The 60,948-nt window shown below is 34.1% G+C and overlaps 1 protein-coding gene across 1 annotated transcript; it reads left to right on the top strand.

The window, feature by feature from the left end:
• The first annotated feature begins 1,190 nt into the window (after nt 1-1,190).
• On the top strand, nt 1,191-34,999 carry LOC127721821 (hemicentin-1-like). Its single transcript, XM_052228627.1, has 20 exons — nt 1,191-1,604; nt 3,436-3,558; nt 4,162-4,323; nt 4,641-4,707; nt 6,601-6,683; nt 7,171-7,356; nt 10,718-10,936; nt 11,693-11,818; nt 12,748-12,912; nt 19,595-19,716; nt 19,973-20,132; nt 21,300-21,376; nt 22,300-22,453; nt 22,848-23,017; nt 26,615-26,726; nt 28,068-28,266; nt 28,830-28,899; nt 30,720-30,949; nt 31,459-31,594; nt 34,574-34,999. The coding sequence occupies exons 1-20, from the start codon at nt 1,403-1,405 to the stop codon at nt 34,631-34,633; spliced, it is 2,823 nt and encodes a 940-aa protein (XP_052084587.1). The 5' UTR covers nt 1,191-1,402; the 3' UTR covers nt 34,634-34,999.
• Nucleotides 35,000-60,948: the final 25,949 nt, after the last annotated feature.

Genomic DNA, 60,948 nt, shown 5'->3' with positions numbered 1-60,948 from the left:
CATTGTGTCAAGTGGCTGATATTTTACGACATCTATACGTAGAAAACCCGATAATCTGTTTATCTTTTTATTACTGATCTTTTTTTTCCCTTTCTTTAAACATTTTTATGCTTGACAAAAACAAGCTTGCTAACGTATACAAACAAATAATACGTGTGACTAATAAAAATGATTATGTTCTTATTCGTCTACTCAAACAAACATAAAATATTTATAAATAAAAACCAAACACTATTTGGGATATCAGCTCGCCTGGACAGTACAGTTAAGCAACTTTATTCATTTTATTTACAATGCACCAATGTTTGTCTGCACGTCCTTAGCCGCTGCTTCAACATAACATTAACCAATACGCAATCTACAAAAGAAATATATTTTGTTAACAATCTTTTCAAGCATGTATAATCTTAAAAACGTCCACTCCAACCATAAGTATGAATAAATCAATTTACAACATTGATAAAATATAAGTGGTGGGTGGGTGGGGTCAGAAATGACTAGACTGGACTGTCCAAAGGCAAGCGTCGAATGACACATAAATAAACATAGATTTACCGTTACAGTTCTTCCCGCTTATTTTGGCTCGTGAAATACTCAGTAATTCAGAGTAGACCTTATATCTAGTCATGTGACAAATATCAAAACAAATACACGTGTTCATTATAACATTTATAAATACATTAAACAACAACACAAATAAATTGATTTTAATACAATGATTTTAGCCGAGAAAATGTTTTTCGAGGTTTAAAGACCATTGATAATCTGTTTATTGCTATTCTGCCTATGACGTCGTTGATGTTTACATTGAAGGCTCGTTTATTATTATATTGAAATTAAAAAACTTGAGTTGATATCAAGCTATATCAAATTCTCACTCGTTATGGTATCTATAAATCTCGAGTAGCATGATATGACAAATTATCCCAAACAAAACAATCAAAGGAAAAATACACCAAATAGATACTCAATAAATACTCATATAAATCCATTGTGCTCGGTGAGCTTATCAATATCGGGTCTTGAAAAATTAAAAATATGAAAAAAGTTTAAATAAAACTGTAAAACAAAAGAAATTAAATGTTTGACATGATTTAGGAAAATGACTGAATAATCACATATTATATAAATATGTACTCTTAACCAGGATTTAACCACTTAGAGCAGAATGCATTATAAATTAACAATATATAAGGAAGTGATCTAAAATATGTCTTAAACCGATAAATGTATATAATGACTGGACCTTTGCCATAAACGGAAGTATGAATTTTGTTGACAGTTAGGATATTATTAGCTTTCATTAATTCGGTTGGAGTAATTGCATGCAAATACTTATGCGTATACATAATGTAGATAGCAATATTATGTGTGTATAAAGTCAAGAAGATTTCTACTTAAAATGAATTATGTTAGTATTATAATTATAACTGTTTCGATATGTATCGAACTAGCCGGCGGTTTCTTTGCAAGATCATCGCGAGATGGAAACTGGAAGACGAAAAGCCACTTAGATATAACAGCAACGGGAACAGTCAGAGCAATTAGCAAGTATATCAACGCCAATAAAGGAGTCGGATCTATAGAAGATTTCTTTAGTTATGGTAAGATAACATTGATTTCTTGACTTATAGTAACCTTATATGACAATCTAATGTTTAACTAGACGTTAAACTCTCAATACTCAATCAAATCAAAAGAAGTTTATATCAAAACACATGATAAATCATGGAATATTTGAAGATATCAATGATAGTAAAGAACAAATAATGACATTTCATTGTATCATAGATCAAATTTATTTGTTCAGTGTATGTTCACTGGTTTTAATATGTCTTTTGATTGAGTTAAGCCATTTCAATTGATATTTTATAGTGTGTCTTTTTATGTTGTGATGTTACACTATTGTTTCAGATAAGGGTGACGGTGTGGTACCATTACAACGTTTAAACCCGCTGCAATTGTTTGCACCTGTCCTAAGTCAGGAATCTGATGTTCATTAGTTGTCGTTTGTTGATGTGGTTCATAAGTGTTTCTCGTTTCTCGTTTTTATATAGATAAGACCGTTGGTTTTCTCGTTTGAATGGTTTTACCCTAGTAATGTTTTGGCCCTTAATAGCTTGCTGTTCGGTGTGAGTCAAGGCTCCGTGTTGAAGACCGTACTTTGACCTTTGATGGTTTACTTTAATAAATGTTTACTTGGATGGAGAGTTGTCTCATTGGCACTCATACCACATCTTCTTATATCTATTCATTGTTGATAAAACATCATCATATTCGAGGGTGTCGACGGGGAGTCCTTCATTTCTTAATTCATTATTTTTTAGCCCATTTACCTATATTCTTTATATTTTTGGTCCATTGTTCTCTATTCTTTATATTTTAGCCCCTCATTATTTTCTATTCTTTATATTTTAGCACCAATTATTTTCTACTCTTTATATTTTATCATCCAATTATTCTCTGTTTTTATTTTTTGCCCATTTTTCTATTCTGTAAGCCCCATCAAAAGAACCTTATTTGTGTTCATTAATGCACTGATGTAGCATTATCGACACCTATTAAAATACCACTCATAAGGAATTAAGGTATCAAATTTTGCTCCGTATTTTAAGACTCATTGTGACTTTGAAATGAAGTAATAAAAGGGATAATCCTTTGCTTTGGGTTTTGAAATATGATTGATTGATTGATTGTTGGTCGCTTAATTTCCAGTGGCAATTATTTCATGCATGTTCAAGTAGAGAACACATTTATAATAAATACAATGGGTAGGTTCTGTAATAGAGGCCGTCCGGGATAAAGGTCGGGGGATTGAAATATGAGTGCACAGATTTCGTGTCGAGCATAAATACAATATGTTCTTTCTTTTCTATTTTAATTGAAGAGAGAAAGTATTTTTAAGATATTACGATTAGCTTAATGTTGCATGCACCAAATTAAATATATTATGCTGAAATATTTTGACAACTGACCTGGGATGCATGTTTCACAGTCTTAAATCTTGAAACACCAGAACGGTTCTCTGATTTGTAAATATACTGATTGTGGTATATTCCCAAATCCCCGTTGTGACAGTTTTACTCAGCCTGGATTCGTATGGTGGGTATATTCATAGAGAAGACGCATACCCTTTCGACGAACCCGTTCACGATTCATTCATGCTATTCCGTCGGTTTTTTTTCTGTTGGTTTGAATGTTGTGTCTATATACCATGATGTCAAATCTAGATCGCACTGCATCTAGATCGCTCCGAGTCTAAAACATCTAAATGAATTAAACAAAGACTACTATAGATCGTGTTAACTTATGTTACTAAATTTTAAAATTACAAACAAAATATTTTTAAAATCTGTTTATTTTGCTATTATAACATATTGTATGTATCAACAATTCCAAAATCTTGCAAACAAAACCTAATACACTTATATTTAGATCCGAATGGCCAACAGAGAATGATGCAGAAAGTCCACGCCTTGAGAACGGCAGTTGCTGATACACAGAGGAACAAGAAGGATACAGCATATATTCACTGTCAAGCCGATCAAATTTTTCTCGGTAAATTATAAGTTAATATTGTTCTGTTAAATAACAAACAGTCCGCAGTTAGTCTCTCTGATAGTATGTGTCCTTTATTTTTCATAGTATTGGTATTGTACACCAATTAAAAGTCACACACCCTCACCAAGGGGATTTTCTTTGTAATTAAAAAGCAAAATACTATATCTTGAAAATATTAATAGAGCTGATTGTGTGTTAAATCATGTTAATTTAAATAATTTTTGAAAATCATTTACTCAAACCTGCAAAACATGAAAAGCCTCAAAGTTTTTGAATTCTTCAAATAGAAAGGAATATACACGCTATCTTCTGTTTTCTAATAGCACATACACCCAACAGACATTGTGAAAATTTTAGATATGTGACTAATAATTTAATACACCACAATATATATTTGTTTATAAGTTAACCATAACACATTAACCTTCAGTCTTACATTATACGACTTTAGAGTCGATAGGTTCACAAGTGCCTATACTTCCCCCAAAAATATAATTAAAAATAAATTAGCTAATATTTTTCACAATTCCTACATACTTGGTACTTATTTATCATGATAGTTGTTGTATGTCATTCACACACAATTTGTTTTGATTTCAGCGCATAACTTCGTGAAATCTTGTAAACAGAAATTGATTGCGCGAAAAGATGACCTTGACGAATTCATAATACATCTTGGTGAATGCCTCTATACAATACAGTCCTTCTATAGTAATACGAACTGGGTAGAAATGTATGGTGGGGTTGCGTATGAAGATTTTGGTAAATATGAGCAAAATAAGATGTTGGTAACAAGTCAATGAGGCAGAAATCCAGAAAAAAAAAACAACACTCGAGCATTTTTGGGTTCATGAACATTTAATGAAGAATTTGTAATTAATTTAATTTGACAGAATATGATAGAAACGAATCGAATCACAGAACTAACTTTAATTCATGATCATCATGATATTATAATTTTAAAACTAACTATAAAAGACCAGTGGTGGTTTCGGGGAAAAGGCCGAGGGGGTACAAATAATACCCCGAATTACAAGACAAATTATCCCAGCCACTTACAACATATTTTTTTATAATAGGGATAAATGATTTAATGGACGTAGCGGCCTTGGAAGAAGACACCTGTTTGGATAATGCGGATTACAAGTAATATGTATTTAACGTTTTATCAGAATTAAATATGTTATCGATTACCTTAAGAAATGAATTTCATTTAAATGAAATTTGAACACATCTATTTTATTCAACGACTTGTCTTTATAAGATCTTTTAAAAAATGATTTTGATACTGTTAGTGTTTTGAAGTTCGTACTTGTGTTACAAATATACAATACAAAAATCATTAGAAAATGTGTTATAGGTAAATTGACGAATGACGAAATTCATGATAGTATAAAATGAAAATGATATACTTCATTATTCAATTTTCAACTTGAATACTGAAATAAAAGCTATTTCGTTATTCATGATACATAAAAAAAGAACTTTTTCATTATTCATTATTGAATTCTTGAAAATAATGGACGTACTTCAACGGTTTCAAATAACACATATATTTACTCAATGCGAAAATTACTTTTTTTTTTTTAAATTTATGAATAAAATATTAATCTCCTATTTCGACAAATACTTTGAAATTAATTTAAAAAAAAGAAAGTAATTAAAAAATCTCAAATCAATGATAATAAGAAGTAAACGAAGAAAAATAAAATTGGTGGTTGTTAACCGTGTGGTTATGGACACTTCTAAAACATGTGTCTGACTGAGGTTAATTAAGCATTTGAACCGTTGAACTAACCGTTTATCCAATTTTGTGCTTGCATTGATCAAGAGCCTAAATTTAAGTGTTTTCTGTTTGTTTGTGTCGAGCATTTACATGTCTTAAAGGAGATTTTTAGTATATATAATCAAGACAGCAACCCAATAAATATGTATGGCAACGAGTACTTATTAAGGATCATGAATTAAATATATGCCTTCAACAACAAATCCGAAAAATCCCGCGACCCCACCCCCTCGAAAAACCACCAAAAAAAAATAATCAAAGGCTCACAAGAGCCTGTGTCGCTCACCTAGGTCTATTTGCATCTTCAATAAGGGACAAGCTCTACCATTGTGGACTAGAATAGAATGAAGGACAAAAATCTCTCTTTTGTTAATTTTGTATTGCTGACCATTTTTTTTCTGTTTCCAGTTTCTCTCTGTCTTCTTAAGTTTTTACCCAAAACACAAAACAGGTTAAAAATTAACATTTTATGGCAATCACTCCTATAAAGTGTCTATTAATAATTTCGGCAAAATATGACTTATTTGTAGATCTTGTATTGCTGATCATTTTTGCTTTTCAGAGTGTTTATCTATCTTTTATAATTTTCAACATAATAGACAAAACAAGAAATAATAATAAAATAACGAACATAGTTTTCAAGAAACATGAGCTAATTGGCAAAAGCGCGAAAATATCATTTAATAAAAAATACTCCAATCAGGCAAGTCTGAAGGCAGCAAATATGATCAGAATATTAAGATATATATATTGCGGCCCACTTTCATCAAAACTGTTAATCGACTTCTTCTAGGATTTATTGCTCTTAAATGACGAATTTTACCATTTTATTCTTTATCTTTTCCAATTATCTAATCGATGTTCTTTTTAAGTAATGTGTTGGTTTGCCGGCTATATTATCTGACACATTTTTAAAACTAGATACCCCAATGATGATTGTGGCCATGTTTGGATACATTTGACGTTGTAGTTTTAGAGGAGAAGGTTTTTGTAAAAGTTAACGGACGACGGACGCCAAGTCTTTAGAAAAGCTCACTTGGCACGTTGGTCCAGTTACTATGTTGGAAAGCCATATGCGTGACTATTTGGCTTTTGAAAAAGCTTTCGTCGACTATTACCCGATACCCTGAAAAACAGTCAGTGAGAGTTGCATAGATCGATATATAAAGTATATCCTATTTTTATCCTTTCCCTTTGAGAAACACTATATGTTCATTCCATATTTCTGCCTACCTTCATTCTTGCTGTTTTAGTTCTCAATGTAAGAACAACATCAAAGTAAACGGTAAACTGACCAGCGGATACCATCAAGGAAGAGGCAGCACCAAACCTGCAAGTAGGTAACCTTTTTGATAACTTTTTGAAAATTAAGAGACAATCACAAAACAACTTACGTCATTATATAACCTATTATTTGAGTTTTGGTGATAAAGTTTTAAATTTGTTATATACATAATAAGTGTTAATTAGGTGGATACTATGATGTTTGACAGGAACAGTATTGCAGTGCATATCTATTTTTATCCTACACTCTTCGAAGGCAAACATAACATCAGATATTTAAATAGATGAACCAAAAAGAAATTTTGAAGCGCCCGGTTGATTACAATAATACTTTAATAAACATATTATTCGAACATGCGTTTTTGTAGAATTCGACTAAAATTAGATAACATTTTCAAATATCAAAAAGTTTGACATTTCTAATTCATATACTAGTATATGCAATTTAGTTGCTTTAATCATAAAACTTGAACAAAAGACATTATCAACTAGTATGTGAACATAGTTTTAAAACTGATCATTTTTGTATTTCCTTTTAGAGGCAATTGGTTCATCAACTGGTAAATGTAGTCATGGAGGTCCTGACGATGACAGCAGAAAGCTTGTGGCCAGATGTGGCATCAATAAGGACTCCATTACTCCTGAATGGTCACCACATTCTCATTTACACAAACAGGCATATACGGCCGCTGTCCAGGCTACAGAGAACTTCCTTGTAGCTAATGGTCAGTAAAAAAGCCTGATTTGATTCACTTTTAAAATGGTATCATGCGATCAGTTTTACTTTACAAATTACTTCATAACAGTGTATACATATTCTCTTTTAAATTGTTTGTAAACTATTAAACTCATGGCACGGTTTGCCTTTTTATAACTTTTTTTATATAAATGAATCGAGATGTAAGGTATGCATAGTCAATCAGACAGCAGCACAAAAACAAATGTTGATGGTCAACACCACAGTACGGTCTTCGACAATAGTCAGGTGTCCATAAAATATGTTTTAATCTATTTTCTACTCCGAGTCTTTCTGTAGCCTTACAATGTTCTGATGTGCCTATTAATAGTAGAACACCCTGTTAAGGGTTGACTTGCGCTTTATCCTAAAGTTTATATCATGTACAAGAGGGGGGATGTATCAAAGGGATATATAAACTCATAAGTCGAAGACCAACTGATGTTGCTGAAATGTTGATACATAGAAATGGAAAGTTCACAATTGATGAGAAGCTAAACTCAACTCTTCTGTAAATTTCTGCTGTTAACCGACCCTCATCATCAATTTCTAGGTGAGTCAAGATAGTAAGGAGACTTAACTGTATCTGTGTTATCCTTTGTTTCATGTTCGGAGGGATAGATGCGTTTAGCATAGTAGTCCAACTTTGAATTGTTTAGTGAGAGGTCATCGTATATTTAGCGTACGTGAAAATAAAGGATAATGCTAGCTGCTTTTCGTTTTTCATAAGAAGCTCCTATATATATATATATATATATCTATTTATATACAACCAAGTCTAAATTGAAAACAACGTTGAAACCTATGATTGCGTTGGATAAAAACCGCAATTTTTATACGTGTGCATGCAAAACAAATTTCTAGGTAGAGTGGTCTAAATACAGCACAAACAACATTTTCCAAAAGACCAAAAAGTGAAAAAGTATATTTTAACAAAACGCATTTGACTAGCAGGTCGAACAACGGATGTTCTTAAACCCTGCTGACTGCCATGGCGATTGCCAAATAAACCGATCACCAGATGTAAAAATGGATCTTAATTTATAAATTAAATACAAATAGAAAACAATAAACTTGCGGAAAAGATGGTATACCGCAAACATGAGGTGCAAAAATTTGTACACCATATCCGGATTTCGACAATTAATGTCTCTTCAGTGATGTTAGGAATCGAAACGGTGTTTGGAAGGTCATATAATTTACCTCAATTTGGGATTGACTCTTGAATTTTGAAGAGTCATAATAGGATGAACGGATCATATAAGCCCGAAAGCAAATATAATACAAGCCCAAACGAAAAAATATAAACAAGTCTAAATTGAAAACAACGTTCAAACCTATGATTGCGTTGGATAAAAACCGCAATTTTTATACGTGTGCTTGTAAAACAAATTTCTTGGTAGAGTGGTCTAAATACAGCACAAACAACATTTTCCAAAAGACCAAAAAGTGAAAAAGTATATTTTAACAAAACGCATTTGACTAGCAGGTCGAACAATGAATGTTCTTAAACCCTGCTGACTGCCATGGCGATTGCCAAATAAACTGATCACCAGATGTAAAAATGGATCTTAATTTATAAATTAAATACAAATAGAAAACAATAAACTTGAAAAAAAGATGGTATACCGCAAACATGAGGTGCAAATATTTGTACACCATATCCGGATTTCGACAATTAATGTCTCTTCAGTGATGTTAGGAATCGAAACGGTATTTGGAAGGCCATATAATTTACCTCAATTTGGGATTGACTCTTGAATTTTGAAGAGTCAAAATATGATGAACGGAACATATAAGCCCGAAGGCAAATATGATACAAGCCCAAACGAATATATATATATATATATATGAAGTCTGCCTCGTATGATTAAAGGAACAGGTCGACAACAGGAGAATCACCGTTGGTACCAGTAAGTCCTTAAAGCGTAAAAAGTCAAAAAACAAAAGTACCGAACTCCAAGGAAAATTAAAACGGAAAATCCATAATCAAATGGCAAAATCAAATGTGTTATCAATCATCTTGACAATGTCAGTTTCAGAGAATTTGTTGTTTCAAGTAGAGTTTTTTGGTTTTATAAATTATGATTATTCCTCCCTTAAACAAGGTATATGTTTCTACGTTGACCATTCTTTTTTTATGAAACAAAGCTAGGCCGAATCTTTTAATATGTTCTAAAATTTTTAATGTGGAATACTTGTGTAAAGGGTAGAACAGTCAAATGTTTTTATACTATTAATAGATAACATATGCTTATATTGTATATGCTCTAACAGATCTTTGGACTATCCACATCTGATTCACACCGTCCCAAGACTAGATAGTCTAACATCACCCTGAAGCCCGGCTTTGATTGCTGATAAAATTGGTGTTAATAGATTGGTAAGAGATTGCATGCAGTAAGTAGCAGATCCAGCAATACAACATTGTTTGTAGGGACACTTGTAACTTTGGTATCCAATTCAGTACAAAAAGATCCAGTTTTTCATCCTTGTTTTAAATTCAAAAGGAACAAAGAACAGACCTATGATTATTCAAGATTTCCTGTTAAAAGTCGTGGGGATATATGTTGAATTTAAAGTAAATTTTTAATACCTAATTCCTTTATTAACCATGTTTTTGTAATGTGATTCACACAGAAAAATAGTTTTGTTTGCTTTATCTACGGGGACAATAGTAGGAAATATGTGTTGGTCTATGATATTCACAACTTTTGGAACACTTGGGTGGATTAGAGATTGGTGTTTCTTGTTTAGTGTTTTTGCACCCATTGAAAAATTCTTTAGATCTCATTTAATTCATATTCTTTCTTTGCGTAAACACAGAATAATTAAGCAGAATATTACCACTGTTTCGGTTCTAAATAACTTTGCATGGAAAGATGTAAATTGGAAATACAAATGTTGCAGTAAATTATAATGCTGTCGATATGTAGATAAATGTATTACATTTTGTTTGGTTTCCTTGCTATATTTATACTAATAATCAAATTGATAAAGACAGGCTGTGATAGAAAAAAAAAGTAAAGGTGAGGGTTTAATGGATTTGTTCTGCAAAAGATATTGTCGCAGTCTTTAAAATATAAGCCTTCGTCCATATCGTTTGCGTTCTACTTTTGTTATCGAATATTTTTTTAATACCACTGCTCGTGGTTCAGCATAGCTAGGAATAACAAATATCCGATAAAAAGTCTTATATTATGAGACTAGGCAATGCTCCAGTCTACCTTTCGTCGATTGTTACTTACTTCTATAGAACTTTCCAATGAAAGAAGAGGTTCCGACTATGGGTTCTTCATAGATTTGCTAGTGAAAAATTATGTCAAATATGCTATTTATGTTTTATCAAGGAACTGGAGTGCTATACATTATTGGGCCAGAATTATTTGAAGATGTATTTCATGTTAAAAGACGGAGGAATATGACTCTAGCAATAGCAATAGACTATACGGCATCTATGACAGACGACATTGCCGCTGTGAAAACAAAGGTGATAGAACTGTTAACAGACACCGTCGGATCTGCCAATGAACCTGCTGATTATGTTCTGTCTTTGTTTCATGATCCAGGTAGGCATTTTATGTATATTTCTTTTTCCTTTTACTGTTTTAGATTGTGCTATCTGAAATAGACCAAATGACCAAATTTAGCTGCAGTTAGCCTCTGAGATCTAGTATTATGTAGATTGTTAGCCTTTTTATCTAGGCCATTACTATTAGAGTCAACAGAAAAAAATATACTATTCACAATAGTAATTGAAAGGAAAGGTTTACAAATCTTGAATTTATGGACTTACTGTCTGTTCTTATCAGTTACAATTTCCCGTTGATAAATTTAAATTTGATTAAGAAACTAAGGTTCCAGCTACCTCATTGCAAAGTTGACCATAGGTGAATTTGACTATTCTCAAATGGCTTTTAACGTTTCGTCGTATTTATACATCATCCATGGGCTTCAAATATATAGTGTGAGCGTTCCTGATATAGTTAAATCAAGGCTCACGGAATTTATACTGTTCTTTTTTAATTTAGCATTCAGGAATTAACATATTTAGTCTTTTATTTAATGTTTTGTCCTTATTGTAGTCCAATTAAGTCTGACGTCCGGTGTGGCTTTTAAATTTGTTTCCGGACACCTTCCTTCGTCAATAGGGCAGCATCAAAGCAAAATAGCTGCCAGGACGTCATTATTATTTGGATTATCCAAATAGACATCTAATCATCTACTGAATCGGATACGATTTAACTTTTTATAAATATCCTTCATCCTATCCCTGCCAATATCTTCTGGGTGTCACTTTATAATATCGAATCTTCCTTTTTCAGAAACATTGAATTCGGCCGATACGTATATTGATGGATATGCAATGATTAACAAAGTTCAAACACTCAAAACAGTTCGCAGTAATGACAGAGACTGTCCTGAATACGCAGGATCAGGGACTTTAGCAGGTACAATAGGGACGTCACATAAAAAACTACTGTTAAAACGATATCAGATAAATTTACAGTAGAAAACATTTTTTTTTATTTACATTTTAGACGGACGAATATAGTGGTGATTGCTTCAAACATGAAAACAAACATGTCCAATGACAAGACGAATGCAATGCTAACATATCTTAATTTGGAGGCAAAATGAACGCGTTATTTATAATCTCTTTAAATTCAATTCACAACTCCCCTAAAATAGGGAAAATTTGGAGATTCAAATGATTGTTGACGACAGCATGTTTCTTCGCATTTTTTAAAATTTTTGTTTAGCTTTCCCGTCGGTACATATACCCGTATAATTTTTATTTCAGACAGATTTGTGAAAATTTAAACAATCCAAATAGAAATCAAAAGCTTAAATAGTATGCAACCTATGTTCTCTGGCAGGACTAGAGTACAACAGTACCTAATCCAGAAGTTTTCATCGTATTGTCTGAAATTGACATGGTATACCTTATAATGTTTTGGAAAATTTTGGTCAATTGGGATTCATTGTCTCTTTTAACAGAATTTTCAAATTCACATCGATTTTAATTATCCCCCTGTACAGAACCCCTTCACCTTTAAAAGTAGAATACGATTTTCTATTTCAGTTCTGTTCATATTTGATATGTTCTGCTAGACCAATATTTGGTTAGATTTATTAAGCTCGTCATCGGTTGTTAATAAAATACAATATTATTTGTCCAGTAATGCACTCTGTTTACTTTCTTCTACAATAAATGCACATTATCGACGGTTTGAGTAAAGGTTGTATCTCAAGACGATAAATTCATTTTGAAAATGTTATCCTGAATAGTTATTGGGTTATTCTAAATTTGTAACATCTGTATTCAACATTCTTATATCATATGTGTGAGAATAACGGTATTTTACCTTTTGCCTAGCAATAGAACTGATGAGAGATAACTCGCCTCTGTATGTATTTACTGATGCAGACGCAAAAGATGCTAATCGCCTTCAAGAAGTTTGTAATGCAGCCAAAGCAAAGAATATACCAGTCTCGTCATTACTAACTAATCAATGTTCTCGAAGAAAACGATCATCGTTAGGTTGGTATATTCAAGTTACAAATAAAACTGGGCAAAGGGTAATCGCTTCATTCCATTCGTCTAAAACTTTGAAGGTAGTTATTAATGTCATGCGCATCTCAGACGTTTTAACTAAAATTATTTAAACAATGCAGAGTTGTTGCAAATAGGATTAAAATGTGGAATCATATTTCTGACAGATTTAATTTATTTATTTTCATGCTATGGACAACTTTCGAGTTCGTTGCATTTCCGTCAAAAACTCTGGTTTTAGTGACTATTATTCGTGCGTTTAGGGGCATCGTCACTTCCTCCCTATGTTGAGCGAGTGGTTGAAAAAATATGATGCTATATTGCACGAATTATTCGGCAAATTAAGTTCTTATAATTGATAATCAACACGGCTGTCATTAGGGAATATGATTAAGAACCTACGGAACAAACATTTTTTCTAGTTTATCCTGCATAATGACAATTACGAAGACGCTTGATGAACTTTAATAGTGCAGGGATACAGGCGATCCCCTTTATCTGGTAAATGACGTCAAAAAGTCGCACATAATTGATGAAATTTTCTGGTGAAGGATATAACTCGAAAGTGGTCTATTCTTATGTGGAATTAATTAGGTTTTGTAACTGAATGCTGTAGGAGGTACTGCGTTTGTGTTATCGGTAATGTCATTGAGTTTCTTTCAAATTATTTAAGTTTGCATTTAGAGCCTAAATATACACATTATAGCTATATAAAGAAACCTTTCTAAACGAGAGATAAACGCATCATATCATACAAATCTTACCATAATATAGGGTTATTGCATGAATTTGGGTGAAAATTGTCCCGATTCAGGAAAAACACCATTCATCGATCTCAAATCCTTGGCAAATATGACAATTAGAAAATCAGTCAATGATTACGTTACGTTATATGTAGATAACATTATGTTGCTTTACAATAATCGGTTATATCGGACTTCATTGTTGAAAAAATAAACCCATTTCTTAGTCCGAGAACTTTTTCTAAACTACCATGGGAAATCATATTTATGCGTTTAAATTGGTTGCACCTGACAATTGACGAAAATTAAACACTAGAGACAAATCCTTCTATTCAGATCTACCAATAATATCTTCATTAAATTTTATTTCCACTTTTTTCTTGGACAAAGCTTTAAAATGAGCCAAAACATGGGATCACCGACCTCGATATCGATTTGAAACGCCATCTTTTTCGAAGAATTTGGAAATCGGGGATTGTAGTTGTTTGCCAGGTAAAATTTTATAAAAAGTCCGAATCACTTGAAAATTGCATCTTTTGTTAAATTTATTGTTTGCAGAAACTATATTATTGATATTTTGATTTAAGAACAAAAGATAGCGATAAGTTTCTTTAACACTTTTCACGCCTTTTTTATGGTGAAATGTCGATGTTAAATTCAGTAATTTAAAAAAAATTGGCCAATGTTTTTTCTATAACAAGTATGCACACGCTGAAATGTCTCGCCTGCTTTACTGACTATTGATTTTATGCTGATAGTCGTAAATATAAAGTTTTACTACAAGTATCACATCAATTTAACATGATCAAAGAAAATAAGGCCAAGGTCGGATAAACCATGCCAGAAATGTACACCTTAAAATCATTCCATATACCAAATATAATTGACCTATTGCTTATAGTATACAAGAAACAGACCAAACCATGAAAACTTTATATTGAGCAAAGAACCATGAACATAAGGTCAAGGTCAGATGAACCCTGCCAGACAGACATGTACACCTTACAATCATTCTATGCTTTAAATATAGTTGACCTATTGCGCATAGTATCTAAGAAACAAACTTAATTAGGAAAACTTCACATTTAGCAATGAACCATGAAAATGAGGTCAAAGGCAGATGAACCCGGCCAGACAGATATGTACACCTCACAATCATAACATGCTTTAAATATAGTTGACCTATTGCATATAGTATCTACGAAACAAACTTAACCATGAAAACTTAACATTGACCAATGAACCATGGAAATGAGGTCAAGGTCAGATGATAGCTGCCAGACAGACATATACACCTTACAATCATTCCATACATCACATACAGTTGACCTATTGCTCATACTTTAAGAAAAACAAAGCAAAACACAAAAACTTAGCATTGAGCAATGGACCGTAAAAATGAGGTCAAGGCCAAATAAAACCCGCAAGACTGACAAGTACATCGTAAAATATTTTCATACATCAATTATAGTTGACCTTTTGTATACAGTATTAGAAAAACAGACCAAAACACAAAAACTTAACTTTAACCAATGAACCATAAAAATGAGGTCAAGGTCAGATGACACCTGGGTTAGGGACTTATACCATGCACGTTATTTGATTTTTCGTTGTTATTGTTTGTTTTTTTTATTTACAATAAACAAATATTAATATACACACGGCAGTTAGTTTTGATCACAGACATGTTTACAATAAAGCAATATATGCGGCGAACTAATACCTCCATGAGTGTTGTTTTGCTAATTATTTTTTTGTGCTTCGTGCCGATCTTAAGAGTCATCCTTTTCAACTGATTTTTCTAGTTTGATCTTTTGATGTGCTTTTACATCACTTTTCAAGTGAATGGGGAGAGTTGAGCGCTTGCAATCATGTCTAACCATTTGTCATATTTTGTTTTCATTCTTTTATTTTTCTCGTTTGACTCAATTGTTTTTACATTTTGTCATGCCGAGTCTTAAATTATAGCTTACTATACGGTATGGGTTTTGCTCATTGTTGAATGTCGTGCGGTGACCTAAAATTATAACACTTTCAGTAAAATATCCTAATAAATCACCGTAGTAATATGTATTTAGTCTACATTCACTACGGAGGTACTAAACTTGTATATGTCAAATTTGAAGTTCAAAGCTACTTAAGTTAAAAGTATGATACTTACATAGTTTGGAAGTAAAAAAAGATCCGTACTATATCATCAAGGTACATTTTAAGTACTGTAAATGACCAGGTTTACTGCTACAACTCGGTTGCATTTACCCCACAACTGTCAAAACCACAAGGAGGCGATACAAAATAGATTGAAGTAAAGGAAGTCGTACAACACATACCGGGTTTGTGGTAACATGGTGCAACAAGACGGGTGCCACATGTGGAGCAGGATCTGCTTACCCTTCCGGAGCACCTGAGATCTCCCCAGTTTTTGTGGGGTTCGTGTTGCTTAGTCTTTAGTTTTCTATGTTGTGTTTTGTGTAGTGTTGTTTGTCTGTTGTTCTTTTGTTTTGTTTTTTTTAGCCATGGCGTTGTCAGTTTATTTTCTACTTATGAGTTTGAATGTTCCTTTGGTATCTTTCGCCTCTCTTATACAACACAGAGAACTAAATAAATAAGAATCTATTATAACAACAAGAAAGAACATAGAAAATATACCCACGCTCAGGAGTCATCTTTTCTGTTAAAAATCGGTCTTCATCGAGAAAAAAAGTAAACTAATTAGTAATTCTAACTGAACAAAAGGCTGCCTTTCTGACAGAAACAGACACAATTTAAAAGATAATGTTTATCTTTTTTATTAAATAAGGTAATCCGAAATCTTTGTAGCTACTCCTCTTCAATCAGTAACGCGAGGTTTTCCGTTTGTATTCTTCTCAGCCAGCACTAGTCTAAGATTATCTATATAGCAAAAGTTAAAGAGGCACATCAGTTCATTGGTTTTCTCGCTTGAATTGTTTTACAGTCTGTCATGTTGGTGCCTTTTATAGCTCACTATATGTTCAGGTTTTGTTTATTGTTGATGACAAAAAGTGACCTATCGTAAGTTACTTTTGTGTTATTTGGTCTCTGGAGGATAGTTTTCTCATTGGCAATCTACCGTTTCTTCTTATTTTTATATACCTTTCATAATAAAAAGGTTGAAAGAAAATGACCACAAAACAACAAATTTAAGCATTTCCGCTGACCTTTTTTTCGGTTTAAAATGAGCTTAGAGCTATAGCCAGTAAAAAGTGTTTTGTTCTTATCACTTGTAACCCTGTAAAAAGTTTTTGAAAACTAGATCCGCAAATGATAAATAACGAAGTAAGATTTAGTTACTTTGAAAAAGAAGCATTCGTCTCCTCTTCTTATGATCTGTCAAGGGACTCCTCGGTAACTTTTTTAATCGATGTTGAAACTTCTTTTTCACGTTTCGCCAATGATGATACACTGATTCCAGGGATATTTAAATCTGCTAAAAATCTGTTTGGTTTGTGTTCTCCCAAACCGGTGACGTACATCTCTGTAAAAAGAACAAGAGTACGCACGCTGGAATGTCTCGCCTACTGTTTATTAAGTTTTAAAGATAAAGGTTTTACTACAAGTATCACATACATTTAACATTTTTAAAGATCAATGACAATGAAGTCAAGGTCAGATAAATCCTGTCAGACAGACATGTACACCTTACAATTATTTCGTACATCAAATATAGTTGACCTACTACTTATAGTACTTGAAAAACAGACCAAAACACAAAAACTTAACATTGACCATTGAACCATAAAAATGAGGTCAAGGTCAGATGAAACCTGCCAGACTGACATGTACCCCTATCAATCATTTCATACACCAAATATAGTTGACACTTTGCTTATATTTTCTAAGAAACAAAGTTCAGCATTAAAATATAACATTGACCAATGAGCCATGTAAAAGGGGTAAAGGTCATATGATACCTGGCGGACAGACATAAATACCTTATAAATATTCCATACACCAAATATAGTTGACCTATTGCTTAAAGTTGAAAAAAAATAGACCAAAACACCAAATTTTAACACTGAGCAATGAACCTTGAAAATCAGGTCAAGGTCAGATAAAACCTGCGAGACAGACATGTACACCCTAAAATATGTCCATACACCAAATATAGTTCACCTATTGCATATAGTATAAGAAAAAAGGACCAAAACTAAAAAAACTTAACTTTGACCACTGAACCATAAAAATGAGATCAAGGTCAGATGAAACCTGCCAGACTGACATGTACCCCTATCAATCATTCCATACACCAAATATCGTAGACCTACTGCTTATAGTATTTGAGAAACGGACATAATAATCTCGTAACTTTAACCTTGATCACTGATCCATGAAATGAGGTCGTGGTCAGGCGAACCCTGTCTGACGGACATGAAAACGTTGCAAAGAATCCATATACTAAATATAGTCATCCTAATACTAATAAGTGAGAAATTCACATGACAAAAAAAAAACAATTTCAAGCAGTCACTTAACCACAAAAATGAGGTCAAGGACAATGGACATATGACAGACGGAAACTTCGTAACATAAGGTATCCAGGCTTCTACCTTCTGAAATATAAAGCTTTATACAAATAGTTTACATCGCCGCCGCCGCCAGATAATAATCCCTGTCTCGCATACTGCGATCTTCGTCGCAAGCGAGACAAAAATGGTTGGTTCAATGTTTTCATCAATAGAACAATCATATATATACTTGCATGCAGTACACGGTTGTTGAATAACAACATAATGTTTTATAGTTAAGGACCAATTTTCATAACTTAACTTAAGTGTTCCGTAGTGTTCCAATTCTTTGGATTATCTGTCTCTTATTTTTGACAGAACTTTTTTTCAATAAAACATGATTTTCCCACACCTAGTAGAAAAAAAAATACCCTCTAACTTCTATTTTTGAAGAATTTTTGATGAAAATGTGCCGTTCGGTCCAAATAAATTGTATGAAGCTTGATGAAGTTTTTCAAGATTGAAAAACTTCATCAAGCTTCATACAATTTACAAAAACCCATCTTAGATGCTTTTAAAAATATTTGCGCATATATAAACAAACAAGAATATGTCCATAGTACACGGATTATCTTTTCTATGTTCAGTGGACAGTCAATTGGGGTCAAAACTCTAATTTGGCATTAAAATTAGAAAGATCATATCATAGGTAACATGTGTACTAAGTTTCAAGTTGATTGGACTTCACATTCATCAAAAACTACCTTGACCAAAACTTTAACCAAAAACTTTAACCTGAAGCAGGACAGACGGACGGACGGACGAACGAACGGACGAACGGAGGCACATACCGAAAAACATAATGCCTCTAGGTGGGGCATGAAAAACGCGGCGTATTCAATTCAATGAAGCTTGAAAGATCGAGGAGGTCCCTCTACATGGGATTTTCGTCGATTTTGAATAGCAGAGTAATCTTTTCAGACCTACATAAATATCAAACTTGAAATGTTTCCAGAAAATTTTTTGAAAAATTGCGTATCTAATACCAGTTTACGGGTAATCTAAATTTTATTGACAAACAAATACCAGGAAGGTCTCGTGGTCATTTAAGCGGTATTGGTATCTTTTGCAGTATATTTCTGATATCAAAATGGCAATTTGCGCCATTCGTTCACATTGACAAAAAGTTCTAATAAATTCCTTTTGATTGTATATCTTTATCGAAAGATCCGGACGGTCTAGCATTTTCGTCAATTTTCAATTATGATATTAAAGTGACACTTTTAGCCATCCGTGTATTTCGAAGATGAAATGTACTAGGAAATCTTTTTATATACTAGAATCTGTGTTTATACCTAGTCTAGATACAGCGGTATACGGTAGTCTTGAATGTCAAGTTAATAGAAAAACTTGTGTATACTGTTTGATTTAATGTTTGATGAATTTATTCTGATATTTTAGGTCGGGATGAAAGATCTGCATCGTCATTGTCATTTTACCAACAAATAGCAAACGCAACAGGTGGAACTGTCTATGAAACAGACAAAGAAAACATTGGCAATGTCCTGGACACTGTAATAGGGGTAAAACCTAATTCTGTTTAGTTATTTCTAACAAAACCAGGTCTTACACTATAAATTTAGTATTAAGAACTCATGAAAAGTATATAAAGAAAAAGATTATCTATATTCATGGTTTGAGGTTATTCTAATGGTATGATGGTTTAATGTAACGAAAAAGGAACAGAAAGAGTTAAATTTAGAATAAAAATGATGTTTACTTTAATTCTAGAATCTGTTATTTATTGGACAAAAACAAAACCTTTTTTAAATATTGTAGGAAACATTTCCGTCTAGTGAAATAATAATAGACTCGCATGACTGGTTGGCAGGCGAAACTGGCGACCAAAATGTAACCGTTGATAGTACTATTACAGTGCTTAAGATAAGTGTTACAGGTTCATCTGCAGAAACAGATGTCGATATATATTATACTAATGGTATGTAATATTTACAGTAAGTTTACGGATAAGTGTATTTACCACTCGAAATTAATTCTACTACATTTCAAGATGCGAGTTTTGAGTGGCAGAATATATATAAGTACATTTAGTGCCAATTAGTAGAAGACGGCAGATGAAAAGAATTAACACGTCACACACACGCTACTAGATGATGTAAAGCGTGTGTTTCAACTTGTCAAAATCATATACTATTTACAATAATGGTTTCATAGTTGCATCTGCTGTTCATGACATTATTTTTCATTCATTCAAATAATACATCAAATATTTTTTCTCTATTTTTAAAGTCAAATATATTTTTATCGTTTATGGTGTTATTTTTTACTGACACGTATATATCAGCTGAAAAATCCGAATAGTACACCTGCAAAATGATCCAAGAAGCATAACTTACAATTATGGCAAAAGGTACAACTGAACAATAATCCCAAAACTACTCTTCCGGAGAAGATGAGTTCATCTGCGGTATTTAGTGGGGTTCATGTTGCTGAATCTATGGTTTTCTGTGTAATGTTTTGTGGACTGTTGCTTGTGTTTTTGTCATTATTAGGTCTGTTTTCTGTCTTTTAATGTCTGCCCCTTGGTATCTTCTCCCTCTTTTAATGATTAAGCAATTCGAAGTAAAACGGCACAAAGATCCAAAAGATACAACTGCAAATTCGGTATGTAAATGACATCAATAATTAGTTGCTTGTTTAACGTCAAATTAATACCAATATAATATATATCCAAGGGTATGTACCTTTACACTATATTCATTAGTACGATTTATAGAGTGGAAAACCTGACCAAGTTGATGATGAATTTGAGAGTACTCTGGATATCACTATAGCGGAAACTTTGTTGAGATGATGGTCTACTCATATTTACATTTTTTCACGTGATTCATGTCAGAAACCTGTATGAGTTTGTGTTTCTAATTTTGAATATATCCAATGATATGTACCTTTACACGATATTCATTGGTACGATTTATAGAGTGAACAAACCTGATCAAGTTGATGTTGAATTTGAGAGTACACTGGATCTCACTATAGCGGAAACTTTGTTGAGATGATGGTCTACTCATATTTACATTTTTTCACGTGATTCATGTCAGAAACCTGTATGAGTTTGTGTTTCTTATTTTGAATTTTATAATAGGGACGTTGGAGACATACACATCTGGAATGTCAACAAGAATATATACCTCATCAGGCAAAACCATTATATCAATCCAGGTATAATATTAAAAATGTAAATATGCAGTACCCTGTAATATAAAAAATGGTGTAAAAGTAAAAGTAAAAAAAAAAAGAAGGTAAATATTACGGCATATAGCAATCTCAAAAACGTTTTTTTAGGGTGTTTACAAAATACATAAGAGGGCATGATGCGTAATCATTAAGAGACAAGCGTATGCACAACAAGCCAAACTCTGATCCTTTCAACAGAGACCAAAGATGCGAGATTTATACCAAAGCTCAGGCAAACATGCCATAAAAAGACAGCTACAAATATTAATTGAATTACTGAACATGAACAACACATGAACAATAATTTGACGTGAAAAAAATCTGTTTTGTTAGAAGTGAACTCTCTGGTATTATCTCGATCTGTGAATGAACATGAAAACAACATTTTTATGGCCAATACCTACCAATGTCTAGTTCAACTAAGTATTAAAAAGTTACAAAGATACAAAAACTTTACATTTGGGAACTGAAATGTCAATATTGAGATGTAGAACCCACTTAATATACTACTATACATATTTTTATTTAGTATCTAGCAGCTGTATTCAATCCGTTTTTGCCGGGATTCATTTGGCTTAATTTTTCAGTTTTCTATGATACTTTTCGAGGACTGTTGGTTTTTTTCCATTTGGTTGTGAAAGAGTCTACACGGTCTTGTGATGACGTGCTCACCTCGAGTGTGGGATGTTTTGGTTAAATCCCAGAGTTGGATTTGTATTTGTCTTTGGCAAGTACTCGGCGTTTAGTAGTGAAAGAAGACTGGTTGTTTTATATTACGCAAGGGACATGAGTCGGTTTTGTGTTAACGTATTTGGTTGGACAAAACTATCTTAAAGAACTTTACTTTGCAATTTGTTCTCCGGCATTACAATTTCATTATAGTGGTACAATGATAATATTCTTTTTAGCATCCTCCAGGTAGTATCATGAAATTAAGAAGGAATGTCATTAGCGATTGGAAAGTGAATATTACAGCACAGAGTGCTATCAATGTTGACGGTGAAATTTTGGAGCAGTCAGATACTGGTGAGATGTTCTCTCTGAAAGGCAACCCAATTTCGGGTAATTATTTATTTCAAATAGTCATAACTACCATATTGATTATCATAATATCATTGATTGGCAAAACGATTGTCACTTTTTCACCATTTCTGTTGTCGGATAATGAAAATCTGAGATTGTTCATATGCGAATGCATACTCGTGGAATATCAAAGAAATTGTTTTTTTGCACCCTCACACATCTTGCCATCAAAACTTTTTTTTTGTTCAATAGAGTCAAACTAAAGCCGATATTAAACAACGTCTGGTATGTGTGAAGTTTTACTCTTCGTCGCAAGCAGTCAAAACTCTTCGCCTTTGATATGTATTAATTAAAAAAAATATGATTGGTAGTCTTTTAAATGTTTTTTGTGCTATATATTAATTAATTCCTAATATTTCCCATCGATTCACAGATAACAACTATACTGTTTCTTTGGTCGTGTATAACTTGGGACCAAATGGCACATGTCACAACATTGCATTGACCGATAGTACCGGAAATGTTATATCGTCACACGAGGCTTCACAGCTGCAACGAGATTTCGATACTTTGTGTGCTGCAACTTTCAGAACGCCATATGCTGTAAGTTTATTTTGTAATAACGAAATATACTTAAGTATAAACATTTCAGTAAAAATAACAACTTGTCTTATTCCATGTATTAAAGTAATTGAATTTTGTAAGGATGAACGGTGTATTGAAACTTGTCATAAGTACAAAATTTCAAACTCAATACACTAGTCCCAAAATGAATTGCTCTGATTCTTTGCCCAGGTTTGGCTTTACTTTTGGTAATGTGTTGTTTAATCAGCCCTTCGTAGTTTGTATAACGTGTATAAGGTTTTTAATTTTAAAATATTTTGACATCGAACATCTCTTAAGAGACATTAATTGTTTAAATGCGCATCTAATATTTCGGACCTAATTTCTATTTCAAAAAACAACGGAAGACATTATCTGTTAACAAAGCTCTGTTCATTACCGGTTAATAAGTTAAATAAAATTTTAGAGGATTGTAACACAATTTCATATAGCAGTCCTAAGTATGAAATCGTTCAAATTATAATGGCATATTGTTATTCTAAACTGTTTCCCAAAATTGATCGCCCTGAAGATCATAAAAAACAGTTTATTAAAATAAAGTATGTCAATAAAGGTTTTGATTTTGTAAATATTGCCGGTATTTTTAACGACCATTCTGTTAAAGAACAAATTCCGGGATATTTTGATAATACTGAGCTCCCTCTTATTTGTTATATTTACAAGAAATCTACCCGGAAATTTGTGTTTAATTATAGCCAATTGTGTAAAGATGTTAATATCAGTGAAAATACACCTACTTCATGTAATTGCAGTAATTCCGAATACAATTATGGACCCATTTCCCATGTTATAACAGGAGATCTTAACATCGTTCAAGACCGAGAGTTAAAATCATTCCTCAGTAAAGGACCTAAATATCGTCCCCCGTCAATTATTAATTGGAATGAGTGTCGTAATATCATCCACGACTCACTCCATACTTACTGTTTGAAATGGATAAAACGGGAAAAAGCTGACAAAAAATCTCTGGACTCTTTTTTTAAATCAGTAATGAACATAGTTGATATACGTATTCAACATTTTAAAGAACATTTTACTCTTAACAATAACCACAATAAACCTATTTCTCGTATCAAACATAAACTAAAAGAACTAGCCAAGGAATTTGTTTTTGTCCCGGCCGATAAAGCTGCTAATAATATTATTAATGTTTGACGTAAATTTTACATTGAGGTTCTGAAAAAAGAAATCACCAATTCACCAACATTCCAACTGACTCCATTTTCAGAAAACGACATCTGTAACAAACATAAACTTTTAGCTACCGCTTTACAAGCAGAACCAAATACAATGAAAGTCCCAACTATGTATTGGCTTCCGAAGCTACACAAAACACTTTACAAATATAGATTCATTTCGTCTTCAAGCCATTGTTCCACTACTAAATTGTCTATTCTTCTTACCAGTACACTTGGTACAATCAAAAACCTGATAATAAATTGTTCAAATAAGGCCTTCGAAAATAGTGGAATTAATTACTTTTGGAGTGTCAAGAACTCGTTGGAAGTACTTGATAAATTGCATGCATATATTGGTGATTTTGAATCTGTTCAAAGTTTTGATTTTTCTACCCTATATACCACATTGCCTCACATTCTCATTAAGAAAAAATTCACACACCTAATTAAATGGGCATTTAAAAAGTTAGAATGTGAATATATATGTTCAAACTCTTTTAGGTCATTTTTTAGTAGCAATAAACAAAAAAACTATGTCAATTGGACATGCTTTGATACTATATATGCCCTTGAATTTTTACTAGATAACATTTTTGTTCGCTTTGGAGATTCCGTATATCGTCAGGTTATCGGAATTCCAATGGGGACTAACTGTGCACCACTTATTGCGGACCTTTTTTGTATTGCTATGAGTTACAATTTATGACAAAAATCAGTAAAGACCCATCGAAACAACATCTGATACACAAATTTAATAATACTTTTAGATATTTGGATGATATTTTGGCTCTCAATAATGACGACTTCAGTATGTATACTAAAGAAATTTATCCTGTTGAACTTACTTTAAATAAAGCTAATACTAACAATGACCACTGCCCTTTCCTCGATCTTGATATCTATATCATTAACGGAAAGCTGAATACTAAAATATATGATAAAAGAGATGATTTTTCATTTCCTATCGTTAATTATCCATTTTTAGATGGTGACGTTCCCTTGTCACTATCTTACGGTGTTTATATATCTCAACTTGTACGATTCGCTCGTGTATGTAACAATGTTTTAGATTTTAACGAGAGAAATTTATGTATTACTGAAAAATTATTACACCAGGGTTTTCGATATCACAAACTAGTCAAAACATTTACTAAATTTTATCATCGGTATAAGGACATCATTCGTAAATATAGCTCAACATGCAGACTTCTTATACGTTCAGGTATTTCACATCCAATTTTTTTATGGAAATATTCTTTATAAAGCACAAAAATGTCAGTATTCACCTCTGAAACTAACAAAACCTTTAAATAGACTTATTAAGAAGGGATATAGTTACGATACTGTTGTCAGGTCATTAAAGATTGCATATTTTGGCGTTAATATTGATTCACTTATAGGGTCTTTGCATCGGCACTAAACACATTTATTTAAAAACCAGTTGTTGGCATGACACGGGTTATGTTCTTCTCATATATGTTATGATGGTATGATACTAAACCCCTAACGGGAAGGATTGTGCCTGATATTCATATGACGAAGACATAATCTTTCAATCAGTTTAATTGAAGTCTGGAGCTGGCATGTCAGTTAACTGCTAGTAGTCTGTTGTTATTTATGTATTATTGTCATTTTGTTTATTTTCTTTGGTTACATCTTCTGACATCAGACTCGGACTTCTCTTGAACTGAATTTTAATGTGCGTATTGTTATGCGTTTACTTTTCTACATTGGCTAGAGGTATAGGGGGAGGGTTGAGATCTCATAAACATGTTTAACCCCGCCGCATTTTTGCGCCTGTCCCAAGTCAGGAGCCTCTAGCCTTTGTTAGTCTTGTATTATTTTTAATTTTAGTTTCTTGTGTACAATTTGGAGTTTAGTATGGCGTTCATTATCACTGAACTAGTATATATATTTGTTTAGGGGCCAGCTGAAGGACGCCTCCGGGTGCGGGAATTTCTCGCTGCATTGAAGACCTGTTGGTGGCCTTCTGCTGTTGTCTCTTCTGTGGTCGGGTTGTTGTCTCTTTGACACATTCCCCATTTCCATTCTCAATTTTATCTGATGCAGTACAATAGGTACCATTTATGTTATTACCATCATTCTTCTCTACGAGAGAGGAGTATACAGCTCTATCACTGTCCGTCAATCCCATGAAATTTTAGTCGCTCTCTTGGTACTACGAATAAGAGCTTCCACAAATTTGGTATAAGGCTTCACGTGAGCATGATTAAATTTAATTGTGTGATGGGTTGTCAAATTCATTGTTCATCAATTTATTGTTAACCGAATACTATTAGATAACGGAGGTACCATTTGTGAGAAATAACTCACGAAAGATCTTGTTGATAATTGGACATCGTTTAGTGTATATAGAATATATCGGTCTACATTTCAGGAATTCCAATTTAAACTATATGGAAATGATGACAGTGGGAGATCATTCACAAGAAAGCTCTCGGAACTTCACAAACATTCAAGTGTTGAACTACAAATTACAGCATCCAAAGGTAGATGTATAGGGATCTTAACACTTCTTTTAATAGTATTAACTACAACTTTGACCTAAGTGAAATCTGCTCAATCACAAATGTGATTATACTTTAGTATCTGCTATTGATAAAACCAAGCGTAGGATACTCTAAATAGGCTTTATTATACAGTATGGGTTTTGCTTTTTGTTGACGGCCGTAGGCTGTGCATCTACGTCATTTGGTATCTTATGGGATTAGTTGTCTCATTGGGAACCATACCACATCTTCTTATTTTTATTTTGGTTATCATGACATTTAAACTCCAATTAGTGCAGCGAAGTAAATATGATCGTTGAATACGAACGTATATGTTGGTGCGTCCTCTATTTGTAATCACATCACTAAGGAACTTTTACGCCTTTCAGAGAAATCAAATATGTGCTTATTTAACACCCTATGGCATATTTAGTGTTGCACTGTATGATAACGATCCCGTATTGATTTAATTGCTTTTAATGTTACGAACCGCCCTTGGTATTCTCGTGCTAGCCCTTTTACTGGAGGTCGTGGGCTCGAAACAGAATGAACACATAATTTGAATTGAAAGGAATTTATACACAAACAAATGGAAATTTATTATTATCAGTCCTGAAAAGTTATATTTAATGAATGATAAAAATTCTATATAAATTTTTCTATTTTCGCGTTTTTAACAATTTTTGTTTTACATTTTACCCATGAGTTTTCGATTGATTGATTGATTGTTGGTTGCTTAACGTCCAGTGGCAAATATTTCATGCATATTCAGGACGAGAACAAGTTCACAATAAATACAATATGTAGGTTCTGTAATAGATTAAGGGATTATGGTCGGAGAAATTTAGACTGCCACGGGAAATCAGGGTATATTGGATAGGGACAGAAATTTAGCCTTGCAACAGGTCACCTACGGACCCCTCAAAGAGTTGTTGCAAGGGTTCTTAACGTGCAAAGAGCGTGGCACTCTCTTTACACGAGGCATCGGATTTAACGTCCCCATTCTGACCGGACGTGGCTGCAAATTTGTACATCCCGCACAGCCAAACGGACGCCCCACTTTAGCACGGGTTTTACTGCCGGTCGGAGGAAGACCAATGGTGACCATACTTCTATTCCCCAGTCACCCTTGGGGGGCATGAGTTTTCGAAAAAAGTGACACAAAGAAGATACTCACAAAAAGAGATACTAAAATTGCGGCTTTCAAATTACACACAGACAGTTAGAAACTGACCCCTTTCTTGTGTCGTGACGACTCATATCCTTTCTTCTACCCTGGCGCCCACAAATAATTATACATGCAACTGCCCAGTTCCATATAACACCAATAACTTTTTCTAGATGACGTAATAATTGGAAAAGAAAGGCTTATTGGTTATGAGGTTTTAAATCGCGGTGCTGTGACAGAGACCTATAATGTGATAATATCAGACGACCATTCATTTGTCCAAGGAACCACAGCTGTAGAGCATACCCTTCTTCCTGGAGATGGTGCTAATGGAACCTTTGCTGTAAAGCCTACCACACCCTCTGTTATATTGTATGTATCATTTGTTGAATAAAAAGCGTTATTTGAAAATCAGTTCATATAATTCACAATATTCTTTCAAACAAAATCAAATATATAAATGTGCAAGTCGTGATTAATAACATACCTTGATTAAATTTTCCCTTTGTAATTTATAGAATATTAAGAAATGAAGGTTGCAACTCCCTCAGGCAAAATAGGCCTTCGATGATTTGGTTATTATTTGTAGATACTTTTTGGTCATATAGCCCCATATCTGTTTCAGTTCTTAATCATCCTTGGCTTTCAAATATTCGGCTTTAAGCGTTCCTAATGAAGATAAATCAAGAAAAGCGCGTCGGACGCATGGAAATTTAAAAGTGTTATTTCAATTGTTTTTTTTTTCATGACAAACCGATCTTATATTATATTTTGCTATAATATAAAACTTTTCATGATCATACATTTTGATTGTAGTAAATGATTTGCAAAAAGCTAGCTGTTGATGTCTATGCCTCATATTAAATATCTATACACTATGCGCATCTTACAAAAAAAGACGTATCTTTTACCTTACATTTCAACTTTTATTTCAGCTCGTATACGATATCAGTTGCAATTATATCAACTGGAGAGGTTCAACAGAGTATCACCAGGAAACTTGTGGTATGCTCAAAATTCTAAAACATAACTTAGAAGAACTATTTTTTAATAACTTCTCTTAAAAGTACACTTTCATGTAAATGATGTTTTGATAACTTAAATAAAATTTGACATTACCAAATTTCGATACTACAAACTGTTGAAAACCTTAACTAAATTGTACTTTGATACATATTTGATGAATTTTAAATTGAACAAACACGGTAAATTAGCTATACTGAAGATAATGTTTATATGAGACATATGACTAATTTAACTAGGTTAGTTATAACTAATGGTAGTTTGGTTCTCGAAATACTTTTTTCTTATTTTCTGTAGGTATTTTGTCAGTGGTTTTGTTGCCCATTCGTGGTTAGGAAATTAGTATTGGTTGTATCTATAACATTGGTCTATAAAATATAAAGCGAATCATTTCAATATTGTACAAATTTTACAGAGACGGAAACACTACTTCAATCAACGAAATTTACTTGATTAATAAAATTTCCGAAGTTTTTCGACTAGGCTTTTCTTAGTATTACGTTCTCACACGTCTGGTACTTTCTACAATTGTTTGGAGACATGGTTCTGAAACATGCTACTAGTCTAATATTCTTATTGGCATCACAAAAAGTTGCAATCAGAAGGGAATCAAAACTGTCCATTTATCCTTTCTTAACCCTGACACATTAGTCATAACTTGACATAATTGTATACTTATTAACTCTCAATCACTTGTAAAGCTATCTGCTCTGACACATTTGTATAACTATTTACGTTGAAGAAACTGTATACTGATTTACACAGTCACATACCGATTTTCCCTGACATACCTGTACAAAAAACCTGACACACTGGTATACCTTTTTTGTCTGACACAATTGTATACATTTTTACCCTAATACACCTAATATACTTGTATACTTTAAAACCCGGACACACTTGTTTACCTATTATTCCTGACACATTTTTTTATCTATTCATCCTGACAAACGTGGTTACCTTTTAATCCTGACAAACGTAAGCTTGTTTACATATTTTCTTGAGCGACAGTATTCTACTTACAGTTAAATACCAAACAACACTTCTTTCCAAATATGTGCCGTCTTTGTGTCTTTGTTAAAATAAGATGTTTTGAGTTGATAACTGGACTGCGTACCTTTTTATTTGTCTTTAACCTTTACAACCTATGTTCTAGCATGTTAAACCTGTTAAAATTTACAATATAACTTGCCTGTACCAAAATAGGCTTTCGTGACTATCTTTTTTTCGGTATTGTTTGTCTTTGTTAGTTATTTTTTTTTCTCGGTTTTGGGGTTTTGTTTTAGTCGGTCTTGCTGTTTAATTTATTTGGTATTCCCTTTTAACCATTTTGTTTATTTATTTATTATTACCCATGTAGTTAACGTACTTGAAATTACCCATACTGATGAACAAGATGTTTTTGGCAAAATATAATAGACATATACAGGTCTGTCCGTCAATTAAGTTTGCTTTCGATTGCCAAAATTTCCAAAAGGAATATGATAATGTGAACTATTATCGAAAGACTGACATTCGTCTAATAACAATAGCTCATAGTGATATTCCTCATCAAATGAGTTTGAAACTCACAAAAAATTACGAACCTCCGTACTAATATTGGTCTCGGCAGCGAAATAGACATTTTAAGAAGCTATCCCTCTACAAAACAAACAAACAATAAGAAAATGTATTGGAAAAAGAACATTGCACATTATATCGAAAGGTTTAGAACTTGATCGTTACATTCTTCAAACAAAGCATGTTTTTATGTTATTATGTTTCACTTTTAATTTACTTTTTCAAATATTCCTCTGTATTAGGTAACAGATGTTGAGAGGCCTGATTGTACTGTTGTACATACGGATGGAATATGTGGTATATCGTCGCTAAATACAGCTAATTGTTCTGTGTACAACTGGACAGCTTCAGCTGAAGTGACATTTTCAGGGACACTGTTAGAGAGTATATCATCAACTGTTGGAATGTCAGTTAAATTAGCTCATGTTAATATAACGGGGTTATCTACTGGACCAATAGCTGTTAACATCAGGTAAGTGCATGACTCATATGAAAAAAAAGCATGACGCTAGTACGAGTTAAAGGGGTTTATAATGATATAAATTTCCATATATGTGCAACACTCCTTTGTTATGCGACTATGCTTTGAGATAGACAAAATCTATCACATAAAATTCAGCGGAAGGATTTCGGATTAAAATCAAACTTTAGGAAAAAGAAAATTAACACGCACATCGTTTCGCATTGTCACTATAAAGTGCTGAAAGTGGCGTAAAACACCAACAGTCAATCAATCAATTTTGTGTAGGGTTGTATCATTTTTATATCGTCTTTTAAATTCGAAAAAAAAACCAATCACAAATGTTAAGAACTGCAAAATGTATGATAACAATTTCTGTCATCACGACGTATGTTTCTTTAATAACCTTTCAATATTTGGAAAGCCAAATATATAAAACGCTTCAAAGCATAAAAACAAAACGGACAATAGAAATGGTGCCTAAACAAAGAACATATGAGCTCATATATTTATGTTTTCAGTGGTGACTGTTGTACGCCATCTGTATACATAAATGTGATCGATGTTGATGGTTTTATATCACAGTGTGATTTATCTTTTGGAAATGGACAGTCAGTTCAGTCAGTAGAAGATGTGTCAGAACCTTCCGGGTCATCGGTAAGTTATTGATATAGAAACCCCTCTGGCCTACTTGATATTCCCAAGCAAATTTAAAAATGAATTTTCTATTTGCTTCGCATCACGGTGCGGAGCTATTAGTTTCAGTCGATATACACGCCATCTTGAAATAATTACTTATCACATATAGATTCTGATTGGTTGCATTATGATGCGGCTGGGATACAGCAACAGCTATTGGCTTAAATGAGATAAAGAATATCAGACTTTTCTCGTCTCAGGATAAGACATTAAATGCCGGAAAATTAACTATGTGTATTTCAGTTCCGATCAACTGTCATTAATTCATGTTCGTTTTATAATGCATATATTGCACACTGAAATTCAATATTGAAATATCAATTATTAATACGTGTTAATTTGCTTCGTTAATCTGCAATATGCACGATTTGTTTTGCTAAACAATGTTCCTATACAATGTTTACAAAAATGCATTATCTGTATTTTATAACTTCTGCCATAATACTCACACCTCCAGAGTCGTGTGTCTATTTGTAAATGTTTCAGTTTTCAACAAGTAAAGTGAACAAAATTTTAAAAGCATGGGTGTATAATACACAATCTTAAAGTAGAACAACATCATTTTCACTGAAACTAAATATTTATTGATGTTTCTTATTTATTTTAACTGTTGTAAATATCTTTTGGTTGTACAAGTCTTTGTTTACACCTTGGTTTTGATTATTATTGTCTTCATCACTCAAAATCATGTTACTCTTAATCAACATACCTAAACATTCATATATCTCTAAATAAATTATATACAGAACTAGCAATCAAAATCGCAAGTCAATGACCAGCTGAAAGAACTAGAAAACCACACTGCACAAAAACACATTGACAACTAAACACTGATTGATTGATTGATTGTTGGTTGCTTAACGTCCAGTGGCAAATATTTCATGCATATTCAGGACGAGAACAAGTTCACAATAAATACAATAGGTAGGATCTGTAATAGATTAAGGGATTAAGGTCGGAGAAATTTAGACTGCCACGGGAAATGAGGGTATATTGGATAGGGACAGAAATTTAGCCTTGTAACAGGTCACCTACGGACCCCTCAAAGAGTTGTTGCAAGGGTTCTTAACGTGCAAAGAGCGTGGCACTCTCTTTACACGAGGCATCGGATTTAACGTCCCCATTCTGACCGGACGTGGCTGCAAATTTGTACATCCCGCACAGCCAAACGGACGCCCCACTTTAGCACGGGTTTTACTGCCGGTCGGAGGAAGACCAATGGTGACCATACTTCTATACCCCAGTCACCCTTGGGGTCCAACTAAACACTGAACAGCCTGTTTAAAATTTCAGAAGAGTTCATCTTAATAGATATACAAAAATTGATATTCCAAGTCTAAGACATCCATTTTATATCAATCAATATATAAAAATACCACATTTCCAATACTAAATCAACAACCACATGCACACATATTACCTTAAACTAGGATAAAGCGAAGCAGTCCACAGTTTTTTAGAAAGCTCAATCTTGTATATAATTAATATCAGCACGGTCATGACATGCGTACTGAATTATGAGTCTGGTATCTTTGTTGCGTGTCTACAACCAATAGGTGTATGTTACTGCTGGAGAAACTTCGTCATCTACACACCGACTACTGAATCCTGAGATGTTTTGACGATTTGATCTCATGGTTCATTTTTACCGACATATTTTCTTAATGTCACCTTAATGACAGCTGAATCCTATGAGTAAAATTGCAGTTTTGACGACTGGATCTTTTTTTTTGTCAGAAAAATCATGGTGAATATATACTTTTTCTTGATTTTTAATTTTGAAATTAAAGTAAAGGTATCGCTCACCTGCATCTTCAACAATGGCCACTTTTCAGTAAGAATCAGTAAACAGGAATAACTCAATTAAGAGTGAACTATCAATTTCAGTCATGTTGACGTATTAGTAGATCTTATCCTGCTTAGCTTTTTTTTCGTTTTAAAGTTTCTATTTATCTATAACAGTATTCAAGATTATATGCGAAACATGCAACAAATGATAGAAATTATCATTTAAGTGAAATTACTCCAATATTAAGTTGACTGAAGATTTCGGACATTGTAATTTATTTGTAGATCTGGTCTTGCTGATAAGTTTTTATATTTGAAATTTCTATCTATCTATTATAATTTTAAAGATAATAGGTAAAAATGCAAATAATTGGGAAAAATCGTCATTAATGGGTAACTCAATAAGGTGTCGACTGACCATTTCGATCTTGTTGACTTATTTGTAGATCTTGCCTTGCTGATAATTTATCTATTTATCTATTAAAGTTTCCAAGATAATTGACAAAAATGTCAAACAATGGGGACAATCGTCATTAAAGAGTAATAATTTCAATAAGAGGTCGACTACCGATTTCTGACATGCTAACTTATTTGTAGATCTTGTCTTGCTGATCATTTTCGTTTTTGTCCAGTAGTTTGAGAAAAGATGATCTTTGTAAAAGATTACAGACGACGGACGCAAAATGATGGCAAAATATGTTCCTTCCTCTTTTACGTTATTAAAAATGCTTGGTCAAAGTTTATGAACCAATGGACCTCATACGAATAGAAAGACCAATAAGTGTTCAGATTGAATATTTTGAAGTTGCTTGATGTCAAGTAACAGGTTTATGCAAATGTTACAAACATTTGGTGAAAATTTGGTCGAAAAAAAGAATTTGAAACTAGAAACTGGACAGGTAGCATTCATCCATAAGATGAACAAATGAACGCTTTGTACCGTTGTTTTCTCTATTATGAATTGATTTTCCATGCGGAGAGCAAGCTTTTCACATGTGTGCGTATGCATACAATCCATACATCGGAGTGTGTGTATCTCGTTGGAAAGGTCTTTCCTGCTGCACACAAAAATGTAAACAATCATGTTTTCTACTGTATGTAAAGATTTTTTCCACAATTACCTATAATATACTTTTTTTTATCTTTCAGGGAACAGATGTCTACACAATCATTATTCTACTGACAGTTTGCGTCATTCAGTTGTTATAATTGTCGTATTTAGCGGATTTTCTCTGCGCATTCACCAGATTAAGTCGAAAAATGCATTATACAAATTTGAAGCAATCCCGAAAGAATTATTAAATGCCGAAATGATTTATAAAAACAAGGATAATCTATTATTGAACAATGATTTATTAAAACAAAAATGCTTGTCGTATATAAGCTTACATAAACTGCAATAGTAATTAATGTGATTATGTTTAATGCCAAAGGAGTAGAGCCAGTAACCCCAACTAAACGACCCTGGAAAGGTGTATTTTTTTTTATTCAATTGCTTGAGTTAATCTTATTTGCAAGTATTGCTAAATGTATTATTTTTGAAAGTATAAATAAATAAAAATATTTGTGTATCTGCTTCATACAAATTTATAAATATTTTAGCCTGCCGTATGAATAGATTCCATTTAGTCCATTTTTGTAGAAATGTGTCACCTTTTTCGACCTATTTTCATAATTTCGTATGTGGCGCTACCCCTCGCCCATTGAAACTTTGGTTGAAAAATGAAGAATTTGGTATATATAACGAATATTTCAGGAAAAAAAATTGTGAGCACCACTGTTTATTTTTCAGAGAACTGAAATTCAAATGATGCAAAATCAGGTTTAAACGGAATTCATTCACCTTCATCTATAACGTCACAATAGGTCGAAATCTTTTTTACTGAAAGAATTTGACATTTTAACATGTTTTACCCAGTTTCTCATAACAATACCATGATTATCGCAGTTATAAATTTTCAGATTTTAAGGTCCAACATTATGAGTGAACCAACTCCTTTAATCTTAATTACAGCAATAGCTTTCAACTCGTACTACATTGCAGTCGGATGGATGCCAAAGATTTCCATTTTGTTTTTATAATTTACAGTATGTGTTGTTTGATATATATATCATTTGACCTAAGTTTTAAATGTTATTCAACTGGTGTTACCTGTACGTCTAAAATATATATATTAACTGTTTTGTGCCAAAAAATATTTACATATTTTTCCGTGCAATATAATTTACCAAATAAATAAGTTTTAAAATCCTTGCAATCCTAACTTAAGTCTAATCGGAATGGATTTATGTGATAATTGAAATGATTGATTTTTTATTGATTGGTGTTTGCTTAACACCAACTTAGCTTGCACAAAACTGATTGATTGATTGTTGGTTGCTTAACGTCCAGTGGCAAATATTTCATGCATGTTCAGGACGAGAACAAGTTAACAATAAATACAAAAGGTAGGTCTTACAATAGAGGCCGTCCGGGATGAAGGTCGGGGAAATTTGAACTGCCACGGAAAAATGAGGGTGATTTGGATAGGGACAGAAATTTTGCCTCGCAACTGGCCACCTACGGACGGTCCATCTCAAAGAGTTTCTGCAAGGGTTCTTAACCTGCATAGATCGTGGCACTCTCTCTACACGAGGAATTGGATTTAACGTCCCCATTCTCACCGGACATAGCTGCGTACTTGATACATCCCGCACAGTCAAACGGACACCCCACTTTGGCAAGGGTTCTATTGCCGGTCGGAGGAAGACAAGTGGTGACCATATTTCTATTCCCCTGTCACCCTTAGGGGTTATTAGCACAAAAAGTATACAACATAGCGAGATAGTTTTACAATTTTAATTGTTTTACAAATCAGACAAAAAGGAATTCCATATACTGAAACGTAAGTTAAAAGCGAAAAAACTATTCACAAATAAAATTCAACACTATGACTCTTCTTCTTCCCGGTTACGTGTACGTGTCGGACTCCGCAATTGGGTGTAATTGACTCGGGCACTACGAGATAAGAAAAATTGTGTTACCACATATTTATATTTTGAAATATAATTCCATTGTTTTTCAAAATTAAACAATTTTCTCAAATTTGGAATACTATCAAATATACCATACATATATTATTGTCGAAATGCTTCCTCCGAATAAAGCCAAAATCAAAACGTTTAAAACAACATGTTTAGCTGTATTCTTGCAATCGAAAGGTATACATTGCGGTTGAACGTCATTTTAAAGAAGATACTCATGTGTTATTGTGTGGTAGTAAGTCTGTTGATAGATCAGTCTTTGTTGAAAGTTCGGTGACAAAAAGTTCATGAATATTAAGCACGAAAATAAAGTAATCAATAAATCTGATGTGTTTAGCAAATTTTGCCAACTGGAGGAGTGGCGCTAAATTTGAAAGGATACTGGAAGATGGGGTTTAAAAATTAGCCTGACAACAGGCCAACTATGGGCCCCTTAAAGAGTTTCTTCATTCTTAAAAGCTTACGCGAATTTATACACCCCCTACAATCCAACGGACTATTTCTATTTAATTTCTTATATTTTGACATGTTTGATACCGAAATAAATTTTTCGGATTGACTGATGCTTTTTATTATTTTCGCGCATTTAAATTATATATCTTCATACAAAAACTGGGCCTATAAAATTCTAAATGCCATTTCAAGCATATCAAGCTTCTAAGGAAACGGGATACTGTCCACTGTTCGCTATTAACTTACATATTTGCTTTTGGTTCTGACGGGATACTTTACAATTATTCAATATAATTTATAAAATAATCAGGAATATAACCCCAATATGAAAAAAATAAATAACACGTTTTGTTCAATATTCAAAATTAAAACTTTTCAAGATAAATATTTATCATGAATTATCTTTATATTTACCTGTGCACACTGTAAAATGAAAACGCAGAAATGTAATAAAATAATGGGCGGAATATTAAATAAATAAAATAAATGCTAAAATACGCTTAAATGTAATGCGCCAAAAGTTTTTACAGGTATTTCTAGGACTGCAATTTATTTTAGAAATATTGCTCGGTTAAAAAAATGTCTCTACTGAAACAGAGCCATTTAATCCTCTAAACATACAATTAACAAGAAATGATTGTAACAGGATGCTGTTACGAAGTCTCCCAAACGAAGCTCCCATAATTCGTAATTCCCAAGGTCGCCTGACATTTGGCAAAGTCCAGTGAAATTGGTTTGGTCCAGTAAAATTATATGCATTAGTAATGCCTGGGGACTAACCCTGTATATCATTCAAATCATCTTGGCATGACAAACCAGAATATATATGGTTAAGGGGTGGGGATCTCGACCATTTACAAGATACTAGAACATTGGGGGTGGGGGGGGACCCCTGGGGACTGACCCTATACGTCATTCAAATGTTTTAGACATGACGAACAGGAATGTATATGGTTTAGGGGTTGGGATCTCGACCATTTACAGGATACGAGAACATTGGGGGTAGGGGGGAACCCCTGGGGAATGACCCTTTACGTCATTCAAATGTTCAAACATGACAAACAGGAATATATATGGTTTAGGGGTGGGGATCTCGACCATTTACAAGATATTAGAACTTTCTCAAATGGCAGGGGGTCGGGATAATCCCTGGGGACTAACCCTGTATTTCATTCAAACCATCTTCACATGACAAACCAGAATATATATGGTTTAGGGTTGGGGATCTCGACCATTTACAAGATATTAGAACTTCCTAAAATGGCAGGGGGTCGGGATGACCCCTGGGGACTAACCCTGTATATCATTCAAACCATCTTCACATGACAAACCACAATATATATATGGTTTAGGGATGGGGATCTCGACCACTTACAAGATATTAGAACTTTCTTAAATAGCAGGGGGTGGAGGTGACCCCTGGGGACTAACCCTGTATATCATTTGATGTGCTTTATCATGACAAACCAGAATATATATGGTTTAGGGGTGGGGATCTCGACCATTTACAAGATATTAGAACTTTCTCAAATGGCAGGGGGTCAGGATGATCCCTGGGGACTAACCCTGTATATCATTCAAACCATCTTAGCATGATAAACCAGAATATATATGGTTTAGGGGTGGGGATCTTGATCACTTACAAGATATTAGAACTTTCTCAAATGGCAGGGGGTGGGGTGACCCCTGGGGACTAACCCTGTATTTCATCTGATGTGCTTTATCGTGACAAACCAGAATATATATGGTTTAGGGGTGGGGATCTCGACCATTTACAAGATATTAGAACTTTCTCAAATGGCAGGGGGTCGGGATGACCCCTGGGGACTAACCCTGTATATCATTCAAACCATCTTAGCATGACAAACCAGAATATATATGGTTTAGGGGTGGGGATCTTGATCACTTACAAGATATTAGAACTTTCTCAAATGGCAGGGGTTGAGGTGACCCCTGGGGACTAACCCTGTATTTCATCTGATGTGCTTTATCGTGACAAACCAGAATACATATGGTTTAGGGGTTGGGATCTCGACCATTTACAAGATATTAGATTGATTGATTGATTGTTGGTTGCTTAACGTCCAGTGGCAAATATTTCATGCATATTCAGGACGAGAACAAATTAACAATAAATACAATAGGTAGGTTCTGTAATAGGGGCGTCCGGGATTAAGGTCGGAAAAATTTAGACTGCCACGGGAAATGAGGGAACATTGGATAGGGACAGAAATTTAACCTTGCAACAGGTCACCTACGGACCCCTCAAAGAGTTGTTGCAAGGGTTCTTAACGTGCAAAGAGCGTGGCACTCTCTTTACACGAGGCATCGGATTTAACGTCCCCATTCTGACCGGACGTGGCTGCAAATTTGTACATCCCGCACAGCCAAACGGACGCCCCACTTTAGCAAGGGTTTTACTGCCGGTCGAAAGAAGACCAATGGTGACCATACTTTTATTCCCCAGTCACCCTTAGGGTCAAGATATTAGAACTTTCTCAAATGGCAGGGGGTCGGGATGACCCCTTGGGACTAACCCTGTATATCATTCAAACCATCTTAGCATGACAAACCAGAATATATATGGTTTAGGGGTGGGGATCTTGACCACTTACAAGGTATTAGAACTTTCTTAAATGGCAGGGGGTGGGGGTGACCCCTGGGGACTAACCCTGTATTTCATTTAATGGGCTTTATCATTTAGAACATTTTCAATCAAAAAGATTGTGTCTATCACAAACGGTTTTCAATTTATAATCATTTGAAAATTTAAAAGATAAAATCCCATAGGGTTCTATAGTAAAACACTCCTCTCTGTTTGCCCCTCAAAGTACCCCTTTATAAACCCTATTGCACAAACAAAACCCTGATTGCACCACTAGACATGTTAGTCTAACATATTGTGAAACCCTAAGTTAATCTGACAAGCGGTTTTGGAGAACGGATGCGGACAAGTTCAAAGAACTGAGCAAAAACAATAAGTCTTTCCAAACTTCGTTTGGGAGACTTAATAAAGATGCAATGGATAACCGAACGGACAATACCATTGTAACCAGTTGATAAGAACCCTACAAAACAGACCAAAATTCATCTCTTATTTTGTATTTGAATGCTCCAAAATCAACCAAAGTCTTTTACATATCCATGTATCCGTGTACTTGCAAAAGGTCGATTTCTATCCGATGCAGCTCCAATTAACAATAAATACAATAGGTAAGTCCTGTAGTAGAGACCGTACGGGATGAAGGTCGCGGAAATTCAGACTGCCACTGGAAAATGAGGGTAAATTGGATAGGGACAGAAATTTTGCTTTGCAACAGGCCACCTACGGACACCAAAAAGAGTTGTCATTTGTAGTTTGAATGATTTAGAATTACTTCTACAGAAAATGACTATCAATTGTGTTTAATGTCGCAACAGCAGCACTGACTACATGACTGATAATTCCGTCGGATCAACGGCTGTAAGAACTCGTACGCCAATCTTGCGATTCGTGTAAATAAGGCTTATTTTTTGGCTCTTGAAGCACACTAGCTGGAAGACCAAATTAATAACGAAGTTGCAGAAAATTGAATACCAAAAATTCATAGTTTTTCCAAATGAAACACAAATAAAACACGAACTAACAACATATTAATAATTTAGGTGCTATAAAGATAAATCGTGCATTTTCTAGGCACAACTTTCAACAACATCCAACGGAAAAGTGCTCCAAATCAGACAAACATTTTTTATCAGATGACAAAGTGGAAGCGATTGTTAGCAGACGTATAAGAGACTTCTGTTCCGGATATAAGAGCTTTACAAGTAAACCAATCAGAAGGGAAGTATCCTCTTTAACAAGTATGGATGAGTAAACAATGATATGTAATGAATGCGTTAAATATCGACTCACTTTGTTTCATTCAATATATATGTCTTCTAAATCTTCTCTTATAAAAACAAAATGACAAAACTTAGCAGTATAAACAAAGGAGATGTGGTATGATTGCCAATCAGACAACAATTTACAAGAGACCAAATGACGTTGTTATTAGCAAATATACATCCTTCGGCCTTCAGCAATGATCACAATCAATACCACATAACAAGCTTCAAAAGCTATAATAACATAATGTACCACAATTCAAACCAGAAAACTTACGACCTAATTTATGTACAATACAGACGAAAAACAAATATGATATACAGCAACAAACGAATTGTTGAATAAAAAAAATATTTTATTATAATATCATAATTGTGACCATTTTGGGAAGAAAGTGTACTTGTGTATGAAATTGCATTACAATTACCAGTACATTTGGTGCTCTTTATTGAGATTTTCAGATAAACACAGTGCTATTTTTAATAGCAGATGACTCCGGTGCGTCATATGTGTCACTACGAAATGTTTAACTTTGCATGTAGAAAGGCACAATTCAGGATATCATCTAATTATGACGTCTTGAAAGGCTATTTTAATTTTTTTTTCTGTGACGCCTTCCTACAACGTCACAACGCGGAAGCCATTTTTATACGTCCGTCAATTTTTGACGGGACGTATTATGGTATACAAATGTCCGGTGTCCGTCCGTCTGTCTGTCCGTCTGTCCGTCTGGCGTAAACATGTCGCACCGTAACTTGAGAATGACTTATCTAAATTTCATTAAACTTAACATAGTTGTTTCTTATGATGGTCAAACGATCTGTATACTTTTTGGTGAACAAAATATTAAAACTTTTTGAGTTACGGGACTTAGTAACTAAAACAGGTGTGTGTTTTTTTTCACATGTCGCGCCCTATCTCAAAAACAATTTATGATTATTGCTTAAAACTTTACACACTTCTTAGTTATATCAACCTTAAGACCTGTATACTTTTTGGTGATGATTCAAAATTTTATTTTTGAGTTATCGAGTATTTTGTAAAAAAAGGGGGAAGGGGTTTTTCACATGTCGCGCCGTATCTCAAAAACGATTTATGATTATTGCTTAAAATTTAATACACTTCTTAGTTATATTAATCTAAAGATCTGTATACTTTTTGGTTGTGATTCAAAATCTTATTTTTGAGATATTGCTTTTTTTTTTTTTAAAAAGGGGGGTTTTCACATGTCGCGCCGTATCTCAAAAACGATTTATGATTTTGCTTAAAATTTTACACACTTCTTAGTTATATTAATCTAAATATCTGTATACTTTTTGGTTTTGATTCAAAATTTTAGTTTAGAGATATTGAGTTTTTTGTAAAAAAAAAAGGGGGTTTTCGCATGTCACGCCGTATGTCAAAAACTATTTATGCTTATTGCATAAAAATTCACACACAAGACGACGGGCGTATCATGCGCTCATGGCGCAGCTGTTTATTTCCATCTGGAATTTGAGAGGGCATTTTCGGCTGAACTTTGAGACGCAATTTTTGCCATCAAATCTTCATTGACGCTAGAAATTTTTGCATAGATACAAAGTCTTACCTTTTGTGTGCTTGTTGATGCAAAATGTTTCCAGAATATTCAAAAGTAATGATAAAATAAGTTACAATTCCATTTGAGAGGGGGTGGGGTCGGAGGGGGTCCAATCCCGAAATCCCGATTTCCCGGACCTTATTTGACAATATCCCGAAATCCAGATAAAATAACATGCTTTTTTGGCAAAATACATTAATTAATGATTGTATACTGTTCAAAGCAATCAGTCAGTTTGTTGTGCAGATTTCCTGTATCTTATAAATATAATCTTGTGAGTCTAGTTTAAAACAAATGATATATATATGGAGACTGTGACATTCAAAAAACTTAGAAGACAATGTCACAATGATTAAAATAAATCTGCCAGTTTGGGCTCAATAAAAGACGGTAAGAAATTTTCGTCAGTATACCTAATTGAAGTATGATAGTATATGTTATTACTCTCCTTTACTCTGCAACCTTTTTGTGTGCCAGTCCGCAGCAAGGATACAGTACCAAGTAGTTGCGTGTATACAATGAATCCCATGTTGGTTTTTTTGTGTTTGTTTTGGTAATTCTTTATTTGTGTCTTTCCATTTAAATTTTCTGACATTTTGTTTTAAATTCAATATGGACCCTCTTTCGCTCTGTGGTACGCTGTAATCACTACCGCAGTGACTGTCATTATTCTGTAAATAACTTTGTAGAGTGCTTCGAAACTTAAGATTGTGTAACACGAAACTCAAACCGTTTTTTGGTTGGTCTAAATCAGACACTTTTTGATTAAAAAATAGTACACCAGAGGACACGATTACATAGAAACAAAACAGGATTAAACAAAATGCGTCAGCACAAGATTAGTATTCAAAAACATAGGTCTTTGAATATTAATCTTATGCTGACCCACCTTGGTTAATCCTATTTTGTTTCTGTGTAATCGTGTCCTCGGGTTTACTATTTTTTAATCAAAAAAGCGTTGCAAAAAATTAACGCAGGTACAACAGGAACAATTACAACACAGAACACCGAACATTAAGAAACATGGACCACACAAACTCCTAAACAAAACAGGAGTAAACTCAGGTGTTCCGGAAGGGTAAGCAGTTTCTGCTCCACATAAAAATCCGGGAACATGGACAAACAAATATGAACAAATCAAAGAATACAGCAAACCAAATACCCTGAAGAACACAAACTCCTATCTTATATAACAAGGTATAAATGCCGATTCTCTAGAAGGATAAGCAGTCCCTGCTCCTTTAACGGCACTCGTTGTGATGTATCACAAAGTCAATCCGAAAGTGGTATCAAACCAGTATGAGATATTATGAAAACAAGTCCGATATCATTTCAACACCGATTCTCTTACAGTAGTTTAATTTTCATAGCGATCACAAGTTTGCTAAACGACATGATATTTTAAAGTTCCGTCCAGATCTAGACACCCCACGATTTACAATAAATAGGAGTTCCTTTGCAACTTCTGTGTTGTCATGATTATCGACAAAATCATAATCCTCCTCATCATCTCCATCCTCCGTTTCATCATCTGTATCGTATTATTCATCCATTCTCTGGTCATTTGAAACGTTCTCCTCGTTTTGCTGCCAATTGATTGATTGATTGATTGTTGGTTGCTTAACGTCCAGTGGCAAATATTTCATGCATATTCAGGACGAGAACAAGTTCACAATAAATACAATATGTAGGTTCTGTAATAGATTAAGGGATTATGGTCGGAGAAATTTAGACTGCCACGGGAAATGAGGGTATATTGGATAGGGACAGAAATTTAGCCTTGCAACAGGTCACCTACGGACCCCTCAAAGAGTTGTTGCAAGGGTTCTTAACGTGCAAAGAGCGTGGCACTCTCTTTACACGAGGCATCGGATTTAACGTCCCCATTCTGACCGGACGTGGCTGCAAATTTGTACATCCCGCACAGCCAAACGGACGCCCCACTTTAGCACGGGTTTTACTGCCGGTCGGAGGAAGACCAATGGTGACCATACTTCTATTCCCCAGTCACCCTTGGGGTTGCTGCCAATTGAACACAAGAGCGCTGCCTTCATAGTTCTTATCCGAATATATATTCAATAGCAAAGTGCCACACTTGTACATAGTGGTTTCTTGTCGCACCGTCATCTGTCTCACACATTTACCATGTGTTTTTGCCCAATCATATCAAAGTTTGGCGTCTTCTGGTGTTATGGACCGCGGATCCGGCTTCTTTAATTTAGGGTTGTCCTTCAAATAGATTGCGCTGTTAGGGAGAGGATAATAAGACGAGTCTTAAGTATAGTAGTGAGCAGACCAGTTAGTGATTCTTTTAACACTTTCTGTAGAAATATTTCCAAAATCCCGGCAATATTTCAGTTTTGAGGGCAGATCTTGTTTGACATGACTTAAAGAATGTAAATTTTCAACGACTGTTGTTAAGCAAGATTTTAATTTGGGCTATTATGAAGGGTTTGTTGTTGGAGTGACATCAACTAAACTACTTATTGAAGAATGCATCATTTGGACTGATTGATTGATTGTTGTTTGCTTAACGTCCAGTGGCAAATATTTCATGCATATTCAGGACGAGAACAAATTAACAATAAATACAATAGGTAGGTTCTGTAATAGGGGCGTCCGGGATTAAGGTCGGAGAAATTTAGACTGCCACGGAAAATGAGGGTATATTGGATAGGGACAGAAATTTAGCCTTGCAAAAGGTCACCTACGGACCCCTCAAAGAGTTGTTGCAAGGGTTCTTAACGTGCAAAGAGCGTGGCACTCTCTTTACACGAGGCATCGGATTTAACGTCCCCATTCTGACCGGACGCGGCTGCAAATTTGTACATCTCGCACATTCAAACGGACGCCCCAATTTAGCAAGGGTTTTACTGCCGGTCGGAGGAAGACCAATGGTGACCATACATCTATTCCCCAGTCACCCTTGGGGGTTCATTTGGACTGATTCCATCGTTTGCTGTGATATAGTACCATCAGCACTATTGGTTTTTCTTTCTAAATAATGGAGAGCTTTGACGTCGCTGATACTCTCAGCTGGTGTCTGTTGAGGTAGCAGGTTCTTTTTAGATTTGACACCGAATGCTAGGTACAATTTGTTGAGACTTAAAAACAATGCTGTTCCTTGTAAACCTGTTATCAATTTTATACATCAATATTGAACATCACATAGAAATAGATTCTTTTCGTTCTCAGCTACAACTGCAACTGGCTGTCCAAAACTGCTATGTGATGCAGATCCTAATAAACACCCATCCTCACCTGTTCCAGCTATAGTTGTGATAATTCCAGCTTCATAAATCTTTACTTGTCTTGATTTTAGATCAGCAAAGGCTATTTAGTTCATGTATGAACAAATACCTTGAACTTCACTACAATCACGGGTATCATTAGAAAAACACATAGTTATCAGTCCTGTGACAAGATCTAAGCTGACGACACCTCCTCCGTTGCCTCCTTCCCCTTTCCATGAAATATATAGGAAATCTTTCTTCAAACACATGGACAATATGTGATAACAATCATCATGATATTTCTATACTTCTGATACATTCCCAGCAAATCCGATACCATCTTCCTTCAACTGTATTTGGTATACAGTCCTCTCTTGATCACTGCTACAGAACAACAAGTCGATCGCTGCTGTTGTAAGAATGCATGGTTTTATTTTTGTATCAAGCTTGAGAAGTTCTTTGGAGGGTCTACTCTCCAGGATATGGTCTAATTTACATTGAATGCGCTTACGGATAGCTTCTGCTGTTCCTTCATCTGATATATCAAGTTTGATTGCAGTTTCCTGTAGATGCTTCTTTGACTTCAGAGTTTTAACACCAACGCTTCTGGAAATGCCTAAACATAAATATCGGTACCATGTTGACAAACAAAACATATTCCAGACGCTATTGTCAGACTTTTATATTCAGAAAGCTCTGTTTTAAGTATAACGACGTTTACAGGATTATGAAGTCTTGCTTTGATAACCCTTAATGTTTTTGTCATTGGATTGAAATCAATGAATACTACATTACCGATTCCATCAATGTCGAGAGCAACAGGATGAGGGTACATGTCAGGTTTGTTGTCATCTGTTGGTCTGTATCTTTCCGGTATAATATCATGAACAACTAACTTAACAGATCTTAGAACATCATTTTCCGCGATAAAAATGTCATCAAAATGGACCCAAAAAAAGCATCCCTCTTTCATAAATAAATTTGATACAATACATTACTTACAAAGTGACTTGTATTTTTCATACACCGTAACAGTTCATTTGTGACTTTCTTCATGCAGTTACAGTAATATTTCTATTCAAACTAGACAATGATTTCTAACGTTTATATATCTAGTTTAATTAGTGAGTGTTATTACACATTTTAAATGAGCCGTAGGGCATATTAGAACCTGAACACACCAGAAAAGAATATCCCACTTTCGTGTGTTCGGTAAAATAGCATGTAAATAATGCAAATCTTTGCAGAAAATAATATTCATTGACGGTATATAAGTCCGATAATGCATATTTTAAGGTTTTTCTAGTAGTAAAACACACCTCGGGGTGTCAGGATTGCCCAAAGAAAGACTCCCTACGGTCGGTCTTTCATTTGACCAATCCTGACACCCCTCGGTGTGTTATAATTCAAGAAAAACCTTAAAATATGCATTATCTATAACAGAAAACAAAATGATTCAATCAAAATTGATTGGTGAGCCTTGTTTGGAGGGACTTCCCGGAACAGAACATTCTGCCTTCGAACTTTTCGGATTTAGCCTACTATATACTCGTAAAACTCCTTGGTTACGTGTAAACAAAATCGCGATATCATCGTCTGCTAAATAATTAAATAATAAAAAGATCTCCCTGACTTCTCTCGAGTGAAGAGGGTGTTATATTAGCGGAAAATGGAAGCTTTGGTTTCCCGTTATGGGAAATAAAACTAAATGATGGGAAAATTATCACAGAAGCCAGATACAGATTCAACGTTCTAACTGATCCTGAGGTACCAAAAGAACCATTAATTTCTTCCTCTCCGCCTACAGTAACAGAAGAACTTATGCAACTTTTTCAATCTCAAATGTATGACTCCGATGATTCTGACATGCAGACAGTTTCAGTCCTACCAGATTTCCCCCTCCTCCACCAAACCCTCCACAAACGCATCAATCTGAAATACTCAGGGCAAGTAAAGATACCACAAAATATATCAGACAGTTTGTCCCCATTGATGAAGAAGAAGTTGATAATTGTATTGCAAATCAGGAAAATAGGGGTACAGTGAAAAAAAACTACACCAGATCTTCGCACACTTATGCAGTTCTTAGAGAAAAAAAAAGAAAAAAAAAGAGAAATACATAACATTCCAGCAAAAGAACTGAACAACTTACTCAGCCAATTTTTCATATCAGCTAGGAAAAGTGAAGGAGAAAACTATGAACCAGCAACATTAAAAGGCCAGTTCTGTAGTTTCAACAGATTCCTAAAGCGCCATGATTATGGACATGATCTCACAAAGAGTATAGAGTTTTGTAAGACTAGAGATGCATTAACAGCTAAACAGGTAGACTTGAAAAAAATGGCAGGTAGACTTGAAAAAAATGGGTAAGGGAAATGGATCTGGCAAGGCAGATGTATTAACTGATGCAGATATTGATGCCTTGTTCAGCAGTGGACAGCTGGGATTATCCAATCCAACTGCATTGCTTCATACAGTTTGGTTTTGTAATACTGTTTACTTTGGGCTTCGTGGTGTAACAGAACACTATCAGATGAGGTGGGGGGGATGTAAAACTTTGTAAAGAGCACCTTGGCAATGAATATTTACAAATGAATGAGAGAAACACAAAAACAAGGATAGGAACAGATGTGAAAAATAAAAGGGAAATACCTCAGAGGGCTTGGGCCAATTTAAATGACCAGTCAAGATGTCCCGTTGAGGCCTGCAAGTTGTACAAATCCAAGCGTCCTTTAAATTTCTCCAAAGATGAGGATCCATTCTACATTCAAGAGAATACAAACCCAAACAAGTCCATACGTTGGTACAAAAGTCAGATAGTGGGTGTAAATAAATTGGGCAAGTTCATGAAGATAATGGCAGAAAAATCAGGTACAAAATAATCAATACACAAATACAAGTTATAAGTGGTAATACTATTCTTTCTCCAACTCTAACATGAAACAATATTTCTACCCGAGACATTTGAAATTTCTCATTAGAGACAACTGTCGAGTGTGTAGAAGATTTTTTTCTCAAGCTTTTAGAAAAGGTAACAAGAAATTCATTTTCAGATTCTTATCTTGGACCTTCATAAAATGTGGGACAAGAGTCACTGGATGGAAGAGTTTGTAGTTTATTAAAATGAAATTTGGGGTCAAGTTCAAAAAACCTAGTTTCTCAACCCTATCTGCACCCCTAAAAAAACGCTTTTTGGTATTTTGCCAATTTTTGGTGAATAACTTTAAATTTTACAGCATTTTTCACTTAAATTAAAACCTGGATCACTCATCGATAGATAAGTGTACTACCAGTTGTACTAACAAGGTTAAATATAAATCAAATTACATCATTTATTTCACTAGTGAGGAGAACATTTTTTTCACAATTGCTTGGGTGATGTAAAATTTTAATTTTTTTTTAGTTATAAAAAACTAAGAAACATATTCTTTCAAGGCTTAGCCTAAAATTCAATAATTAAACTAATTGATTAGAGAACTGAAATAATTCACTCATAACAAAATAAGAATCTATAAATCATGAAATAATGTATTTTCTGAAGATTGTGAAAATAATATACATGAACATTCTTTCTTTTATCCCTCAGTACATTGTATAACTCTACCAAAAACCCATAAAAATGAATGAATATGGAGTAAATATCTTCATCAAACAAAATCCAAATTAGAACATGGAAGACAAAGCAATTTATTATTACTTCATAACAACACTTTTGTTGTTGCTCTTTACCATAAAGTCTCCATGAGGCCTTCAACAATGAGCAATTTCTCGTACATACAAAACATTTACCTCATGAATTAACAAGATATCATTGCACAAATCAAATTATGATGTGGTGGTACAGCTAAAGTATCATGTCTCGTCTTTTGAATGATTCTCGTCAATACGCATCGCTAGCTGACTCGTTATGATACATTCTCATTCCACGGAATCACAATGATACAAAACTGGTACTATCACACCATGTACATGTATAAACAATATTATAATGACTTTTTTGTACAACAAATTTATCATATTGAGCTAGTTAATGAACAAGTCTTGTTAAGTTGCTAAGCTTTCAAAATCAACTAAACAAAATTTGATAAATAACCAACCAAAAAGAGTTGTGATTTATAGTTTGTGTCCGTTGCAAATCACAATCTTTATTGAAATAAAATTTATAAGTCAAAACCATGCGAACTAAAATGATGATTTCTGTTTGAAATACTAGGGATTATAAAAGAAGTTGGAAACAGGGATGAAAATGATGATCAAGATGAGGGAGCAGAAAGGCATCTTACTAATCATTCTGCACGACGTTTCATGAAGCTGGATGATGTAGGAGTTAAGCATAATCATATTAAGCAGGTGATAAATTTATTCCAATTATTATAAAGAAAAATAATGTATTGTGCTATATGAATGGGCCTGCAAAGAGCATGACAAAACATGTAAAATTACACAGATGTAAATACCTTTTTTATTTATATGTAGCAGAAGATATAATTTGTGGGCATTTCAAATTATCAGGTTGGCCCTTTATGCAATTTATTTTAACAAGCTATCATATGTTGTTCGATAATGGCATTAACAACCAATTGCAACCCTGTGGTAAAATAAAGATATAATGGCACCCATACAATATTTTAATTCTCACAAGACAAAGTGGTCTAGGTATTTGTGGATGACCTGCCATTACAGACCACAAATTCATCACTGACATCACAAAAATAGGTGATGCTTTTGAAAATGAAAATTAAAATCGATCATGTACACTACACAAACTGCATAATTCTTTTTTTATGAATGTAATACTCCATTACTGTATTCTCTGGAAACAAACAAAAATAGACCAATGTTCCCGGAAAATCTTACATCACATGTAGAGAAAAAAAAATTATAAGAGAGCATCACAAAGTGGAACAATATATTGGAGGGGGATAGGAGGTCAATACGTCATTTCTGAAATCATGTCTTTCACCGGAAAAGATCGTCAATTTCGCACGCCTTTATGACGTCATTTACCAGATAAAAGGCGCGCCTGTATCCCTGCTCTATTAAAAATTTCCAGCACTTTCATAATCGTCATTCTGTAAGGTAGTATATAAATAATTTATGTTCCGTAAGTACGTAATCTTGATTCCCGTACGACTGAGGGAGGATGACCATCTTATTAAATTTAATCTCCCAAATATTTTGTATAGTATAAAATCAAACTTTTTCACCCGTTTGCTCAACATGTGTTGGAAGTGACGATGCATACATTTTTGTCACGTGGTGATGGAAGTCACATGACAGATTCGTCTAAAAACCGTATCCCGGAACTGCCGTATCTCTGATGTGGTCTCGTCCCTGAATCCCGAGTTTAATTGTTATCCATCCTAATTTCTCGTTCATCTTTTTGGATTAATCCATAAGTCCAATTTGACACATATATATGATCAGATCATATGTTTTCGTACTTCATATGTTTACGTACTATGCATGCTTTTAAAATGGAAATCGTGACGTCATAATGTATTCTTAATAGAACGAAAACCCATGAGACGAAGATAAGATTCAGTCCCATATCCCAGAACTTGAAAATGTCCAATCATGAAGTCCAAAAACATGAAAAAAATTCTTGTCATGTGTGCTATGTGTACGATAATGACACTTTATTTTGTATGTGCTTTTATTATGTTTTCTCACGAAGAAGTTTTAGATTTTAAGTCGTGGGCTTCGTAAATTAATTTTGTTTTTGTTTCATTTACAGATATCCGGACACAGAAACATTCAAAGTATATCAAGTTACTAGAAGCTAAATCCCAATAAACACGAAGAGATCACTAGTTTCATTCTCGGTAGCTGCGAGAACAGAATCCAGGCATCACAAACATTAGTGACGTTAGACAATAACCAAGGAGAACGAAATATCCATCAAACAACAACATCCGAGAGGCAGATCTCAGTTGGACAAGGTCAAGCCGCACCTGCCGGGCTTAACTATGTTTTCGGGGCCCCAATACATGGGGGAACATTTAACATTAACATTCAAAGTGTACCTGATAATCAACCTAAACAAAGGAAACGTAAAAGGGTCATTTTTGACAGTGATAGTTCTCAGGAATAATTGCTATGAACAGCTGTTCCGCCATTGAAGTTATTATTTCTGTAGATCCTTCCGCGCCAATATTTTGTTGGACGCGTTATTTTTCAGGAAATGATGAGCAATTTAAAATATTGCCGTGTTGTTCAAATTATTTGGTTAATATTACAAAATATTAAGTTACTGTTTTGTTACTTCTTTTCATTATTGAAATATCATTTGCATCCATGGCAACAGGATGCGTAGTAATCTACCGGGGCGGATAGAAAGGTTGGGAGAATTTGCACATCAATTTAAATTTCGTTGTTTTTAAAAAATTAGAGAAAGATTCTTACATAATTATGAGTGAATTATCGGAGTTCTCCAATCTCGGTAGTTAAATTATGAAATTTAAATACCTCGCCAAGGCTCGGTCTTAAAAATTCCATAATTTAACTACCTCGATTGGAGAACTCCGATAATTCACTCATAATAAGGTAAGAATCTATATATTTGGTATTGAAAAATACTTAGATTTTCATTGTAATGTATCTATGTTAACACTTACATAAAATAAATATGTTGGTCGATCAAAACACACATAGAGAAAATAGAATTTGTACGTGTTGCAATATGAATATATAATGAGACGATTATCATTTTTTATATCTTGTCCAGCATATAGATCTTTGTGAATTTACCTAATTACTACTATTCATGGCCAAATCGGTACAAGTTAGATAATTTAATACAAGCTCATTGTAAATGCTGAAAGTATCAAAATGCAGTTGGAAAATAGGATCACATATATTGTCATAATATCATTGTATACTCTCTTACTTTTGTTTGTCATGCATTGTATATATCTTCGTTTGCCATAGCATGTATATGCTTCTTGAAAATAAAGTATGCATTCACTTAAATAATTTAATCAAATTCCAAGACATTTAGTTATTAATAATTTAATCCTGGTATCTATGGTGCGTTTATTGATAAAGATTCCAACGAATGACAATTTAACAATAAAAATACGATCTTTGGTTACTTAACACTATAACTTTCTTCTATTCAATCATAATGATCCCTTTTGTTACAACATACATCTTGTCTTGATAAGTAGTCGTGTGCAATTTACCGCCAAAAAATTATGCTTGTTTTTCCAAAATGATCCGTGAAAGTAAATAACAGAGGTTTTGCGGATTCCGATACATGTCTCTATATCAGCGATATTTTAGAATTCTAACAATTACAACAAATGTTTATGATCTATAGTAAATACCAAAAAGACCGATAACTTATATGTTACAGTATTGGTTGGTAAGAATATCATTTTTTTAACAATTTTTATGTTACAAGAGGCGTCATGGGCATTAAGTTTTACCAGCCTATGAGTATTTACGTCCGTACTTTCCTACATTGGTTTCAGCTCAGTGCCCTGAGTTAGCTTTGACGGAATGATTTGAAGGTCCACTAAATACAAATTGAGTTCGAAAACGACATATTTCCCATTTTCTGTCGGTGAGATACGCTGTGTCTAGTGGAAATGCTCGTTTCTTTTCATCATAAGCTTTATAACTAATGATTACGATAATGGAAACTGAAGAATAATAAAAACTTTTTTAGTTTCCTGAAATTGTTGAGCTTAAAATAGTGATCACAAAGTTAGATAAATCATTAGACGCTGCTGAATTGAACTAAAACACTTATTACAAATATTACTTGTGACTGACGACTTCAAGAAAATATATTGATTGATTGATTGATTGGTGTTTGCTTTACGCCGCCTTAGCGCAAAAAGGCTATATCGCGGCGAGAGCTAATTCAAATATTTTTACAATTTTAGGTATATTTTTAAAATCAGACAAAAGGTCCTTCAATATACTAAAACTCAGGTCTAAAGCATAATTACTTATTTACAAATAAAATTCAATACTAAGATAACGTGATAAAAATCAAAATCATTTTTAATTTATACAAAATGTTTATATTTTATAATATATTCCAACTTCTTTTAAGAATGAAACAATATTTGTGATTGAAACACTATCAAATAAATCATACATATGCAAGGTATACATTGTGGTTCATCTTCATTTTTTTAGAAGATACTCATGTGTTATTGTAGTATGACCATACAGCACCTAGAAATAACACACTGATAATTTCTGCACATAAAATTATTAAAAGGTTTACCTAATTTAGGTTTAATTTCGTGTAATTTATTATCATCTTTTTTACTCCATTCATGTTTCATAATATTAAAAACATATTCTCTAATATTTGATCTAAAATCGGTATATGGTATATCACAGTTAGATAAAGGGTCGTCTAGGGCATTTGCTTCCTGGTCTACAACCGTGTTTCCATGGATTCCAACATGACTCGGTACCCTTAGAAAAATTAAGTCGAAATACGTGTGTGATGTTTTTTGTCAGTGAAAAGTTATTTCTGGCAATCAAAATTTCAAATCAAAATTATGGTACTGACTGGTATAAAAAGATCGAAGAGTTGTCGAGAGCGTAAACAATCAGAACAGTTGAAATATACTGAATATTTGCAAATGGGAGGGACATATATAAAGATAAAAATTATCTGCTGTCGTCAAATCGATTAAGGATATGATTGATTGATTGATTGTTGGATGGTTGCTTAACGTCCAGTCGCAAGTATTTCATGCATATTCAGGACGAGAACAAATTAACAATAAATACAATAGGTAGGTTCTGTGATAGAAGCGTCAGGGATTAAGGTCGGAGAAATTTAGACTGCCACGGGAAATGAGGGTATATTGGATAAGGACAGAAATTAAGCCTTGCAACCGGCCACCTACGGACCCCTCAAAGAGTTGTTGCAAGGGTTCTTAACGTGCAAAGAGCGTGGCACTCTCTTTACACGAGGCATCGGATTTAACGTCCCCATTCTGACCAGACGTGGCTGCAAATTTGTACATCCCGAACAGCCAAACGGACGCCCCACTTTGCCGAGGTTTTTTTCTGCCGGTCCTGCAGATGGCATAGGTGCTGCGGTGAAAAATACAGCTGATAGGAAGATAGAAAACGGTCATTGTGTCCCAAATACAATACTGTGTTACGTGACGTTGATATTTCCGTTCAGCTGTTGGTGGTGGAGGAGGAAGAGGATGAGGCAATCAACAAACGTATACTTCAAACGAAAATTAATCAAGTATTATTTATAAATATGTAAGCATCTCACTCCATATTGACCAAGCTGAAACTATGTGCTAATAATAACTCAATGATACATTCAAGAGGCATTCCCATACTAGACCTTGAAAACCAACCGAAGTCAGATATGGTAACTTTTTTAAGACCACAAGACGGGTAAAAAAATGAAGTTTAATTTTCTTTTTAGAAAAAAAAACATTACAATTATGAACAAAGTACAAAACGTTCTTTCAAAAGCCTCATATGAACCAAAATACAGTTATAATCCCCAAACAACAAAAGAAACTTGCATGTATATTGATAACAATTTAGTTAATGATAATAAACTTCGCTAGATTAGTTTTTGAAACAATGTTTTTTTACACTGGTGCGCATTTCTTTAACGTGAATCTAAAACATGATATCGTAACATGTGAAACATAAGGCATCGATCTTCTCTTTCAAAACACTAACAACCCCCAAGGGTGACTGGGGAATAGAAGTATGGTCACCATTGGTCTTCCTCCGACCAGAAGTAAAACCCTCGCCAAAGTGGGGCGTCCGTGATGTACAAATTTGCAGCCACGTCCGGTCAGAATGGGGACTTTAAATCCGATGCCTCGTGTAAAGAGAGCGCCACGCTCTTTGCACGTTAAGAACCCTTGCAACAACTCTATGAGGGCTCCGTAGGTGACATGTTGCAAGGCTCAATTTCTGTACCTATCTAATATACCCTCATTTCCCGTGGCAGTCTAAATTTCTCCGACCTTGATCTCGGACGCCTCTATTATAGAACCTACCAATTGTATTCATGGTTAATTTGTTCTCGTCCTGAATATGCATGAAATATTTGCCACTGGATGTTGAGCAACCAACAAACTATCAATCAATCAAAACACAAACCGAAACCAATCCGGAAATTAGTTTTATTCTTTCAAGATGGCGCAAGTCTCCCAACTCAGTGAAGATGTGTTTGTGTGCGCGACCCGTCACGATGATTTAAAATTTATACACGTGATTCTTCCGGCAGGAGTCAAGCCCTCTACCGTCCCTCCCGTTTATAATTCAAATCCTCCGTTTATAGAAAATTTCAAGCCCAAAAAATTGTCAGCTTCCATTTTTTTTTATTACCATCGATATCAATCTCTACTATCGGTTTTGTAAAATCATTTTACAACGATGGAATCGTGCTACCAGCAATCTTGTTCCGATAAAATTAATAATATCAACAAAGATGAGGAATTCAAAGAACTCACTTTGTTTACTACACAGGTGGAAGAGCTATTTCAGGAACCAATTTCACCAGAAAAGAATGGACTTGAATCCAACTTGTTATTCTGCATTCCAAAGAAAATCAAGTATATTGAAAGCCCAAAAAAGACCACGCAGTGTCAAAAATAAAAAAAAACTTTGTGACTTTAACAAAAACAAATCACTCCAAAGATGAAACAACTTTTCATTTTACAACTTTTAATTGTTATCATGTTTTTTATAAGTTTGAAAAGCTAATGATAATTTATTTATTTTGAAAAAAAAACAACTTAATCACTTACTATCTGAATTGAAAAGCATTAATATTTTCCCCCAATTTCACACTATCAATTCATTTACCTACTAATTTTAGAGCAATACATGTATGAGGCAACTCTTCAACAGTATAAATATACTTTGTCCATTTGATATATTTTTATGAATATGATTTATCTTTGTCCATCCTGAGATTGGAGTTCATACTTTTATTCATACATTTGTCATAAGTAGTTTTTTATGTTATTTTTTTTGGATTTTATTGTTGCTGCAAAATGTCAGAGCACAATTTCTTTATATGTCTAGTCATTTACTGGTACAGGTCTTCACATCACACATGTTTACTTTTATGGCCTGTTTTCAGTAGTAGAGGTGCACTATGTCATCTTGTCCGTCCCATATCAGACTAGACTGTTTGTTATAAAGGTAGTTTACCTAACAGTGCAAAATGTAATAGCGTTTGCTTTGTATATATTTGGTCATTTACTGATACAGCTATATACATCACACAATTTTATTTTTATGGCATGTCGGCATTAGTAGAAGGACACTTTGTAAACAAAGCCGTGTTCTTATTAGCACAAAATACGTTTGACACATGCGCACAAACTTGCTGTTTGCAATGTCGTTATTTTCATTTGTATCCTAATAAATTAAATATATTTCGGCTGCTTACATAAAATTGTATTATGTATTGTTATTCAGACAACATATATTTACCATGCTATTAGTTTTTAGATATGAACATGTAATGTACATATTTCATGGAGGAAACGGAAACAGCCAAACAATTCTAATGTATTTAAATACGCTTCGACCTACAAAAATACCGCTTTTATCCGTAGGGAATCGAAGTAATTCCTTCATGTCATGCTCTATGCTCATTTTAACATGGATATGAAATATATTTGACCATATTTAAAACCTAACTAACGCTCAGTGTAAAATATCGACAAATATAATGCCTAATGTTAAAATTAGCTCGTTGCACGACAACAAGGAATTACTTCTTAAATGTAATCAGACTTAGTAAAGAATTTCTTGGTGTTACATTCAGATGGCGATTACATTGATTGAGAAGTCCTGCATCATTGAGTTATTGTACTTCTTAAGGTTATCAAAATGAGAGTTATAAACAAATACTCAAATTTAAATTCGTCGATTATCTTTTCTGGATCTTGTTAAAAATATTTGACTGATTGATTGGTGGTTGCTTAACGTCCAGTGGCAAATATTTCATGCATATTCAGGACGAGAACAAGTTTACAATAAATACAATAGGTAGGTTCTGTAATAGATTAAGGGATTAAGGTCGGAGAAATTTAGACTGCCACGGAAAATGAGGGTATATTGGATAGGGACAGAAATTTAGCCTTGCAACAGGTCACCTACGGACCCCTCAAAGAGTTGTTGCAAGGGTTCTTAACGTGCAAAGAGCGTGGCACTCTCTTTACACAAGGCATCGGATTTAACGTCCCCATTCTGACCGGACGTTGCTGCAAATTTGTTCATCCCGCACAACCAAACGGACGCCCCACTTTGGCAAGGGTTTTACTGCCGGTCGGAGGAAGACCAATGGTGACCTTACTTCTATTCCCTAGTCACCCTTGGGGGTGTTAATAATATTTGATTGAGTGACAGATAAAAAGCATCATTTGTGCACCTTGTGCTACAAACATTGAATGTTCCTTATTTTTGTTCATTGCAGGCAGTGGACAAAGAGCAAAAACCTGATTTGAAAGTGAAAGTTGCTTCCTTAGTGAATATAGAAGATGGAAAGCCATCAAGATGCTCCATCCCAGCTATATCAAACCTTCACTATTTCCAATACTCTATCATCGGGCTGAGGATGTGAAAAGCCTCTTCTGTTGGTGAAGATATGTCAGCTCCATCAATACAAACAAAATCCATTTCTTAATTTTGTTGATATCCGCTTTTTAAAAGACAGAGATATTTATAAATTCTCCAACTGTCTAGAAGGAAATAATTATAGATTATCGTTGATCATCTCAGCGAGATTGTTTTTCTCGCTTGAGCCGGTACGGCGAAAGTGAGACAAGCAATCGAGTTGAGATGACCAATAATAATCTGTTTATCGCTATTTAAGCTATGACAATTTCATGTCAATTTCATTAGCAACGCCACGTGCCCCCGTAGTTTTTAGCGATAATTTTCATATCACTCCATTCCGCTGAGAAAGGAAATTATCAGTCAGCAAGATCAAAGGAAAGTTTCGTAAAATAGCGATAATAATGTTTCTCAATTTTAGATAGTAAACCTTTTTTTCATTTTATACTAGAAGTTATGGGGAAATTGGAATTTCTACTACTTTAAGCAAGAAAAAAGATTATAATACTTTCTAAGGTTGAGAAAAGCTGTTGTCTATGTACTGTATGACCTAGCAGTAGTTTTCACTAAATGCATTTAACATATGCACACCAACAGTTGAATCGTTTCTTTCATCTTTTATTAAAACTGTTTTAATTTTTTTTTATGTAAAATAATGACATGCGGAATACTTGGCCGTCCTTCTCAACTGTGCGACTGAAAATTGTGTCAGATTGGGACAAACACGAACAAGGGCTTTCGAAACGGAACAAATTCAAGGTAGGAAAACAGATCTACAAGCGTTTGATCTCATCGATCATGCAACAATGACGTTTTAACACAATAGATTAATCTGTCTGTTTTTGTGTTAGTCTCCGGTACACCACAGTTCATTCAATCCAATCATTAATACTCATTCTATGTTTATATACAAAGCTTCATTTACAGTTCATGTTGAATTGCTTTAATATTGACCGAAAAGTAAATTACACAAAAATGAAGGTAAAAAATATATGACTTACTTTCATAAGATATTAAGATTGATTGAAAGTTGGTTGCTTAACTTCCAGTGGTAAATATTTCATGCATATTCACCATGAGAACAATTTAACAAAAAAAAATAGGTAGGTCCTGTAGTGGGGTCAATCCGGGATGAAGATCTGGGAAAATGAGAATATATTAGCCAGGGACCTCTCAAAGAGTTGGTGCCAGGATTTTTAACATGCACAGAGCGTGGCATTTTCCGTACACGAGGCATCGGAGATAACGTCCCCATTCTGACCGAACGTGACTGCGTACTTGTACATCCCGCACAGCCAAACGGACGCCCCACCTTAGCAACGGTTTTACTGCCGGTCGGAAGAAGACCCAAAATTTTTTTCAGATGAGGTAGCGGATACCTCAAAAAGGCAAACAGTTTTTGACTGTCCTGTTGAGCAATTTTCAACCCGTCGATCTGAAGATTATCACATCTCCCTTGTGGATTGTTCTTTTGATGGAAGCGAAAGGCTTAAGTGTTGCTGAAAGGGATAAATACATTTAAGCAAACAAGATCATGCAAATGTACCCATCATCAAGTAATCATCAGTTGCCTTCTGTCCCCAGTAATGACCTGAATAAAGACTTAAACGTTCGCTTACCATGGAATGGGCACTTGTGGAAACAAAGTTATATTTATCACTCTGCAGAAAAATAGTTTATGGAGGACAAATTTAACATTGGCAAAGTAACGGGTAATAAAGTGGACCAATATGTTGCAGCGGAGGAGATGATGATGTTTTGGAAATTTAAGAGGGACCAATATCTATCTGGTCAACAGATTTCATCCGTTTTCTCCATCCTTTTTCAACTAGACAATCAAACATCTTCTGATTACTGTTGTTGCACTATGAGAAGAAAACATATAGGACTTGAAGACTACTATTAAACACATTTTATTAACAGTAAATATTAATTTTGTAGTGTTAATTTGTTCCGAAATTTTGGATGACCTGTCCTATGGTCATTTGAGCTTTGTTCAACACTTGGTCTATTTTCATCGATATGTCTTATTAAAACAATGTTTGATGACCTGACCATTCAATTTACATGGCTGTTTAATAAATATAGAAATAAGTGTACAATTAAAAAGCAAAAAAAAAAAAAAGATAAAAAGCTACGAGATATAGAAAAAAATACAATGTTTGTTTTTTTGTTCAATCATTAATCATTATTCATGTTAATGAAAGTGAAATAATAATTCGCTTTTAGCAGCCATTTTGGTTCAGTTGTCAAAATAAGCAAAGAAACATCACTAATGAATTATTCACTTGCAAATGAATAATTCGACCTCATTAAATCCGTATTCATGTGAACCTCAATGGAACCCCTTACCTAGAGATGGGTTACGCATGAACTAGATGAACTAGACGTGTTCGCCTATTAAAAGGAAAACAATGTCAATATTGGAAGTGAAACTAGAGTAAACCATTTGGTTGACTGATTCAATCTACTAAAACTTATTCTTATACAGGTACATACGATTGTTAACATATTGTTTTAACCTATAGTATGAAATCAAACAGACCAAGAAAGATCCAATTGCACTAGTTCGCTATCTATTTATGTTTATATCGGGTTATTTGACCGTCGGCCGTCTTCGGAAGGTCGATGGTTAATTAGATGGCGTCTAAACTAAAATACACACAAAATACGGATACATACTATCGAGTTTAGGCATCGTAAGTTGTTTAAGACTTTTTTTAATTTGGATATACGTTTTAATATGTTACAAGTCGAATATGAGAATTTGGGTCAAATT

The sequence above is a fragment of the Mytilus californianus genome, unplaced genomic scaffold, assembly GCF_021869535.1.
Source record: "Mytilus californianus isolate M0D057914Y unplaced genomic scaffold, xbMytCali1.0.p SCAF_12, whole genome shotgun sequence".
NCBI classification, from domain to species: Eukaryota; Metazoa; Mollusca; class Bivalvia; order Mytilida; family Mytilidae; genus Mytilus; species Mytilus californianus.
Note: the sequence above shows the minus strand (reverse complement) of the source record. Positions and strands in the feature narration are given on the sequence as shown.

Excerpts from the sequence above, each read along its gene's own strand:
- LOC127721821 (XM_052228627.1), top strand. The coding sequence starts at position 1,403 with ATGAATTATGTTAGTATTATAATTATAACTGTTTCGATATGTATCGAA. Across the intron at positions 4,324-4,640 it reads GGTTGCGTATGAAGATTTTG|GGATAAATGATTTAATGGAC; the intron begins GTAAATATGAGC and ends TTTTTATAATAG. Across the intron at positions 23,018-26,614 it reads CTTTCAGAACGCCATATGCT|GAATTCCAATTTAAACTATA; the intron begins GTAAGTTTATTT and ends TCTACATTTCAG.